This window comes from Miscanthus floridulus, chromosome 8 (genome assembly GCF_019320115.1).
Source record: "Miscanthus floridulus cultivar M001 chromosome 8, ASM1932011v1, whole genome shotgun sequence".
NCBI lineage: Eukaryota > Viridiplantae > Streptophyta > Magnoliopsida > Poales > Poaceae > Miscanthus > Miscanthus floridulus.
In genome coordinates this window covers 64037315-64108645 of record NC_089587.1, presented here as the reverse complement: position 1 = coordinate 64108645, position 71331 = coordinate 64037315, and the positions used below count along the sequence as shown (strand labels likewise).

At 48.8% G+C, this 71331-nt stretch overlaps 3 protein-coding genes across 3 annotated transcripts; 1 reads left to right on the top strand and 2 right to left on the bottom strand.

Annotated features, from left to right (window-relative positions):
• Nucleotides 1-39517: 39517 nt before the first annotated feature.
• On the top strand, nt 39518-48483 carry LOC136476549 (external alternative NAD(P)H-ubiquinone oxidoreductase B2, mitochondrial-like). The gene is made up of 10 exons (XM_066474428.1): nt 39518-40006; nt 41232-41496; nt 42105-42296; nt 45835-46085; nt 46262-46478; nt 46558-46662; nt 47105-47377; nt 47467-47588; nt 47743-47862; nt 47975-48483. The coding sequence occupies exons 1-10, from the start codon at nt 39912-39914 to the stop codon at nt 48060-48062; spliced, it is 1728 nt and encodes a 575-aa protein (XP_066330525.1). The 5' UTR covers nt 39518-39911; the 3' UTR covers nt 48063-48483.
• An 843-nt stretch (nt 48484-49326) lies between these two features.
• On the bottom strand, nt 49327-52005 carry LOC136476550 (vesicle-associated protein 4-1-like). Its single transcript, XM_066474429.1, has 7 exons — nt 51593-52005; nt 51055-51125; nt 50773-50854; nt 50580-50695; nt 50368-50445; nt 50138-50257; nt 49327-50014 (listed from the first exon to the last, which is right to left on the bottom strand). Exons 1-7 carry the CDS (start codon nt 51762-51764, stop codon nt 49955-49957), a joined length of 699 nt encoding a protein of 232 aa, XP_066330526.1. The 5' UTR covers nt 51765-52005; the 3' UTR covers nt 49327-49954.
• Nucleotides 52006-63851: 11846 nt separating this feature from the next.
• LOC136469228 (uncharacterized) lies at nt 63852-68346 on the bottom strand. The gene is made up of 5 exons (XM_066467512.1): nt 68089-68346; nt 67667-67805; nt 65990-66554; nt 65070-65907; nt 63852-64067 (listed from the first exon to the last, which is right to left on the bottom strand). Exons 1-5 carry the CDS (start codon nt 68344-68346, stop codon nt 63852-63854), a joined length of 2016 nt encoding a protein of 671 aa, XP_066323609.1.
• Nucleotides 68347-71331: the final 2985 nt, after the last annotated feature.

Sequence of the window (71331 nt, the reverse complement as noted above, 5' to 3'; positions counted from 1 at the left end):
GAGTTCTTTTGGTACGACGTCGTAACCTGATATTCCTCTGTTCTGCACTGATTCGGTACTTGTCTTGGATAGAATTGGCTCTGGACTTGTACGAACTTCTGTTGCTTGTTCGAGTAGGAGTAGGACTTGTTTCTGGGTTGGACTTGAAACGGTAGAGGGATGAGTTGCCTCGAAGCCGCTAGCAAGTCATGTGTGGCTACTGCATACGGGGAGATTTGTCCTCTGTTTGGAAATTGATTTGCTGTCTGCTGTTGACATGTCCTTGTTTGATTGTGCGCAGAGTCAGTCGGAGTTGGCACCTGGACTCTAGCAGTTGGCTGATTGTAAATTGAAGCTCAATATATCTTGGTCTTGCTTGCTTCTTCAGTTTGGGCACCACATGAGCTTGCTTTCTTGTTAGCTTGCTTGCTATAAGCTTGTTGGCTGTAGGCGCACGAGTACACATGCACACTAGCTCCAGTACACGCACCAAGTCCCACGAGTATATGTGCACAGTACAAATACGTAGCTTGAATGTCTTGAACTGTCCTCTGGTATATATCCTTGATTGACCCGATTGTTGTAGGGGCGTAATCTGATTCGACGTGAAGGAGTTGGAGCCGACACTTGGAACTCTGGATGTGGCACTCGAGTTGTTTGGAGAGCTTGAGTTGTTGCGGACATGAGCTTTATATGTGCACGTCGTGTGGATGTTAACAGGCACGTGTTGCTTTCTTGTGTGTCTTGATGGTACGTGCATGCCCTGCTGCAATGTTGGAATCGCGTAGAACGTGTAAAATTTCTAATCCTTGGAAGTGTTTTTCAAGTTTCCGTATTTCGGCACAATAAGCACCCATGTTTTCTTTGGTGCAGTCCCAATCTTTGTTGACTTGGTTGATGACCACTGCTGAGTCGCCGTATACGAGTAATCTTTTTATTCCGAGGGTAATCGCGACTCGTAGCCCGTGGATGAGGGCTTCATATTCTGCTTCGTTATTTGTAGCTTGCCATAATATCTGAAGGACGTACTTGAGTTGTTTTCCTTCTGGAGAAATGAGGAGAACGCCCGCTCTGGCCCCGCCTAGTTTGAGTGATCCATCAAAGTACATCTTCCAATGGTCGAGGATTGTATCTGATAAGGGCTGTTGAATCTCTGTCCATTCGGCTACAAAATCGGCGAGGGCTTGAGATTTGATTGCTTTCCGTGGGGTGAAATTGATGTCCAGAGCTCCAATTTCAACTGCCCACTTGGATATGCGCCCTGTGGCGTCTTTGTTGTGTAGGATGTCTCCGAGTGGAAAATCTGTCACTACAGTAATCTTGTGGCTTTCGAAATAATGGCGAAGCTTCCGAGAGGTAATGAGTAAAGCGTAGAGTAGTTTTTGTACATGTGGGTACCGGATTTTGGATTCTGACAGTACTTCGCTGATGTAGTATACTGGACGTTGTACTTTATACGCACGCCCTTGTTCTTCTCTTTCTATGACTATTGCTGTGCTGATTACTGTGGGAGTTGCCGCGATATATAGCATCATATCTTCATCTTTCTTTGGAGGTGTCAGGATAGGCGATGAAGTGAGGTATTCTTTAAGTTTTTTGAAAGCTTCGTCGGCTTCTATTGTCCACTCGAACTTGTCTGTCTTCTTTAGTAGTTTAAAGAAAGGCAACCCCTTTTCGCCGAGTCTTGATATGAAACGGTTGAGGGCCGCCATGCATCCTGTTAGTTTCTGCACATCTTTGACACTTCTAGGTGGGCCCATTTCTGTTATGGCTCGAATTTGCTTGGTGCTAGCTTCAATCCCGCGCTGACTGACCAAAAATCCGAGTAGTTGCCCTGAGGGAACTCCAAATACACATTTATTTGGATTCAATTTCCATCTCCATTTCTTCAAATTTTCGAACGTTTGCTGTAAATCTTCAATTAGGGTGTCTGGGTCTTTTGTTTTCACCACCACGTCGTCCACGTATGCTTCCACATTTTTACCGATTTGATTCCCAAGGCAAGTCTGGATAGCTCTTTGGTACGTGGCGCCAGCGTTTTTTAGTCCAAACGACATGGTCTTGTAGCAGTAGGCACCAAACGGGGTGATGAAAGATGTTTTGCTCTGGTCTTCTTCTTTTAGTGCGATCTGGTGATACCCTGAATAGCAATCGAGAAAAGATAATAACGCAGATCCTGCTGTCGAGTCAACTATCTGGTCAATGCGTGGTAGTCCGAACGGATCTTTTGGGCAATGTTTGTTGAGATCTGTGTAATCGACGCACATGCGCCACTCGTCCGTGTTTTTCTTCTGTACAAGGACCGGGTTTGCTAGCCAGTCTGGATGTAGGATCTCCTTGATGAATCCGGCTGCCATCAGTTTTGTTATTTCCTTTTTAATTGCTGCCTTCTTGTCGGGTGAGAATCGTCGTAGCCGTTGTTTTACAGGTTTGGAGCTTTTGTTAACATCAATTCTGTGCTCAGCCAACTCTCTTGGGACTCCTGGCATGTCGGCTGGCTTCCAAGCGAAGATATCTTTGTTGTCCCGAAGAAAGTTGGTGAGCGCGAGTTCCTATTTTCCCGAGAGGTGAGCACTGATAGTTGCTGTCTTGGAGGTGTCGCCCGTGCCTAAGTCGATTTGCTTTACATCGGCTTCCTTTGGTGGTGCGATGATACTGGGTTTTTTAGCTGGTATTTCTAATTCTTCTTGGCTTGTTTCTGCCGCGATTGTGGCTATTTCTTTTCTCCCATTGTCAGCTTGTGCTTTGGCTGCAATTTGGATCGCCTGAACGTCGCAGTCAAAAGCGCGTTTTAAATCACTTCGAAGAGAAAGGATACCGTGGGGTCCTGGCATCTTAAGCAGTAAGTACGGATAATGTGGTATTGCCATGAATTTGGCCAGTGCTGGACGTCCCAGGATTGCATGATATGATGAATCGAAGTCGGCGACTTCGAATTTGATAAACTCTGTTCGGTAGTTTGAAGGAGTTCCAAAGGTAACAGGTAAAGTAATTTGTCCGAGTGGCATGGCTGCTTTGCCGGGTACTATTCCGTAAAAAGGTGTGCTTGTTGGTGTAATCATCCTGGCGAGTTGTAGTCCCATTTTTCTTAGAGTTTCTGAAAAGATGATGTTAAGCCCAGCTCCTCCATCGATTAGTACCTTGGTGACGGTCATGCCAGCTATAGTCGGATCCAGAACCAATGGATAATGACCTGCGTTTCCCATGCTAGTCCATTGGTCTTCCCTGGTGAATTGGATAGGATACTGTGACCAATTGAGGTATCTTGGTGTAGCCGGTTCTGCCGTCATAATGGTCCGCAGTGCTAGTTTTTCTTGATGTTTGCTTCTGCAATCCGGAGCCCCTGAGAAAATCACTGCTACCGTTCCTCTAGGTTTTTGGAATCCTTTGTCCTCGTGGTCGTCTTCTTCTCTTTTCTGATTGTCATCTTTGGTGTCTTCCTTTCTATCTTTTCTTGTGTATCGATCTTTGAAAGCATAGCAATTTCCGATGGTGTGCCTCCCGCTAGGGTGCAATGGGCAACGTATGTTTTCAATGTCATCATATCTTCTGGGTTTGGTAAACTTCTTTGATTTGTCGGCCATTGCCACAGTATTGTCTGGTCTACGTTTTCTTTCTTGATGTCTGCTATTTCGATGATTTTGCTTGTCCGAGTTGTCCTGGTTGTTTCTGTCCGGGAACCTTTCTCGTGTTTTTTCTTCTGCGGTAATCATTTTTTCCACTGTTCGTCTGAATTCTTCATTGTTTCTCGGATTTTCTTTGCAGAAGTCTTGGAATTGCCACCTAGCCATGATTCCGTGAGAGAAAGCTTCAATTACTTCTCGTTCGGTTATGTCATGCACTTGAGCTCGTAGTTCGCCGAATCGTCGGTAGTAATTTCTGAGACTTTCACCTCCCTTCTGCCTGAGTCCTTTTAATTCTGCATGGGTGATTGGATGTGTAATGATTCCTGCAAAATTCTCACAAAAAGCTTTTTGCAAATCCTCCCAATTTCTGATAGATCCTGGGTTCAGTTTGTCGAACCATTGGAGAGGCATGGCTTCCAGTGCCATGGGAAAGAATAGGGTTTTGATATCGTCATCTCCTCCGGCTAGTTCAATTGATTGTGAATATATTCTGAGCCATTGCCTTGGTTCAGTTTTGCCATCATACTTGGAGTGGTTAGATGGTTTGAATTTGTGAGGTAATCGTACCAATGCAAGCCTGTTCGCGAAACAGGGGAATCTGTCGTGTGTCTTAGTTTCTTTGAATTCGGATTCGGCACCTTCTTCTGGCCAGCTGTCGATCTGACGGGAATGATCTTGCGAGATTGTCTGGGTAGGTACCTTACTCCTAGTCTTCCTTGGTTGCTCAAATCGGTGGCCCTGATTATGTTCCTTCCTACTTCCTTCGTCATGGCTTCCACTCGGCCCAAGTCTTTCGAAAGCGGATTTCCTTTGATTTTGATCTTCTTGCCTGTGGGTCATTGATCTTGCGGGTAGTCTTGATCGAGCTCTCTCTTCATGTGTTTTCGGGATCGTCGATCGGAGCAAGTCCTGGAGCTGTTCATACTTCTCGCTGGGGTGTGAAGTTTTTTCGAGTTCTTCTAATGCTTCTCGAATCTTATCGTAAGGTGTATTCGCTGTGCGTCTCCCCTCGACTTCTCGTTGCGATTTTCTTTTGTCGTACTCAGCCAATTCTGACTCGTATCTTATCCAAGCTTCCCTGCGCTGTCTAGCACGGTGTTGGCGCCCCTGCTTTAACCTGTTTTTTCTTTCTCTAGCTTGTTTCTGACTATCTGTTTCTCCGTCGTAGCCTTGGGCAAAAGGTGATATGTTGGATTCTGATTCATCTGATGATCTGACATCGGGTGCTTCTGGGGGATTTAATGGTGAACGCGGTCGTCGAACCATGAGTACTTCTCGCGCATGAGTCGTTCTGTTATTGGCGTTAGTTTTTATGCTGTCGGAGTTGCTAATAACTTTAGCGGGTGCCTCGGTGTCGTAAATCGAGTCTCCTTCTTGGTAGGGTAGAATTGCTGTCGTCGTCGTGCCGACTAGTTGGGTACTGCTGTCTTCAGGAATAGAACCCGACCAGTGGATGATGCAGTCTTGGGATGTTATTGTTAGTACGAGGCCTTCCTGAGCTCCTGTCAGTGGTATCCCGCATCTTGGATTGAAAGATCTTTCGAACTGTCCTTGATAGGATTTTGCCATGTTGTCGAGCCCAAATGGAAAAGAACTCGACTTCTTGGAAGAACTCTGAGGGTAATCCGAGTTGTTTTGGGATGTGCTCTGGAATCTTGCCGAAAAAGAACTCGGTTTCTTGAAAGCACTCGGATAAAACTTCGCCTTGATGTTTGAATTCGAGTCGGATACGAGTGGCCGTGAAATCTGATTTGAATCGGATACTGTGATCTGTGCGAATCTTCTGGTGAGCTGATCCGTTGTTTTTGATGAAACATGAAATTCTTTATGATGATCTGGATCTCTGAGGAGATGGCCCTGAAGGTTGCCGTTGTTGTCTGCCTCGCAGATCCATGAGCCGAAGATGAAAGTTGATCCCGTCGGGAAGATTATGTTATCGAGGTCCATCAAGTTCTCGGATGCAAAGTCGCCGAAGGCCCCTACCTGGCGCGCCAGCTGTCGATGTTTTACCACCGGCAACCCGTCACGGGAGTACCCGGGACGGTGATTTGTTCGGAGGGGTATCGGCGTTTGCAGGAACTCGATGGTAAACGCAGGGAGACAACGATTTATACTGGTTCGGCACGCCGGAAAATCACGGCGCCCTACGTCCAGTCTGGGGTGGATAGTATATTGCGCCCTGCGCTATATATTGTGTTGCGAGGTATGTTGCGGTTATGTGTGTAGCTGCCGATCTAGGGACCTCTGCCCTCCTTTATATAGTCTAGGAGAGGCAGGAGTCCTAGTCGGTTACAAAGTAGAGATCCTAGTAGGATTATGTGTAACTAGTTCTAGTAGGATTACATGTAGGGAATCCTAGTTGAACTAGGTCTTCTTCTCTCTTCTCCGTGGGAAACCCCATGGGTCTCGTATCGACAGGACCTTTCAATCAAAGTGACTCTAGATCAATCTAATATTTGTCACTTTTCTGGTAGATTTTGTACTCTTCAAAGAAAAATGCATATCTCCCAACGTACAAATCCAAATACCACGAAATTTTGTGGAGGTGTGTACTACTAAGTTATCTAGCAGCTGTAAAAATTTGAGATTCATTTGACTTCTAGATTGCTACCAGATTGCAATTCTTCCACCACTGCTACATGCTGAAAACTGCTGCACTATAGCTGACAAGAACCACTCTAAGACCAAAGCTTTTATTATCCAATTTTCATGAAATTTCTACAGCATCTCAAACCATAAGTCTAGAGCATGTACACCAATTTTTATGCCAATCCAATAAGTTTTGATTACTCAAACATGGCTAAGATCATAGCTAACTCAGATTTTCAATATAGGACAGATTTCAATCACTTGAGCTATACTTCATCAAATATGAATCAAACTTGAAACTAACTTGTTTGAATACTTACATAAGACATATATCTATTCAATCCACTTACTAAATGTTATCTTATGAACTTATTCAACATAAATCAATCCAAACTTGATTACTAAGCAATTATCCATTCAATCATCTTATAGCAAGCAACATTGCATATTTATCCAATTCAATCAACTCATATGCACCCAAATGAAAAGATCAACAAGAGATATACCTTGGTTAGCTCATGATCATTCAACAAGCAAGCTTCAACTCAATTATTTGCAAACAATCAAATATATCCAATGAATCACCAACAACTTAAATTATAGCACTTGTATGATGTAGCACATTTGGACTTCACTCAAATATCATGGCATTGGGTTTGGATATGCACTAAGGCTTCATATCTTAACTCAACATATGATGATCAATATGAAATCAATTGAATCAAGTCTCCAATGCCGATGGTACCTACAATCAATCATCCACTTTTTGATGGTACCCAAATAATTTTGGGTCCTCTCAAGTTAGGTGCAACATACTTAGGCATAGCCTTAGTATGAATAGTGAGATGTTTTGCAATAGCAACCATATAGGTACCATTACCATCCTTCCTAAGCATAGAATCATCATCAATTGAAATAGGCTTAGGGGTGTTACCTAGGGGACATGAATGTGACATGTGTCCCCTTTCCCGGCATGAGTAGCACTTTCTCTTTGATTGAGCCTTCTCTTCCTTGCTCATGTTGTGCTTCTCATTGCCTTGCTTCTCCTTGTTTGCTTGAGCCTTCTTCTCAAGCTTTCTTGGACAACCCGAAGCTAGGTGGCCCAATGTGTCACAACTATAGCACCTCATGTGAGCAATCTTCTTCATTTTCTCTTCTTTGTTCTTGCTAACTTGCTTTGCATCTTGATTCATCCTTGGACACATTGCTCTTTCTCTTGCTTTTCCACCCCTTCTAGTTTTCTTCTTCTTTATCATCAAATCACCACCATCTTCATGGTTGATCTTGACTTGCTCTTGGGGTGTCTTTTTTTGCTCAACTTGTGGCTTTGGTTGAGGCTCTTCTAGTTGCTTCACCAATTGCTTGGTTGGGCACATTGAGGTAAGATGACCCCAAGTGCGGCACTTGAAGCACTTCACATGCTTGAGCCTCTCTTCTTCTTTTATCTTCTTGAGCTTCTCAATGTTAGGGCAACCATTTGCAAGGTGTCCCGCTTCATGACACCGGTAGCACATGGTATGAGAGAGTTTTCTTTGTTGTAGCTTCTTCATCTTTCTTTCTCTCTTTCTTTCGTCCTTTGTCATCTTCTTTTTGAAGCCAAGGCCACACTTGTCACCATAGTTTCTTTGAGTCTTCAACATGTGCTCAAAGGTGACTTTTGAGTTGTAGCACCTCTCTAACTTGTTGCTCAAATTTTTCACTTCATTTTTTATCTCATTGTTCTCCTTCACAAGGTTAGACTCACAAGACATAGAAGTAGAACAAACATCTATATGTGAAGAGCATGGCATATCTAATAAATCATCACAAGAGGTGGATACATGCTTCTTGCCTACATCACAAGGGTTAGCAACAATATGTGACTGATCAATTGACCCATGTGATGAGCTCTCACTAGTTTTAGTTTTTCCATTAGAAATCTCCATAGTGAGAAAAGCATGGTCTTGTACCAAGTTATCATGAGCAACACTAAGTTCCTCATGAGCCAATTTGAGCTCCTCATGTGAACAAGTAGTAACATAAAGTAGATGCTTTTGTTGTTCACATGTGTTCTTTAGAAAAGAGTTTTTATTTTTCAATTTCTTGGTTTTAGCCATCTCTTTTTCTAAAGCTCTGATCATGCAACCATATCTATCTAGAAGCTCTTCATATGAATCAATATCAATCACATTTACATTAGATACCTTAGTGTCACCTTGTGACATGAAGTAATGTGATGTAGGTAGAGAGCTTGAAGAAACATCACTCTCATACCCCGAGCATGATCCATCATTATCACATCAAGTGTGCATGGAGTAGCATCATCATTGGCATCACTTGTGGCATCATCATCAATCTTGTCAAGTGATCTTGTGATATGATCATTATCATCATCACTTGACCATAAGGAGGAGCAATCTTCCACAATCACCGAATTGTGGTCATGCTCAACACACTCATGCGCCTCCATCTTGGGCTCATCATCATCAGAGACCATGCCATATTTCTCATTGAGATAACTCCAAATCTCATGGACGGTCTTCATGTCAATGATCTCTCCAAATATGCAATCATGCAAAGATCTATACATGAAGTTAGTAGCTTGGATGTCGAGATCTAGGCATTTCTCTTGTGCTTGAGTTAGATTATCTTCATCCAACACATGAGAAAAGCCTACATCTACCATCCACCACATTTGAGGGCAAATAAACTTAAAATTGCATATCATCCAATTTTTCCATCGTGTAAAGTGTGTGCCATCAAAAATGTGTGGACAATCAACATCTAGCCCATAAGCCGCCATCCTCTCGGGTCAGTGAAGACCACAAATGAGAGACCTAGCTCTGATACCACTTGAAAGGTCGAGATGGCGACTAGAGGGGGGGTGAATAGTCATTTCAAAAACTTAATCACGTTGACTAACTGAAACAAATACGGAATTAAAACTATCGGTCTAGCCAAGACTATACCCCTCTATCTATGTTCTCTAGCACCTTGCAAAGATCCTAATTAAGCAACAAAGGTGTCGGGCTAGCTAGAGCTCACCTAACTAATTCTAGGAGCAAGGTCATACAAACCTATGCCACTAGTACTTCAAGTAATGAGGAAGCTCCTACACATGCTAGTAAGCAAAAGCACAAAGCCAACTAAGCTCACTAGCAATGCTCAATAACAAGGGAACCAATGCCAAATTAGAGAGCGCAAATACTTAGCTACATAAACTAAGCAATGTGACTAACAAGGTTACACAAACCAAATTAGCCACGCAAGGGAGCTACTTCTATGCTACACAAGCAAGAAGGTAACTAGTGAGCTACACAAGCTAACTAATTACAAGAGCAACTACACAAGCACAATGTATATAAAAGTAATCACAAGCTGGTGTAAAGGGATTGCAAACCAACGAGAAGAACAAGGTTGATATAGTGATTTTCTCTACGTCCCTGTTGTGAAGACCGCTCACTTGGTGGTTCCGTGGCTAATTGGCATCACCCACCAAGCCCGCACGTCGGGCACCGCAAGAACCTACCCCGAAAGTGAGGGTAGCTCAATGATACGCTCAACTAGAGTTGCTCTTCGCGGCTCCCACGGGGCGAGCACAATGCCCCTCACAAAGCTCTTTTCTAGAGCACCGCACAAGCTTCTTGCGGGCTTCGATGGAGACCACCACCAAGCCGTCTAGGAGGTGGCAACCTCCAAGAGTAACAAGCACCACCGGCTTGCAACTCGATCACCTAGTGCCTCTCGATACAATCTCACAATGCAACGCACTAGAATCACACTCACTCGCAATCGATTCGCACTCTTGCAAGCACAAGTGAGTTAGAGGGCATCCAAGCACTCCTACACAAGCCACATAGGCGTGAGGGTGCTCAGCAACCAGCCCAAGGCCAGCCACACACTCCTTTTATAGCCCCAAGGGCTAAAATAACCATTACCCCTTCACTAGGCAAAGCGCGTACTGATAGGACGCACAGGTCATAACGATAGGACGCTGGACCCCAGCGTCCGGTCACTTACAGAGAGGTTCTAGAGACGTTTTTAGCGACCGGACTCTCCCAGCGTCCGGTCGCTTCTGGACATGCTAAAAACACTAACCGGACACTATGACCGGACTCGCAGGTGCTGACCGGACATAGACCTTGAGTGTCCGGTCGTTTTTTGCACCAGCATCCGGTCACAGACCTTTCAGCGCTAAAACGGCTATAACTCTTAGCTCCGAACTCCGATTTCGATGATCTTGGACATTTTGGAAAGCTTACTCAGAAGGATACACATCCCACATGCATACTTGATCCAAATCACAATGGATCAAAACAGTATTCCAATCCAAGGACCATCCTATAGTTCGGAGTACACCGAAAAAACATTTTTCTCTTCTCTAAGTTGATTCACGACAACTCTAACTTCTTCTCCGTTGCAAATGTGCCAACACCACCAAGTGTGCTCCACCATGTGTATGTGTGTTAGCTTTTCACAAACATTTTCCAAAGGATTAGTCACTCAACTTGCCACGCCACTCGATCCTAGCAATGATGCAAAGTTGGATCACTCGAGTGGCATTAGATGACCGATATGCAAACAAGTTTGCCCCTCTTGATAGTACGGCCATCTATCCTAAACCCGGTCATCAACTTCTCTACACGCTTATGACTGGTGCCCTAGGTTATACCTTTGCCTTGCGTATTCCATTCCATCTCCTCCAATGTCGATGCAACATATGGACCAACATGATCAACAATGATATGATCCACTTCATATCATCATGTGATCATATTGGTTCATCGATCTTGACTTCACTTGCTTTTCACCGTTGCCTTCATCCATCGGTGCCAAGTCTTGCTCAAGCTTCTCCGCCACGTGGTCCATCGCTCTAAAGCCTCCGACTTGCCCATCACGCTTGCAACCGGTCCATCAAGCCAAGCCTTGTCTTGATCTTATCCACCTTGATCACATGACTCAATGTCATGTCTTATGTGCAATAAGCTCCTTCATAATCACATGTGTGAGCTTTGCAACATCTCCGAGCCATTTCCACCTCCATGGCATATGTTGCTCACACATATGTACCTGTGGACTAATCACCTATGTATCTCTCATAAACACAATTAGTCCACCTAGGTTGTCACTCAATTACCAAAACCATACAAAGACCTTTCACATCCCCTGCGACTCCAACCGGGGGTGGCACAGGGAGTGGTTTTATATCAGGAACCCGGTGGACGCGCCGTTCCCGGTGTTCACCGGTGGTAGGCCGAAGAGGCGGATAGTTGGTCATGGGGAACTTCCTGTCGGTATAAGAAGAAGGTGGAGATCATCGAGGAGGAGCTCTAGAAGCTCATGCGGCGTGGCCTTGATGGGGTGCGGGTGTTCCACACCCTCTACCACCGCCGAGTCGCTCCATTAGCGGAGAGGGCGCGGCCGATGTGGAGGTACGGCGGCCTATCGAACCCCGATCGTGTGTCGCCGGAGGAGCTACCAGATGACGAGATCTGGAGTTGCCTTGACCGGGTGCTGCAGCTAAAGCCCAAAGAGAAGGTTGATGAAAAGCCCGGACCTCTCAACTCCTCGGTGGTGTCCAAACTGGTATGCTCCTCTCTCTTTACTTCGTGTTCTTTTCCCCTTTGCTTTCCTGCTTTTTTATTTTGAGTCGCCTGTTTCATAGGGACTTGACGCTTACAAGTCCCGGTCGCACCTTCTGAAGGGGCTGGAGGGTGCGGCTCGGCAGGCTAATCAGAAGGAGGTGGCGGATGCCAAGAAGAAGAAGAAAACCAAGGTGGCTCGGCGGAAGTATAAGAAGGAGAAGGAGATCACCCAGCGCATGAAGGCCAGGGAAAATTAGAGCGACGTCGAGTCAGATCTCGAGTCGAAGGATCCCATAGAGGTGGATGACATGGTTTTCTCCGAGGAGGAGGAAAGCCGGGAGGTCGTTTTGACCTCGGTGGAGCGTCGTGACCCTATGGCGATGTTTGCTGGCAATGAGCAGGAGGCGGAGAGGCGCGCCATGGTTCTCATGTCGAGGAAGCATGCGGCGAGAGCAGCCGCCGCCGACGAACGGGAGGCAAAGCGGACCCGGTCACCGCGCCCCTCGGTGGCGTCGCCGGTCTCGTCGGCACGGCCGAGTAAGCCAGGCAGTTAGAGGAGTGGGCTTGCACCCGTGTGTCGTCGGGACCGGTGCCAGCGCGCGGCTCATAGCGGGAAGATGCCTCACCTGCTGCTTCGGTCGGCGCATCCTGAGCTAAAGGTTGTGGTGACCCGCAGGCCGGGTAGGAGTTGGTCGGGATGACTCCACCCCCGGCTGAAGTGAGGGGGCACGGGTCACAGCCTGGGAGCGGTCCTTGCCCTACGGGCCCATCGACGTCGGGTCTTGGTTTCAGAGTCATGTCGCTTACCTCCTGGTATGTTTTTCTTTGTTTCTTTTCGATCCGCTGTTGAGTCTTTTGGGAGTATGACTGACCTGTACTTTTTTTCAGCGGCTGGACAATGACGGGGTTGAGCATCTCCCCAACTCCCTTGCAGGAGGTTTGGGGGCCCACCCTACAGCGTGCTGTAGCGAGCGGCGAGGGGAATAGGGTTGTGGCGGTGAGTCCTTCCCTTTCGGGGGTGGTGCTCCCTGGGCCGGTTGCTAGTACGGCAGTAGCGGCGGTGATGGTGCTGGCGGCGATCCCGGTGGTGACGGTGGGGGCTTCACCGGAGGTGTCCCTTGCGGCCCCTCCTCTATCGGCTGCGGTGGAAAAGGAGAGGGAGACCAAGCTCCCTGCCTTGCTGAGCGAAGGGCTGCATAGCTCACCCTCGCGGTCGGAGCTGAAGGCATCGGAGGGAGATGCGGCCAGGACAGAGTCAGAACGCCCATCGGTGGCCTGTGAAACCAAGCTGGTGGAGATCCCTTCCGATGATGAAGCGGATGATGTGGTGGAGCTACCGGCACCGTCGTGAGAACTAGCGGTGGTACGATTAGAGGCTGGGTCCTCCAGTAGGCTAGATGAGGGTGACCTAGAGTGGCTCTACCCTGAGGACCCATCAAAGGTTCAGTTCATCCTTCGGGATTCCTAGGAGTGTCAGCTCTAGGACATCCTTGGGGGAAAGGACTTGCCATGGAGTTTGATCTCGCCAAGCTATTGGTGAAGCTTGAGGACGCCCAGGAGCGAGTTAAGTCCACCCAGTAGTTGTTCAAGGTTGACCTATAGCTCGCCGTGAAGGTGAGTTTGCCGTGTTTGTCCTTGACCTCTGAGTCTCTTGTTGGTTTCCTTAGCATGCTTGCTTCTTGTTTTCGTAGGGTCTATAGGAGATGTCATCCCACAAGTCTTGTTTCCTCCAGATGGAGCATGCCTGGATGGCCAAGCTTGAGCGTCAGCTGAAGTCCACCCACCGTGAGTCCTAGGACCAAGCAGCCGAGGTGACTGCAGTGTGGGTAGAGGAGCAGCGTGCGGTGGAGCAGGCGACCACCGCCGAGCGGGGGCTTAAGGTGGCAATGGCCCACCAGGTGGAGACTAAGGCGGGGCTATGAAAATCCCTAGCAAACACCGAGGCAACGCTCCAAAAATCCCTGAAAACCCTTGAGTCAGAGCGGAACGCCCTAGAGTCAGAGCGGAATGCCCTGGAGTCAGCGTGAAAGGCCCTAGAGTCAGAGCGAAAGGCCCGGTTGGAGACAGACCAGGAAGTGCTCGTGCTTCAAGGCCGGGTGATGGGGACAGATTAGGCGGAGGGACTCTTCGCCCTCGAGAACTTCTGCCTCGGTACGTACCTTTTCTGTTTTTCATCATGTTGGTTTCTTCCTTTAGCTTGTTTCTGAGCTTGTCGCCCTTCTTAATGGGAACGGGGATCTCGATCTTCTGTCAAGTAGTGATAACTATCGCTGTGGCGGAGAATGACACATCGATCCGGCTTTAGATCGAAAGATAGAACCCTACAATCTTAGCACCACAACTCCTCTGGTTATCAACCGAGACACGAATCCGGTTGACCTCGCCAAGAAGGCTAATCCCTGCCTACGCAATGAAGAACACAAGCAAGAACAAGAAAGAAAGCAACCAAATTGCAGATGGATGATTAATCTCACGAAGTTGGGGTCTCACAAACCGATGAACGGTGAAACTATTCTTAACAGATTAATCTAAGCAAAACCCAAACCCAAATGGAGGGGTGGTGGCTGTTTATGAAGACTCTAGGGTCATGCAAGACCCCTAGACATGCCCCCTAATAGGCTAAAAATGATACACGGTCCAATGAACCAAAAGACGGTGTCACATCACCCTGATAGATTCTGGATGCTGACTTGTTTCGACGATTCATATTGATTCTGAAGGGCTTTTGATGTGACACTACTTGGATTGGCTTCCTTATCAAATTAGATTTCCAACCATATGTGGATCGTCGAAAACGGAGTCCGAATGCGTCCTGGGTGACCAGTTTAAGGCAGACTGGTCCTGAAGGCCGAGGCAGACTCGAAATCATGTTGGGTAGGGCCTCCAGTTTCTGTTGAATGTCCTTGCTGGTCATCAACACCTCCACCTCTTCCTCTAAGTCCCTCATGACCCTCTCCAATGTTCCTAAGCAAGATAACATCATTAGGTAGTAGTCTATTCTCAAAAGTATGAAAAGGATCGCTTAAGAACGAGCTCACCTCTAAATTGAGTTGACGCATTCGAGCCCGGGTCATTGGACCTTGCATGACGGTTCGAGGATTAGCGGGTACATCAGAAGGAGTGATGTCCTCATCATCCTCCCCCTCTTGAAACTGAGTCATCCTTGACTCAAGCTCATCTTCTTCTCCCAAATAAGGCTTCAAATTTGCAATGTTAAAGGTGGGACTAACCCCGAACTCGGGTGGCAACTCAAGTTTGTAGGCATTATCATTTATTTTTCTCAATTATCTTATAAGGACCAGCCGCTCTTGGCATTAATTTAGACTTACGCAGCTCAGGAAATCTATCTTTTCTCAAATGTAACCAAACCAAATCACCTAGTTCAAGTTTAATTTCTTTTCTACCTTTACTACCAGCAATTCTATACTTTTCATTCATTCTTTCAATATTTGCTTTAGTTGTTTTGTGCAACTTACGAATGAAATCAGCACGCTCTCTAGCATCACTATGTGTTCTTTCTGTGGTTGGTAAAGGCAAAAGATCAATAGGAGCGCGAGGGTTAAAACCATACACTACCTGAAATGGACTTACCTTGGTGGTGGAATGTTCCGCCCTATTATATGCAAACTCCACATGCGGCAAACATTCTTCCCACATCTTCAAATTGCGCTTTAAAATTGCTCTCAACATGGTGGATAATGTTTGATTCACTACCTCAGTTTGGCCATCAGTTTGGGGATGACATGTTGTAGAAAACAGCAGCTTGGTCCCCAATTTATTCCACAAAGTGCGCCAAAAATGACTCAAGAATTTTGCATCGCGATCTAAAACAATAGTAGAAGGCATACCATGCAAGCGAACGATTTCTTGAAAGAAAAGGTCAGCAATATGAACAGCATCGTCGCTCTTATGACAAGGAATAAAATGTGCCATCTTAGAAAAATGATCAACCACCATAAAAATACTATCCCTCTTAGTCCTTGGCAAACCCAACATAAAATCCATAGATATATCAGCCCAAAGAGTAGAAGAAACAGGAAGAGGCATATACAAACCATGTGGGTTCAACCGTGACTTAGCTTTTTGATATGTGGTGCACCCAGCCACATACCGTTCTACATCTCGTCTCATCCTAGGCCAAAAGAAATATATGGACAGCACCTCCTCTGTCTTCTTGGCTCCAAAATGTCCTATCAATCCATCTCCATGTGCCTCCTACAACAACAAAAGACGAACGGAGCCAACTGGAATGCATAGGTGGTTAGCTCTAAACAAAAACCCATCATTGATCATAAACTTATTCAATGTATGTCCCTCTCTATAATTTAGCAATACGTCCGTAAAATCATGATCAAGCGCATATTGTTCTTTTACTGATTCAAGCCCAAAAATCCGACAATCAAGTTGGGACAGCAATGTATATCATCTAGACAAAGCATCAGCAATTACATTATCCTTCCCTTTCTTGTGTTTGATAATATAAGGAAAAGATTCAATAAATTCAACCCATTTAGCATGTCTACGATTCAGATTATGTTGAGAGCGAAGATACTTAAGTGATTCATGATCAGAATGAATAACAAATTCTTTAGGCCACAAATAATGACACCGCGTCTCTAAAGAACGGACAAGTGCATACAATTCCTTATCATACGTGGAATAATTCAGAACAGGACCATACAATTTTTCACTAAAGTAAGCAATGGGTTTACCATCTTGCATCAAAACACCCCCAATGCCAACTCCACTAGCATCACATTCTAGCTCAAAAGTCTTACCAAAGTTTAGAAGTTACAGCAATGGTGCTTGTGTGAGCTTGTCCTTCAAAGTGTCAAAGGACTCCTCATGTGCCTTTCCCCAATGGAACACCACCCCTTTCTTCATCAACTCATGCAACGGGGCAGCAATGGTGCTGAAATCTTTGACGAAGCAGTGGTAGAATCCTACAAGACCAAGAAAACTCCTCACCTGTGTGATGGTTTGGGGAACCGACCAGCTCTTTATGGCTTCAATTTTCATCTCGTCCACCTCAATTCCCTGTGGAGTTATAACATAGCCAAGAAAAGAAACTCGATCCGTGCAAAAGATGCACTTGTCAAGGTTACCAAATAAACGTGCATCACGTAATGCATTAAAAACAGCACGTAAGTGATCCATATGTTCAACAAAAGACTTGCTGTAAATCAATATATCATCAAAGTAAACTACCACAAAATCACCAATAAAAGCTCTTAAAACCTCATTCATTAAGCGCATGAAAGTGCTAGGTGCATTTGTCAAACCAAAAGGCATTACTAACCACTCATACAACCTAAATTTGGTTTTAAACGTGGTTTTCCATTCATCTCCAAGTTTCATTCTAATTTGGTGGTAGCCACTTTGCAAGTCAATCTTGGTGAAAATTATAGAACCACACAACTCATCAAGCATGTCGTCTAGCCTAGGAATAGGATGACGATACCAAATAGTAATATTATTGATGGCTCTACAATCAACACACATACGCCAAGTTCCATCTTTCTTAGGAACCAAAAGTATAGGAACGGCACAAGGACTAAGGCTTTCACGTACATACCCGCGGTCTAAAAGGTCTTGGACTTGCCGCTGAATTTCCTTAGTCTCCTCAGGATTGGTTCGATAGGCAGCATGGTTGGGCAGGGTTGCTTCCAGAATCAAGTCAATTTGATGCCCTATCCCTCTCATAGGTGGTAGCCCTGGGGGTATCTTAGCTGGAAAAATGTCCTCATACTCCTGCAAAAGGTTAGTGATAGTAGGAGGCAATGAGCTAACAATATCATCAAGCGAAAATATAGCTCGTTTGCATACCAAAGCATAGCAATTATCATCATCAGAAATTTCAGCAAAGTCACATTTTGTTGCAAGCATAACACCACCCTACAATTTAATCCCCTCAGCCTTAGAAATAGATGTAGACTTATCCTTTTTAGGTGGGAGAATAGAATTAGCAACTTGCTGATTTTCAGATTGAACATCATTCAAACTAGCAGCGCGTTCTCTATTAGCTTGTACAATTTGAGCAGGGGTCAAAGGTACCAAAGTAATTTTCTTTCCTTTATGCACAAAGGTGTATTTATTACTTCTACCATGGTGTGTAGCATCATTATCATGTTCCCAAGGATGACCCAATAAGAGTGAACATGCTTGTGTAGGTACCACATCACAATCAACAGAATCAACATAAGAACCAATGGAAAATGAAACTCTACAAGTTTGTGTTACCTTTGCTTTTCCAGAATCATTTAGCCACTGAATATGGTATGGACGTGGATGCGAGCGTGTGGTCAAGCCAAGCTTCTTGACCAAATCAGAACTCACCAAATTATTGCAGCTACCTCCATCAATAATGACACGTGCTCGATGGTTGCTAATGATGAAGAAAATCTGAAACAAGTTATGGCATTGTAGCTTCTTAGGTTGCTGGACTTGTGAGCTGAGCACCCGCTGTACAATGATGCTCCTATAGGCCGCCGTGTCCTCACCACCAAGGACTTCACCGCCCTCCTCATCTGTGTCTTCGTCTTCATCTTCAATGTCAGAGGTGCTGATGTAGCCATCTTCTGCAGCAATGTATGCCCATTGACTTAAGCAGTCCTTCTACATATGGCCAATTCTATGGCAGCAGTGGCACTAAATGCCTGAAGTGTGTCCCGTCGATGCAACAGACGAGGCACTCTTGGCAGGCACCTGCAAAGAATTTTTTCCTGAATCTGAAGATTATGCAGGAGGTGCCTTAGGTGTAGCAGTAACTCCAGAGGCTGCTGGTTGCTTGCTCACTGGTGGAGGCACTCGAAAAGTGGTTGGCTTGGTCAGCCCCAAAGATGGTGCCAAGCTTGGCATGTATGTGGTGCTGACCTTGCTCTTGCTCTGTTGTTCATGCCCCAGCAATTCCTTTTCTACAAGCATAGCAAACTAAAACAACTGGTTGCCAGTGTTAAATTCTTTATAATCAACAATGTCTTGAATCTCGCGCCTCAAACCCGAATAAAAATGACAAATGAAATCTTTGTTCCCCTCCACAACACTATATCACATCAATCCCTTTTGGAGCTCACCATAGTAATCATGTACATATTTCTCTCCTTGTTCTAAACACATCAATTGTTACGCAAGTCTCTATGATAAGAAGGAGGAACAAAACGATCACGCATAGCTATTTTTAGTTCTTCCCACGTACCAGGTAAAGCATCCTATGCAGCTAGCCCATTTCACCAAATAATGGCAAAGTCCTTAAACTCACTAGTAGCTTGTCGAACTCTATGATGCTCAGGCACAAGGTGGGCACTAAACTTTTGTTCTACCGTCATCTCCCAATCAAGATATCCCTCAGCATCATAATGACCCAAAAAAGATGGTAATGTGAACTTAATCTTAGCATAAGGATCATCAGGCACACGATGATTATTACCTTGATGGTGGTGGACACCATCCATACCTATCGTGTTGCGGCGAAGACATCGTCGTAATCTTGCTTGTCGGAAGGCTGCTCGATCTATGTTTCTAGTGGCATCATGCACCGTGTCTTCTAGAAAGAGACCATCGGTGTTGCTGCTGGAGACATCATTGTTGACCGCCACCAAGGTTTCCAACTTAGTAACCTTGTCAGTTAGCGTGGAAATTCATTTGTCCAATCTCTCCATGCTGTTGCAAATGTTGAGTTCAATGAGTGCGTTAGTGACGGCCTTCTTGATGGCCTCATTCATCCTTTTTTGGCATTATCTACAGCAACTTGCAGTTGCTCTTGGCTGACACACTCGTTGAAATCCTTGGGACTATTATCTTCAGTCTGATCACCTCCTACCATTGTAAACATAAAAATAGGAACAAATGGTAAAAGTTATCCATACCAAATGACTACGTGGTTGCAGTGGTGTCACTTTTCATAGCAAGTGGAAGCGTCTTACCAAGCTCTTACAAAGTTCTTACAAATGCAAGCAGTGGACGGTACAACCAGCGGCTGGTTCATGATACCTGTGAGGCAGTGGTACCGAGATTGCAAGGCCCTTTTTCTGTACTGATCTGAAGAGTTTGTGGAGCTTGGAAGATACATAAAGAATAATATGTATATTTGGCACACAAGTCAGTAACAGAAAGTAATGTTGAATTATAGTCCAAACTACTTGTTCTCGTTGCTGGTCTAAAAAGTTTCAAGTGCTAGGTGTGTGACAAACAAGTATGGATGGATAGCAAGAGCAACACAAACAAGGAACCAGATAGCACACGCTAACACCGCTCACTTTGGCCTTCTCTATGTGCTCCTCTAGATATTGTTCCACTTTTGCCCCTCTTTTTTCTATTTTTGGGCTGTCGTTGTTTTTTTGAGAAATTTCAACTTTTTCTTTTTATTTTTTTGATATTTTTTGTCACTTAGGAGAACAAAAGAAGTAACCATATAAAATATGAGCTTAAACAAGTGAAAGGTGTGGCCTGTGGAAATTTTAGAAGACGTGCTCAAAATTGATAAAAAGCTTGTGACCACGAAAAGATGATCTTGTGACCAGTATTTGACCAAAATAAAAATTTTTGACCCTGACAACGTGGGGGATGGACGTATCCGAAATTTTTTTCTGATCGATTTTGATATATGGAACGTCGAAATCGGAGTTAGTATGCGAAAACTAGACCAGTTTTAAGAACGGACTCCGAATTAGAGGATAAAACAGGAACAATGCGCGCAAAATTAGTCATGTCGGCAAGGATTTGATGGAAACGATGGGGAAAACACATGAACTGGACTCTAACATGACCCAACCAGCAACAAGACCTTGATCAGGACACAAACTCAACACGACGGACTCTGAAACTGAAATATGCAAAGACTATGGCGCGGAAGGTTCTAGGACAGGAAAAAAATATGGTGGCTATTTATGAAGACTCTAGGGTCGTGCAAGACCCCTGGACGTGCCCCCTAATGGGTCCAAACACGATACACGGTCCAATGGACCAAAAGACGGTGTCGCATCACCGTGGTAGATTCTGGACGCTGACTTATTTTGACGATTCCCATTGATTCTGAAGGGCTATTGATGTGAGACTACTTGGATTGGCTTTCTTATCAAATTAGCTTTCCAACCATATGTGGATCGTCGAAAACGGAGTCCGGATGCTTCCTAGGGACCAGTTTAAGGCAGACTGGTCCTGGAGGCCGAGGCAGACTCGAAATCATGTTGGACTGGGCCTCTGGTTTCTGTTGAACGTCCTTGCTGGTCATCAACGCCTCCACCTCTTCCTCTAAGTCCCTCATGACCCTCTCTAATGTTCCTAAGCAAGATAACATCATTAGGTAGTAGTCTATTCTCAAAAGTATAAAAAGGATCACTTAAGAACGAGCTCACCTCTAAATTGAGTTGACGCATTCGAGCCCGGGTCATTGGACCTTGCATGACGGTTGGACGATTAGTGGGTACATCCGAAGGAGTGATGTCCTCATCACTTCTTCCAAAGCTGGGTGGAATGGTGAAGTCGTTGGAGCAGGACCTGGAGACGGCCAAGGTGACTTTTGGCCAAAATGCTGAGGCGCTGGCCAAGTCCCTTGAAGAGCGACATGCTCTCGAGGGGGAACTTGACCAGATCCGCAATGTTGCTCAGCTTGTCGTCTTGGAGGTCTTTGGGTCAGTGCCAAGTACTAGCATGCCCGCCATCCAACTGGCGAAGGTTTTGGATCAGGTCTGGGCCCTCATCACACACGGGCTGTTCTACAGATCGTCGAGGGTGTTGACTTCGGTGGCGACGTACCACCCGATCCTAGACTTTGCCACTATCTGCAGCGGGTATGCCGATGGCTTGAACATGGAGGACATCCAATCGCTCGGGGAGAGCTTGCTACCGCATGCAAGGTTGGTGGCAGAGCAAGTCTCTGCGAAGTGGGTGATGGATGCCTGTCGTGAGGACATGGCCAGAAGCGTGCATCAGGGGGACATCGCCCAACCTGTGGATGGCACGGAGCCTAGGTCAGAAGTGGTCATCGCTCTGCCTTCAACCGAGCTGAATGTCATCCAGCCGGGGAGTGAGCAGCCCATGCCTTCGCCGGTCGCACCGACAGCAAATGCCGCCGGGCCGCCCCAATAGATTGTAAAGTATAAGTAGTTTAGTAGATGCAAAAAGTTTAAGTTCATGGGGGAGCCCTCATGTAAACGTTCTTGTGTACTCAATGACTATAATCAGTTTCGTTTTTGGTGATGGAGTAACTCCGTTCGGGGAAGCTTGTCCTTTTCATTCCTTAGTTTTACCTTAGCATAATTTTGTTTTTTATTCTTTCTTTTCGTACTTGCCCGTTTGTCCCATAGGCTGCAACCTTAGGAGCCCAGGCGTGGCCTATGAGGCTCAGCTGCTCATAACCGTAGGTAGAGGCGGGGTGCGATCGGTCAGAATATTTTAAAGCAAAGCTACGTAAGGCAATTTAAAGGAACGAACTACCCTTTTGTTTGGGTAGGAAGGAGTTTCACCATATGATAGTAAATGAAAAGAGAGGTAGTAGTGTACCCTCATGGAGCCCCCGAGTGACCTGGGTTGAAAGTGTTCGGGTCGGGGGTGCTTTTATAGGAGCAAATGTTAAGTAAACAATGGTAAGACTAAATTTTAAGGGAAGAAATGACATAGCTGTTCCAAGCACTGGTGAGAACGTTGTCATTGTCGTCCTTTAGTCAGTAGGTGTCTGGTCAGATCACCTCGACCTTCAGCCGTCCAGATCCTTGCCCGCTACGCCCCCTTTCTTGGTCGCTGCTTCTTCGCCTTTTTCTTCCTTCGGCCCGCCGGCCTGTCGCAGAAGGCGCTTGAGGAGCTCACAGTCCTTGTAGAGGTGTTTGACGGGGTAGGCATGATTGGTGCATGGGCTCTCCATGAGCTCGTGGAAGTGGCCCTGAAGGTCCTGCTAGGGCTGCTTGCCCGTGTGATCAGATGTGGTGACCAATGCGGAGTTGGTCGGTCGGTGGCAATCTTTTATGTTCTTTTTCCCCCTCTACGTGGAGGGGCCCTCGTCCTGATCCTAGCGCTTGGTCTTGCATTTGCCTTGGCCTCCATTGGAGCGCTACAAGAGTAGCGCTCTCTGGATGCGTCGGACATAGGCCCGTGGTCCCGGGCCATCCGGGCTGGGACTCCAGGTGCTGATGACACTGTGAGCATCTTGGTTCGGCCTGAGCTGCTCATGTATAGGCGGTTGGTGTGGAGAGGTCGCTAAGTCAAGATGAGGCACAGATGCGGCCTCCTATGCCACACTCTATAGCTGCAGTAGTGAGCGGGTGGAGCGATTCATTTGGTGCGTCCCCACTCCCCTGGTGCGGAGAGAGGCCACGAGTCAGTGTCGCGATGCGGAGCTCTCTGCCTGTTGAACGGCGGTGGTCTCCACTAGTGCCCAGAGGTTTCAGTGGAACGCCTGTTCCTAGGGGTCATTCGGCTTGGGAAGGCCACGTAGAAGCATTGCCACAGTGACGATGTTCTGATTGGCTTAAGCCAACTGTGGGGGATCATTCCCCCTGTCCATGGTGTTGCGCTGGACCCGACAGGCACGACCCCGGGTGTCGCTCATCAGTTTATGCGTAGGAGCATAGTGTGGGGCGCCGAGCACGCTGGCGTAGTTAGCGGCTGGTTTAGCTGCTATTATCATAGCTCCTCATCGTGCTCCCGTGTGAGCGTAGGGGTCTTCGCACGAGGGTCTATAGGAGTGTGAGTCTGCAAGGACTCCGTTACCACCGGTGGCTGTCCTAGAGCATCCGCCATAGCGCACTCCCAGGACAGATGGTGGCTAGGCGCCACGTTGCCAATGCTGGAGCCATCACTCTCAACATCATCATCTATGAGGTCGAGGAAATAGGTGGGAGCATAGCTCACCATCCCCATGAATTCAGACATGAGAGGGGGTGGCACCGGCATCCTTTGGAGCCCTCGGGCGTACGTGTCTATGGGAGACACAAGGCCGTAGGGGAACCGGTCGCATGGCGGTCGCGACGGGGACAACGGGGTCCCTCGGGATAATTGGTGGAAGATAGAGAATAGCAAGTAAATAACAGCATGTATATTACTAACAGCGGGGTTTGAGCAAAGAGTTTGCTTGGAATGAAGCACAGATGCCTTGTCGTTGAAGTCATCGTGCATCCCGAAGCTGATGGAGGGTGCCCCTCCGACAGGCGCTGGAACGAGTGCCTCCTCGCGGAGGTGTAGTACGCAGAGCCGGTCGGTGACGAAGTCTAGTCTTCCAAAGAGGAAGGCCTGGGATGGCTTGGAGATGGGTGGAACCCATATCCCAATAGGTGGGAGTGCGGGAAACTCTAGTGAGCCAAAACGAGTCATATCACCTGAGCCCGCCATGGCGAAGGTGGTAGAAAAGTGGGTCATCCGATGACCAAAAAGTGTTGAACGTATAGCGTCTTCCCCACGGATGGCACCAACTGTCGGTGCAGAAAGTGACCAACAAGTAAATATTTGTAGTTTTGCCGTACATTGTGATCGGAGGTGGCCTAGCACTCAATGACACAGGGTTTATACTAGTTTAGGCAACATGCCCTACGTCCAGTTTGAGTCGATCGGTGACTTTATTCCTGAGCCTAGGTGCTCAAAGTTTGTAGTGGGGTTACAAACGAGAAGGAGAGAGATGGGGGTACAAGAGGTCTGGCCGGACTCAGGTCAGAGGGACCGAAAGTGACAGGAGCTCTGCTATGTGCTAAGTGTTCAAGCGTGTGCTCGTGGTTTGAACCTGGTGGTTCTATAGTTGTGTACTAGTGAACTTGATCGACCTAAATCAACTTGAATCTATTGAGAGAGAGCATATCCCCATTTATAGATGAAGGGGATGGCCTTACAAGTGAGAGGGAGAGAGTACGTATGCTACTAAGCCTTGTTGCCCATGCTGGTGGGTATAGGACGATGGTAGGCACGCATAATACTGTTGAATGTTAGATGCATGTGGGAGGTTGTGTTGTCCCCTTTGGGTATGGCAGACGTCGGCGCCTACCACACTGTTGATACTGGATACATGCAAGGGGTTTTACCATGTTCGCCTGGCAAGGTTAATGTTGGCGCCCACAACACTGTTGATGCCCAGAGGCATGTGGGGGAGCCTTACCGTATGGGAGTTAATGGTGCCCACAATACTATAGGGGAAAATGTCGGCGCCTACAACACTACTTGGGTTCTATTGTGCTAGGAGGGTCGCAGGGTACTGCCTGGCAGGTGCGTAGGGTACGGTCCCTGGTATTGCGGTTTGACTTGTGCACCCTACCATACTTTCTCTATCCATTCCCTAGTCCTTACCGAGCGGGTGTCCCCGGTCGGTTAGTCCTAATCAGCTCTGAATGCGCCAGTTGGAGAAGAGTAGTGAGTGGGGGTTTGGTGCATCCCTAGTCGAAGACATGGGTTAGAGTTGGAAGTAGTGCTTTGGCCAGGCCTTCCGGTCGGAGAGGCCATCCGGAGACAGGCCGTAGACCGAAGCGAGCACTTCGGTTAGAGAGGTGGGCCAGAGTCAGAAATGGGCGCCATTTCTCCTCGGCCAGACCTTCCAGTTGGTGATTAGATCACCCTTCTGGCCTATCGTTTAGGTAATTTGGGCAGGCCCATGAGTTGTGTGTTTGTTTGCAACGTTGCCTGCTGGGCCGAGCCTTTGTTGGGAAGCCGGTCCATGAGGGACCCTAGGTTTATGAACCCGACACACACCATACAAATATAATCATTACACATCATTCACCATGTCCACAACGAGGAGTACTTGTTATAATAACAATGCTCGGCACTAACATAACAACTATGTCAACTGATGAATTAACAAAGTGGTACATAGATAGTATAATAAAGGTCCCGCTCCCTACAGACTTACGTAAGGTAGATGTGCTCCACTCCTTCATATTGGCACTCCTTGATCAGCTTGGCAGCGAATGCACGATAGAACCCCTCTTCTTCCTCCCATAGCCATTGTAGGAAAAACATTCAAAGCACTGAGACTCTAAAACCTGCACAATGCAGAGCAGCAGAATTAATAATTAATAATATTCCACATACCATTGGTTTAGTTACCAAGCCAAAATTGGACTATATATAGACTCAAAACAACTCCCTACCTGAACAAAGACATGTCCTAACAATAAAATACAGCATATGCACCTTTATTGCTCTACTAATGACTCCATGAACAAGGGAACATAAGGAAGATAGTGAGGTCTGTTGATACATAGACTCTAGGTAGGTCTAGGACAGCAGATGACTCGTGTAGGGAGGACATGAACTTTTCTATGGTTCATGTCATATACAAGCAGTGTTCTGTCCTCCCCAACAAGGAAAATAAAATTCCATTCAAGATGAACTGCAATCACTCTGTACTCCGCATCACAAACCTCATAACCAAATTCAATATTGTTTTGTCCAAATATCTCCAGTGTAGTCACCGTATGCTTCAATGTCCATCTATTACTACTATAGTCTTCAAGGATCCAGATTCAAAGCAGAGTCATAGTGTAAATATCAGTAGTACATAAAACACAACTGACCCTGGGCTTCATGGATAGAGATTGCATCACCATGTGTGTTGGGTTCATAAACCCGGGGTCCCTCACAGACCAGCTTCCCAACAAAGGCTTGGCCCCAGCAGACAATGCGCAACTCATGGGCCGGCCCAAGTACCTGAACAATAGGCCATAAGGGTGATCCAATCATCGACCAAAAGGTCTGGCCGAGGAGGAGCAACGCCCGTTTTTCGACTCCGGCCCACCTCTCCGACCGGAGGGCTCAATTTGGTCTCTAGCCCACCTCCAGATGGCCTCTCTGACTAAAAGGCCTGGCCAAAGCACTACTTCCGACTCCGACCCCATGTCTCCGATCGGGGTACGCAAAAACCCTGCTTGCTGCTCTTCTCCGACTGGCACAATCAGAGCCGACTGGGACCAACCGACCAGGGACGCCCGCTCAAAAAGGACCAAGGAATGAACAGAGAAACCAAAGCAAGGCGCACAAAGTCAAACCACGATACCAGGGACCGTACCCTGTACACCTATAGAAACAGTACTCTACAACCTCTCTGACACAAACAGTGTTGTAGGCGCCGACATTTTCCCTATAGTGTTGTGGGCGCCATTAACTCCTATACAGTAAGGCTCCCCCACATGCCTCTGGGCATCGACAGTGTTGTGGGCGCTGGCATTTACCGTACTGAGTGAACATGGTGAAACTCCTCATATGCCTCTAGGCATCAATAGTATAGAAGGTACCGACATCTTCCATACCCAAACAAAACGACGCAACCTCCCACGTGCATCTGACATCCAATAGTGTTGTGGGTGCCTACCATCATCCTATACCCGCCGGTGTGGGCAACAAGGCTTAGAAGCTTACGTACTCTCTCCCTCTCACTTGTAAGGCCATCCTCTTAATCTATGAAAGGGGATGCGCTCTCTCCCAACATTCAAGTGATTCCAGATTCATTAGATCGATCAAGTTCACTAGTTCACAACCACAGAACTACTAGGTTCGAACCTCAAGCATACGCTTGAACACTTAGCTCATAGCCGAGCTCCTACCGCTCTCGGTCCTTCTGACCGAAGTCCGATCGGACCTCTTGTACCCCCCATCTTTCTCCTTCTCGTTTGTAACCCCACTGCAAACTTTGAGCACCTAGGCTCAGGAATAAAGTCACCGACCGACTCAAACTGGACGTAGGGTACATTGCCTGAACTAGTATAAACACTATGTCATTGAGTGCTAGGCCACCTCTGATCACAACGTACGACAAAACTACAAATATTTACTTGTTGGTCACTTTCTACACCGACAGTTGGTGCTGTCCATGGAGAAGACGTTGTACGTTCAACACTTTTTAGTCATCGGATGGCCCACTTTTCTACCTCCTTCACCATGGCAGACTTAGGCGATACAACTCGCTTCGGCTCACTGGAGTTTCCCGCACTCCCACCGGTTGGGATGTGGGTTCCACTAGTCTCCAAGCCATCCCAGGCCTTCCTCTTTGGAAGCCTAGACTTCATCGCCGACCGGCTTGGCATACTACACCTCCGCGAGGAGGCACTCGTTCTGCCGCCCGTCGGAGGGGCGCCCTCCATCGGCTCTGGGACACACGATGACTTTCATAATGAGGCATCTACGCTTCATTCCGAGCAAACTCTCTGCTCAAACCCTGATGTGAATAATGTACATGATGTTATTTACTTGCTATTCTCTATCTTCCGCCAATTACCCTGAGGGACCCCGTTGTCCCTATTGTGATCGCCATACGACCGGTTCCCCTATGGCCTCGTATCTCTCATGGACGCATACACCTAGGGGCTCCAAAGGATGCCGGTGCTGCCCCCTCTCACGTTCAAATTCGTGGGGAGGGCGAGCTATGCTCCCACCTATTTCCTCGACCTCATGGATGATGATGTTGAGAGTGACGGCTCCAGCAACGGCAATGTGGCACCCAACCATCGTCTATCTCGAGAGTGCACTATGGCGGACGCTCCCAGATGGCCACCGGTGGTTACGGAGTCCTTGTAGACTCACACCCCTCCAGACCCTCATGCGGAGACCCCCGTGCTCTCATGGGAGAACGGTGAGGAACTACGACAATGGTGGCTGCACCAGCCACCGACTGCGCCTGCATGCTCGGCGCACCACACTGCGCCCCGTGCGCATAGACCAGCGAGCAGCACCCGGGGTCGCGCCCGTCAGGTCTAGCGCAACACCATGGATAGGGGGAACGATCTCCCATAGTTCACCTGGGCCAATCAGAACATCGCTGCTGCGGCAATGCTTTTGTGCGGCCTTCCTGAACCAAACGACCCTCAGGAATAGGCGATCCATCGGAACCTCCGGCCACTAGTGGAGGCCACCGCCGTTCAACAGGCGGAGATCTCCATATCGTGACATCGACTTGCGGCCTCTCTCCCCACCAGGGGAATGGGGACGCACCAGACGAGTCGCTCTACCCGCTCACTGCTACAATAGCCAAGCGTGGCACCAGAGGCCACACCTGTGCCTCGTCTTGACTTGACGACCGCTCCACATCGATCGCCTATACACGATAGGCTAGGGCCAAACCGAGACACACACGGCAGTGACCGGAGTCCCAACCCGGATGGACCAGGACCATGGACCTTTGTCCAACGCCTCTAGCGAGTGCTGCTCCCACCGTGCTCTAATAGAGGCCGAGGCAAAGGCAAGGCCAAACACTAGGATCAAGACGAGGGCCCCTCCACACAGAAGGGGAAAAAGAATAGAAAAGATCACCGCCGACTGGCCAACTCTGGGTCGGTCGCCACGGCTGATCACACAGATAAGCACCCAGCAGGACCTTCCGGGCCACTTCCATGAACTCATGGAGAGCCGATGCACCAACCACACCTACCCCGTCAAACACTTCTACAAGGACCAGTGTTTTCCTAAACGCTAAACTGTAAGCAGTCGATCACCTACCGTTTAGCCATTATTCGGGCAAAACGTCCCATTAAACGGGCTAAACGGCTAATTAAACGGGGTAAACAGGTGATTAAACAGAAACGGTGCACCACCGTGTAGCATTTACACGGTGTTTAAACGGGCTAAACAACCGTTTAAGTGAACAGTGACAAGGACTGTGAGCTCCTCAAGCGCCTTCTACGACAGGCTGGCGGGCCAAAGGCAGAAAAAGGCGAAGAAGTAATGCCCAAGAAAGGGGGCATAGTGGGCAAGGATCCGAACGACTGAAGGTTGAAGTGATCCGACCGGACTTCTACCGACTAAAGGATGATAATGACGACATTCTCACCAAATGCTTGGAATAGCTATGCCATTTTTTCTTCCCCTAAATTTCAGTCTTACCATTGTTTACTTAGTGTTTGCTCCTATAAGAGCACCCCGACCTGAACACTTTTCGGCCTGGGTCGCTCAAGGGCTCCACGAGGGTACACTACTACCTCTCTTTCTCGTTTACTATCATATGGTGAAACTCCTTCTTACCCAAACAAAAGGGTAGTTCGTTCCTTTAATTTGCCTTACGTAGCTTTACTTTAAAATATTCCGACCGATCGCACCTCGTCTTTTCCTACGGTTACAAGCAGTTGAGCCTCACGGGCCATGGCTCGGGCTCCCAAGGTTACAGCCTACGGGACAAACAGTCAAGTACGAGAAAGAAAGAATAAAAAACAAAAGTATGCTAACGGAAAACTAAGGAACGAAAGGGACAAGCTTCCCCAAACGGAGTGACTCCATCATAAAAAACAAAACCGACTGTAGTCATTAAGCACATAAGAACGTTTACACGGGGGCTCCCCCATGAACTTAATCTTTTTACATCTACTAAACTTCTTATACTTTACAAACTACTAGGGCGGCTCGATGGCATCTGCTGTTAGTACGACCGGGTAGGCGTAGGCTGCTCACTCCCCAGCGAACAACATCCAGCTCGGTTGGAGCCGGGGTGATATCCACCTGTGACCTAGGCTTCGTGCCATCCGCAAGCTAGGTGACGTCCCCCCGACGCATGCTTCTGGCCATGTCTTCACGGTGGACGTCCATCACCCACTACGCAGAGACTTGCTCTACCACCAACCTTGCGTGCGGCAGCAAGCTCTCCCCGAGCGTTTCAATGTCCTCCATGCTCAAGCCGTGAGCATACCTGCTGCAGATAGTGGCAAAGTCTAGGTTCGGGTGGTACGTCGGCACCGAGGTCAACACCCCCGATGCTCCATAGAATAGCCCACTTGTGATAAGGTCCCGGACCACATCCGGGACCTCCGCTAGCTGGACGGCGGGTACGCTAGTACTTGGCGCCGACCAGAAAACCTCTGAGACAACAAGCTGGGTGACATTGTAGATCTGGCCAAGTTTGCCCTCGAGAGCACATCGCTCTTCACGGCACTTGGCCAGCTCCTCTGCATTTCGGCCAAAAGTCGCCTTGACCGTCTCCAGGTCTCACTCCAACGACTTCACCTTTCCACCTAGCTCTAGAAGAAGGGCAACAAGCTCAGAAATAGGCTGAGGGAAGAAACCAACACAACGAAAAACAAAAAAGGTACGTACCGAGGCGGAAGTTCTCTAGGGTGGAGAATTCCTCCGCCTGTCGGGCCACCTGCTCGCGCAGCCGGGCGCTCGCCTCCTTCGTCCCCATCACCCAACCCCAAAGCGTGAGCACTTCCTAGTCTACCTCTGATCGGGCCTTCCGCTCTAAGTCAAGGGTCTCCAGGGATTTTTGGAGCGCCACCTCGGTGCCCGCCAGGGATTTCCGCAACCCTGCCTCGGTCTCTGCCTGGCGGGCCTTCACCACCGCAAGCCCCTGCTCGGCGGCGATCACCCGCTTTGCTACATGCTGCTCCTCCGCCCGCACCATGGTCACCTCAGTCGCTCGGTCCTGGGACTCACAGCGGGCAGACTCTAGCTGACGCTCGAGCTCAGCCACCCGGGCATGCTCCATCCAGAGGAAGCGAGACTTGCGGGATGACATCTCCTTTAGACCCTACGAAAAGCAAGCATGTTGAGGTAACCAAGAGATTCAGAGGTCAAGGACAAATACGGGAGACTCACCTCCGTGGCGAGCTATAGGTCGACCTAGACTAACTGCTGGGCAGACTTAACCCACTCCTAGGCATCCTCGAGCTTCAAGGACAGGACGAACCGCACCTTCGTCGGGTCCTCGGGGTAGGGCCACTCTAGGTCACCATCCGGTAGCCCACCGAAGGGCCCAGCCTTCGACTGAACCACCACCAGCTCCCGCGATGACACCGGCAGCTCCACCATGTCATCCGCCTCGTCGTCGGACGGGATCTCCACCACCTCGATTGCGCGGGCCGCCGCCGGGCGTTTCGGCTCCATCCCGGACGCGTCTCCCCCCGGTGCCTTCATACGAGACATGGCCTAGGCATGGCCCACCACTACCGCACTACGGGCACAAGAACCAAAGCACCACCACACACAGGTGGCCCTCTGCTTCACCAGGCGGGACTTGGAAAAAACTCAAAAATGGGATCTCCGCCAGGAGAGACCATCGGGCTTTCTAAAAGTCGATCGAACGGCTCAGGAAAAAATGCCGAGGGACAGGTAAGGAGCAAAGGGACGCCCCATGTAGGCCATGCTGACTCCATCACAAACGACAAGCACGGGTCCCGGTTGAACATTTTGGACTGGAGCTCTTCAAACCCCGTCACTCGACTCATCAAGGTAACACTACCGACCCCCGCTATTTCTTTATAAATCATTTCATACATCCATACATGCATTCATTCCATACGCTCGTACCCCTCGGATGATTCGGGCCCTAAACCGCTCGGGGCCTCAGGAACTAAGCATCGCACATGCAGCGAAATGCATCACAACGCTTCGTGTTGCATCACGAAGCGGTAGTTGGCTCATTCGACATGAGCAACGATCGATTGGGGTTTGAAGGCCGGCCCACGAAGGGCTCGAGGCCACCCCACATCAAATAGAGCCAGGGGAGAAAAACACAAATGAGCCCCATGCGAACGTTGCCCGGTCTACCCCAAAGCAGACAGGGTCATCTCAACCTTCTCGTTCGATCCTGAACCTCTTGCCAAGCCCACAGAATCCACATCGAGGGGAGACCGTCAGGCCACCCGGGTCAGTCTCTAGAATGACCCAGGCATCTGCCGGGTTGTAGGTAAAGGAGCAGTGGAATGTCACAAGAGGGCTATGCTGACCCCATCACGAACGATAGACCTAGATTCCACTCGATCATACCCGTTAGCAAACTCACCGAGCACGTCACTCTAGCCCAAGAGATCGGGACAAGGGACAAAACTCAGCCCCTCTGGTTGTGAGAAACCGAGGATGGGGTAACGCACACAACTCAAACCAACCCCGACCAAAGACCAACTGGGCTCGAGGGCTCAAGACATCCGCCGGTGAAGTTTCGAACCCTTTTCTTTACCAAGTTGATCCACATCAACTCCAACTTCTTCTCCTTTTTAAATGTGCCAACACCACCAAGTGTACACCACCATGTGCATGTGTGTTAGCTTTTCACAAACATTTTCTAAAGGATTAGCCACTCAATTGCCACACCACTCGATCCTAGCGACGATGCAAAGTTAGATCACTCGAGTGGCACTAGATGACCGATATGCAAACAAGTTTGCCCCTCTTGATAGTACGGCCATCTATCCTAAACCTGATCATAAACTTCTCTACACACCTATGACCGGTGAAATGAAGTGCCCTAGGTTATACCTTTGCCTTGCGCATTCCATTTCATCTCCTCCAATGTTGATGCAACACATGCACCAACACGATCAACAATGATATGATCCACTTTATATCATCACATGATCATATTGGTTCATCGATCTTGACTTCACTTGCTTTTCACCATTGCCTTCGCCCATCGGCGCCAAGTCTTGCTCAAGCTTTACCACCATGCGGTCCATCGCTCCAGAGCCTCCGACTTACCCTTCACTCTTACAACCGGTCCATCAAGCCAAGTCTTGTCTTGATCTTCTCCACCTTGTTCACATGACTCAATGTCATGTCTCATGTGCAATGAGCTCCTTCATCATCACATGTGTGAGCTTTGCAACATCTCCAAGCCATTTCCACCTTCATGGCATATGTCGCTCACACACATGTACCTGTAGACTAATCACCTATGTATCTCATATAAACACAATTAGTCCACCTAGGTTGTCACTCAATTACCAAAACCACAAAGGGACCTTTCACCAACTGCGATGTGGGCTATGCTGTCGAGATCGCGTCCAACATCCAAGATCAAGTGGCATAGTGCACTACGTGGCTAGACGATACTCTTTAAATAACCAGGAAACAAGTTCGCCACAATAACTCCTCCTCAATCAATCAAATTAAATTTCACAAAAAAAACTCCTCCTCAATCTACGTATGTCATGCCATTGCGCCTCTCCATCCCTCTAACTCGTCGTACCTCCATCCACGCCAGCAATCATGGTGCGCGAGGCGGCACCCACATCACTGATGACGCTCCCTATCGATGTGCAAATTGAGATCACCGGCCACCTCGCTGCAACCTCGGAGTGGCCCATGGATGACCTCAGTAGCCTATGGGCGATGTGCTCATCTATGCATGGTATCTATGGTGACCCCGCCATCGGTCAGCGCGTGACAGTGGGTCGGTGCAGACGCGGGGCGAGGTCGTCAAATGACATCGTCAACTACTTCACCCTCCTTGCTAGACTGACCCAAGTCGACAACCCGGAGGCTTGCTTGCTCAATGGGATACAAATCGTATTCGTGGAAAACCATAGCCCCCGGCCATGTCTCGACTATATCACCCGCGCCGCCGATGGTGGGCACAATGTGGTGGCCTATCTGGTCACCATATTCCTCTATAGGCACAATGACGATGTTGGCGATGACAACACTGCGAGGCGGTACATAAGACGGGTTGAGGGCGAGGATGAATCGTGGGCGGCGATGGCGGGTGGCAGCGGCGGAACGAGTAGGTGGCTAAGCAACAAGGGGCATCGATTGTGCCGCGAGGAGGCCACGAAAGTGATCCACAAAACAACATGGTGACGCAACAAGTGGTCGCCTCCACCGCCAGCACAGGTACGCGGTGATCTTCCGTGCGCAGGCGATGATTGCGGTGTTCCAAAAGGATAGGAAGAAAGGACTCTGTTTTGTAGTCAGGACTGTAGGCTTCGCCACAAAATTATTTTGTTCAAAAAGGCAATTGGAATAAGAAACTAATTCACTCTTTACATGCAAGAGTGAATTATTAGTTAGGTTTTGATTTTCTGTATAAGTGTTGTACTACAGTACTCTTCAATATAAGTGTTCCACTACAGTACTCTGTAATTCAATATATAAGTGTTCTACTACGAATTAGTTAGGAAACTACTTCATAAATCAATATAAGTGTTCTACTACAGTATTCTTCGCGCTACTAACGCTGAATCAGCGTTTGAAATGGCGACAGGAGCTGTGAGCTGTCACGCCACCGAGAATTGATGTCTAATTCCATATTCATCGCATAATAGAGTTCATCCAATCAAGTCTTGCGTCATATTTTTTGTGAGGAATTAAATTGAAAACCAAGCAGAAGACAGTACACGTGACCACGTCCCTCTATTAAAAGCCAAGCAGATGAGCCATTGGTGTTGAAATGTTATTGTAACACCACCGTAACGCATGTGTGCACCAAATAAATAATTCAATTTGCAAACAAAACAAAGATGGCACACTAGTTTACCTGAAATAATGACAACATCCATCATTGAGGAAATTAACATATCCATAGACAAGCAAGGTCCATTTAAAATGTATGACAGAGAGATACATCAAATGCAGCTTTATTTACTGCTCTGCTAATGATTCCAAGAACAAGGGAACATAAGGAAGATAGAATGGTCTACAGTCAAACTCTTTTTTAATGCTACATCTAACATATCGAAAGACACGGGCAGGGATGACATGAACTCTTCTACGGTCCATGTCATATGCGATGATTGTTCCATCCTCCCCAACAAAGAAAATCATATTCCATTCTGGGTGAACTGTAATCACTGTGTACTCAGCAACCCAATCCACAAAACAAAATCTAATATTAATCCTTCCAAATAGGATATGCGTGTTGACCGTATGCTTCAATGTCCAATTATTAGTACCATAGTCTTCAAGGATCTAGATTAAAAGCTTAGAATCATTGGGACTAGCAACAGTACATACACACAAGTGACCCTGAGCTTGATGCATGGAGTGTTGAAGACCACTAGTCCTATCAATTTTCCTCCATGTGTTTTCCTTCATATCCACAGCAAGTATTATAGAGTACTCCCCAGAGTGCCCCATAATATGCAGACAACCGTTAAGAAACACACTTGGTTGTTTGTAAAATATCACATCAGTATTCTCGCCCCATTCATATTCCTTATAGATCCATGCTGCAGTTCAGATGAGTAGATCTCCACACTTGTGTACAAACCATCGACATCCACATACTCAATCACATGGAAGTGCGAGCAGGCTGTCGGATTGAACCCTAAGTGAGCCTCACCAACAGAATAGACAACATCATGAGTGCTAGGTGATAGTATATTAAACTTCTAGGTCATTGGATTGCAGACAACATAGCGGTATCCATCAGCCCTAAGGCACCAACATAGGATGAGGCCGTTGCAGCAATCTCAGACAGCTATATTGTTAGGGTTGAAGGGCAAGAATTCAAAGGAGGGAGGCGTACACCAGAGATGCTGGTGAAGTTTCGATTGTCGTTCTCACTGTCATAGAAGAAGTCGGCCACAGTCTAGGGCAGCACCTTACGGTTGTCAGAGATGAGACGGTTACAGGAGCGACAGACACATTTGCAGGAGAACAAGGAGCGAGCGAGGAGACGACGAAGGATCTCTAGAACAAGATCCTCTGTGAGGCTGGCCTGTGCGTTCCTGTTGTTGGGGCCCACCTCCATTTCAAAGAGCCTGCAATCATCATTGTGCAGTAGGATGAGAGCTTCCTTAGTAATGAGATCAATAAAGAGGAGAATAATCCGACAAAGATCCATCAGTGAAGTGCGAAACATACCCTTGCCTTTGGATCTGGCGGTGGCGCGACGCGAGGCGTGCAATGGTTCACACAAATTATGAGAGGAACAATGCGTCGGCCGTGCGGGAGGTGGCGATGACGCGGCGCGAGGCGTGCAATGGAGAGAGGAACAATGCACCAACCTTGAAGATGGAGAAGTGGAGTAGTGATGCAACTGTGTTGTGGGTAGTTGGGAAATAGAGAAATAACTCACGCTGAATTTACTACCGTCGGTACACCAAACGGTAGTGTAGGGCTGGCGGCCATAACGCCTATCTTAGTCGGTTCGGCATTCCAAATGATGGTGGAATTCAACCCCACTACCACCGCTGCATTGATGGTTTTCAACTGCCGGTTTCATTCCTTAGGAGGCCTCCCTATCGGTCCAACCGACGATGGAAGTATCACACCGACGCTGAAGGTGAAGGTGAGGCAGAGGCGGATGTGAGCGAAGGCAAAGAAGCCAGGGGGTGAGCTGAGCACTTCGCGCATGCTAGCCAAACCTGGCTTGTAGGAAAGTAGAACCCGCCTCATTTCTAGCTGGCCTGGCTAAGAGGTGGTCAGTGTAGCCTCAGCAAGCCTGGCTAACTGGCCCAACCAAGTAGCCAAACAGGCCAAAATTGACTCCATGAAGCCTAGATAGCAGTTGGGCGTCCAACCAAACACTGCCATAGTAACTAGAAATGCTTTTTTTAGACCAGCCAGGGAGGATGTGCATTGACAAAGTAAGAGATCTTCCCCGGTCTTGCTCTTCCTCTTTTGCATGATTATCGAGGAAAGTGATGCTTCCTTTTTGATGAGGTGCGATCGGCTATTCTAATAAAGCTTTGATACTAAGACTGTAGTTGCAGGCGTGGTGAACAGCAATGAGAAGCCTGGTTGGATTCTTGAAGATTATTATAGAAGCTAACTTCTATAATCTAGATAGGGCTCGAAACGGTCATACCTCCTAGTTAGCTTATGGAATCCAAAGACCCCGTAAATTCCATAATCTTGCAGGCCGAGGGAACATGAGCCTGTTCACTGTGGCTCCGATCGCTTCGTTGAAAAAACAAGTCGAAATATTATTCCGACTGTTTTGCTGTGAGAGAAAAATACTGTTCTGACTAAAAAAATAAGTTAAAAATATGAATTATAAAAGAAACGAACATGTGTATAAGTGCTTCACCCACGCGGAGAAAGAAAAGTGTTGCCTTCTGAAAAAAAGTATCACCCTCTAGGTAGGTACAGGCAAGTTGAGGGCACCCTTCCCATCATAGACACGTATTCCAACCTTGCTACAGTCTGTAAAAACTGACATTTCTGATAAGTAAGGCTGTTGACTGATTTAATTAAAAAATATTATTTATAGATTTAAAAAAATACGACTTATAAGTTAACGAAAGTAAACTCTTCCTTGAGGAGACATTCTCTCTCTTGTGGCTATAGCAGCCTCTGCCTGTCACCCTGACACTGACACCTGGAGGGCACGCTGGCATCCGAGCCTAGCTCGCCTGACAGAGCTAAAGGAAGTCACCGCGTTGAGCACGGCCTAAGGGCGTCCCCAGTGGCTAGCTACGTCGACGGGTGAATCTGACGTAGAAGGAAAAAAAAGTGGAGAGAAGACTCGCGCCCACTAAGGGAAACATAATGAAGGCTAACATTCTTAGGCCCGTTCGATTTACCTCGTATTTAATTTATTTGGCTTATTTTTTTAAATTAGAATAATATTTTTCTCTCACAATAATTTAGTTATAACAGTATTTTTCAATCAGTTTTAGTCAAGATTCAGCAAGTCGAACATGATCTTAGTGGTTCTAGTACAAATAAAGTGATCCACATAGAATAGAAAATATTGAGACTACTATTCACACAATGTAAACTATTATTATTTGTGATTTGTAAAGAAACTTTTTTCTTCGTCATGTCTCATCTTTATTTTCTCCTCCTCTTTTTTTTTTTTTAGTATGGACCATATTCTCTCTTCTTAAACCTACGTAGCTTCCGTAAGTCCTTATGATAAATATTTTTTTTTATTCGGTCTATATGACACTTCAGGCTACCGGTAAAAAAAACAGTGCTGGAGAAGCCCTAAATCACCTAGCGATTTCACGTCATCCCAGAAACAAAGATAGAGACGGGTTGAACCAGCTTGGAGAGAGAACGCAAATCAATGTTATTTTATTTTTCACTCAGCCATGTCAGCCAGCGACGTCGCCGGCTCTGTTGCGGACGCCCTAAGGGCCTGTTAGGTTTCTTTAGTCCGTGGACTAAAGTTTAGTTCATGGACTAAAATTTAGTTCCTGAACTAAAGTTTAATTTGGATTCTGTTTGGTTTCAGGGACTAAAGTCTATTAATGTAGTTGTATAAAGACAATATTACCCCTGTTGAGACGAAGATATTACAGCTGCTGTCTACGGGTGGGATGGTGAGTAAAGAGGGGCAGGATTGTCTTCAGAACACTTTAGTCCAGTTTAGTCATCCCCTCATGGACTAGAGGACTAAATCCTTTAGTCCAAATTTTAGTCCATGTATTTGACATTTTAAAGACTAAAAATGAACATTTTAGTCCACATTTTAGTTTAGTCGATGGAACCAGGCCCGCCGCTTTTGAGACTGCTCCTGCTAGTCGTTTGTTGAAGTGTCAGCTGTTGATCGGATGCTGCATGTGCTACAGTGTTGGATGGTTGTACAGCTGCAGCTACAACCAATTGCCGAACACACCCATAGCTTTTTCTAGTTTCTTGACTTCAAAAAATATTCTGCCCCTCTTTTTCTTCGATAGCAATGACATAAAAAAAGAGAGAACATTATGATAATTTTAAGATCAAAGTATGATTTTAAAGACCATAACAAGTCAAAAATGCTTTATATTTTATATAGTAAGGAGCAATGTTTTCCTAAACGCTAAACGGTAAATAGTTGGTCACATACTGTTTAGCCATTATTCGGGCAAAACGTCCCATTAAATGAGCTAAATGGCCAATTAAACGGGATAAACGGGTGATTAAACGGAAACGACGCACCACTGTGTAGCGTTTACATAGTGTGTAAACGGGTTAAACGACTGTTTAGGCGAATAGTGGTAAGGAGTAAAGAGGGAGTATATATATATTTTTATCATCATTAAACAGAAAGGAAATGTGGCCAGAAATCTCCGCGATTCTGGAACACTGCTTGCCGCCGATTAGAAAAGGCGAAAAGGCCGAAGCTGCCAACTCTCCCACATGTCATGACACAACGGCACAGCAACAGCACAGGGTTCGCTTGAGCATGCCGACCACGTGTCCGTCCCATGGCGCTTTGCGGAGAAAATGGAGGACAAGCAACTAGAGGCCCAGCTTCGCGGACCCCGGGTGGGCCCCACACGGAAGTCACCAACCTCCGCTTCGCCGCCAGCCACGAGCACACACACAGAAAGAAAAAGGTTGGCGAGGTTGGACTAGGAAATGGAAATCGCAGTCGGCGGAGCTCTCTCGCTCGCTTCGTTGTAGGCTCCGAGCCTCCGAGTAGTCCTTCGTTGAAGAAGCTGTTCCTTCCTCCCAGTATAAAGGAGCCTCCTTTTCCTTTGCCGCGCCGTCCATTCTGCTTCCGAGCCTTCCTTCTCCCATCTTTCGCCGCCGCGTGGGTGGGTCGTGTGCTGCTTGTTCCAAGATCACCGGAGCAAGCGAGCGAGCGAGCAACCGAGGGGCGGAGCCAGAGATGAGGTGGGCGGCGTTCCTGTGGGAGGGCGCGTCCCGGGGGTCCGGCCGCCGCCCGGGGGTCTCCAACCTCCTCCTCGTCGTCGCAGCCGCCAGGTACCTCATCGATTCGATTCATCCGCCCCTTCTTCCTCTCCTCCTCCGCCAATCTCTCTGTACTCTGTAGCCGCCTCTGTTTTGTACTAGTATACATGTCCGTCCCTCTGCCTTGGAGTCCTTGAAAGGTCATGCATACATTGGGATCTTGCGACTTTCTGCGATCAATTTCGCCGGCGGCGGCTGGCCTCTTCCGCTCCCTTTCTATCAGGATCTTGGAGGGAGGGACTTGTGCAGTAGTTCTTTCCTTCCTGCTACCTTGGCGTTTCCATCCCCGCGGATCTTGGCGTTTCCTGCTACATGTTCAGCCTGTGTCCGGACTTCTCTCACCTTCCCAACCTCTGAAATCTCGCTTGCCCAGTTGCCCTGTTCGATTCTGCTTTCGCATACGCAGCTCCAGTCCCTCTCAAATGATGTTAGATGAGCGAGAAGAACGTTTCTCAAAAAAAAAAAAAAAAACAAGGAAAGATGAGCGAGATGAACAAAACAAAAACTGTTTTGCCCCACCTAGAAATAAAAAAATTGCAAATTGGAGGCGTCCCCACGTCTTCGTGGACACTGCTCTCTGCATATGAATATTCCGTAGTGGTCCATGTGCCCAAGAACAAAAACCACTTTGATTTCTCCAGTGCTACATGTGAATTGCGATGTGAGTCCCCACGTCGTGGTGAGGTGAGACTCCAGCTCTGAATTTTCAACGCTGGATGGCCCATCAGACCAACAAAGAAAAAAAAACTTGCCTTCCATTTCTCAGTTCCGTAGCACCACGATGTTTCAGCACTTCCTTAATGCAAGTATTACTGTTTAATTAAAAAAAGGCGAGGTCATTATGGTACTGGTACGGCCACAAACCAGTAGAAACAACAACCATTGTTTGATGTGTACCGTGTCATGGGAACCATGTGCCGAACTAACGTGGAACATGCTGCTGTCTTTTATAAGTACTAGGCTTTCCTTTTTTCTTCGGATTCCCTAATGTAACAACGAAAAGTAATCTGCATAATTTGCTTGTTCGGTATAAATCCAGAATGAAACATCACAATGTATAGAAAATAATTCTCAAAAAAGAACTTTTTTATGTTCTGCCAATAAGGTCTGCAGTCTGCAGTCTGTTACATGCCATCCCGTTTCTTAGAATACTACTGGGCAATAATGAGGCGGCCTTAATGTAGAATATACACAGATTACATTCAGCTCAATTGCTCACAAGTTACTGTATCTGCAGTAGCGGAGGCCTCGTCGCATATGCTGACTCCGGATCGGATGCTGCTGTTGAGAAGCCGCAACTTCCTCCAAGGAAAAAAGTCGTGGTGCTTGGGACTGGTTGGGGTGGCACCACATTCCTGAGGAACCTCGATAGCAGATTGTATGATGTGCAGGTTATATCTCCTCGGAACTACTTTGCGTTTACGCCACTGCTGCCGAGTGTCACTTCTGGAACAGTTGAGCCTAGGAGCATTGTTGAGCCAATCCGTAGGATCTTGGAGAAGGTATGCTGTTTTCCAGAACTTATGCAGGTTCTTTGTGACTGCTAATTCATTCTAGCACTTACATTATTATCTGTGCTTTGGTCATCCTTGTTTTGAAAGAGCCATTTGTCAGTTTTGGATGCAGTTCTTCTGCCTTAATCTAAGATTTATTTGTGAACCAGAGCAATAGAACAATGCGCAGCTGACAATGTTCAGTATGCAGTAAAAGAACCACTGTATTATTGTTGTATATATACCTACATTACATAACTTGAATGTTTGTCTAGCAGCAGCTTGAATTCTTTGTCTAAATTCATTCAACACTGTTTACTGAAAACATTAGGACGTTTTCTTTTTTATGATGCACCAATGAAGTTGGCATCTTTCTGACCTTGCATCTTGCACCTCAGCAAGTCAGCAAGTTTAGTCCCACACATACAATTAGTGGATGACTCATTTCATTTGGGAAACAGCCATATTTTGTTTCTTTTCCTTTTGTAAACAAGGAACAAACACTATTCATGTTTGAATCACTCCAAAATATTGAACACTAGTACACTACCTCAATTAGATGGTTACATTTATTGCCAGCGGACTGATATTCGTTTTGTTGTCTCTGATGCCTACAGAAAGGTGGAGAAATCAAATTTTGGGAAGCAGAGTGCTTCAAGGTTGATCCACAAAGCAAGAAAATCCATTGTCGCTCGAATGTTGGGAATGGCGAGTTCTCGGTTGACTATGACTATCTCGTGATAGCAGTTGGAGCTAGGACAAATACATTCAATACTCCTGGCGTGGTAGAGAATTGCCACTTCTTGAAGGTAACCCTCCACTATGAATCAGCAACAACAACAACAACAACAACAAAGCCTTTAAGTCCCAAACAAGTTGGGGTAGGCTAAAGTTGAAACCCAGCAGAAGCAATCAAGGTTCAGGCACGTGAATAGCTGTCTTCCAAGCATTCCTATCTAAGGCTAAGTCTTTGGGTATATTCCATCCTTTCAAGTCTCCTTTTATTACCTCTACCCAAGTCAACTTCGGTCTTCCTCTGCCTCTCTTCACGTTACTATCCTGGCCTAGGATTCCACTATGCACCGGTGCCTCTGGAGGTCTCCGTTGGACATGTCCAAACCATCTCAATCGGTGTTGGACAAGCTTCTCTTTAATTGGTGCTACCCCTAATCTATCACGTATATCATCGTTCCGAACTTGATCCCTTCTTGTATGACCGCAAATCCAACGCAAGCATACGCATTTCCGCGACACTTATCTGTTGAACATGTCGTCTTTTCGTAGGCCAACATTCTGCACCATACAACATAGCAGGTCTAATCGCCGTCCTATAAAACTTACCTTTTCGCTTCTGTGGTACCCTTTTGTCACATAGAACACCCGATGCTTGCCGCTACTTCATCCACCCTGCTTTGATTCTATGGCTAACATCTTCATTAATATCCCCGTCTCTCTATAGCATTGATCCTAAATATCGAAAGGTATCCTTCCTAGGCACTACTTGACCTTCCAAACTAATATCTTCCTCTTCCCGAATAGTAGTGCCAAAGTCACATCTCATATACTCAGTTTTAGTTCTACTGAGTCTAAAACCTTTGGACTCCAAAGTCTCCCGACATAACTCCAGTTTCTGATTCACTCCTGTTCGGCTTTCATCAACTAGCACTACATCGTCCGCGAAAAGCATACACCAAGGGATGTCCCCTTGTATGTCCTTTGTGACCTCATCCATTACTAAGGCAAACAAATAAGGGCTTAAAGCTAACCCTTGATGTAGTTCTATCCTAATCGGGAAGTCATCCGTGTCTCCATCACTTGTTTGAACTCTAGTCACAACATTGTTGTACATATCCTTAATGAGCCCGACGTACTTTGTTGGGACTTTATGTTTGTCCAAAGCCCACCACATAACATTACTTGGTATTTTATCATAAGCCTTCTCCAAGTCAATAAAAACCATGTGTAGGTCCTTCTTCTCCCTATACCGCTCCATAACTTGTCTTATTAAGAAAATAGCTTCTATGGTTGACCTTCCGGGCATGAAACCAAATTGGTTCATAGAGACCCGCATTATTGCTCTCAAGCGATGCTCGATAACTCTCTCCCATAGCTTCATAGTATGACTCATCAACTTAATTCCCCGGTAATTAGTACAACTTTGAATATCCCCTTTATTCTTGTAGATCGGTACCAATATACTTCTCCTCCACTCATCAGGCATCTTGTTCGATCGAAAAATATGGTTGAACAGCTTGGTTAGCCATACTATAGCTATGTCCCCGAGACATCTCCACACCTCGATTGGGATACCATCCGGTCCCATCGCCTTACCTCCTTTCATCTTTTTCAACGCCTCTCTGACCTCAGATTCTTGGATTCTCCGCACAAAACGCCTATTGGTGTCATCAAAAGAGTCATCCAACTGAAAGGTTGTGTCCGTATTCTCACCATTGAACAATTTGTCAAAATACTCTTGCCATCGATGTCGGATCTCATCCTCCTTCACCAAGAGATGCTCTCTTTCATCCTTAATGCACTTAACTTGGTTGAAGTCTCTTGTCTTTCTCTCACGAACTCTAGCCATTCTATAAATATCCTTCTCTCCTTCCTTCGTACTCAAACGTTGGTAAAGATCCCCGTACACTCTACCCTTTGCCACACTTATAGCTCGTTTTGTAGTCTTCTTTGTCACCTTGTACTTCTCTATGTTGTCCACATTCCTGTCATGGTACAAGCGTCTATAACACTCTTTCTTCTCCTTAATAGCCTTTTGGACTTTCTCGTTCCACCACCAAGTATCTTTAGCCTCGCCTCTGCTTCCTTTGGTTAATCCACACACCTCTGAGGCCACCTTCCGAATGTTGGTTGCCATCTTCTCTCACATGTTGTTTATGTCTTCTTCTTCCTTCCAAGAGCCCTCTTTGATAACCCTTTCTCTGAATACCTCTGACGTCTCCCCTTTCAGTTTTCACCATTTTGTTCTTTCAATCTTAGCTTGTTTATCCCTACGGGCACGCACCTGAAAACGAAAGTTTGCCACCAAAAGCTTATGTTGAGAAACAACACACTCCCCTGGTATCACCTTGCAACCCAAGCATGCTCGTTTGTCCTTTCTTCTTGTGAGGACAAAGTCAATCTGGCTAGAGCGTTGTCCGCTACTGAAGGTCACTAGATGAGATTCTCTCTTTCTAAAGAAAGTGTTGGTTATCATCAGGTCAAAAGCTACCGCGAAGTCTAGAACTTCCTCCCCCTCCTGATTCCTACTACCATACCCAAAACCTTCATGAACTGCCTCGAAACCTGCGCTTGTAGTACCTACATGCCCATTAAGATCTCCTCCTATAAAAAGCTTCTCACTACTGGGTACAGCTCTAATCAGGCCATCTAAGTCTTCCCAGAACTGTCTCTTAACACTCTCGTCGAGGCCTACTTGGGGGGCATACGCACTAATTACGTTCAAGACCATATCACCAATGACAAGCTTGACTAAGATAATCATATCTCCTTGCCTTCTCACTCCCACCACACTATTCTTGAGACTCTTATCAATCAAAACTCCTATTCCATTTCTATTCGCAACTGTCCCTGTGTACAAAAGCTTGAAACCTGTATTGTCCACCTCCTTCGCCTTCTGACCCTTCCATTTAGTCTCTTGAACGCATAATATATTTACACGCCTCCTAGTCGCGGTATCAACTAATTCTCTCAACTTACATGTAAGCGACCCTACATTCCAACTGCCTAAACGGATCCCAGTTGGTTCGACTAGCTTCCTTACCCGTCGCACCCGTCGAATCAGATGTGAAGACCCTTGCTCATTTTTCACTACACCCGGGCGCCGATGTAGCGCGCCACTAAGGATGCGAGACCCGATCCTTGATCACTTGACACCGTGCCCAGATCGCGACACGGCGCGTCACGGGGGGTGACGACCCGGCCCTTGCTCATTTAACACCATACCCGGGTTCCGATATGGCGCGTCGCTAAGAGGGTTACGCCCCAACGATTTTCTTTCGGGTTTTATCTCCATTAGAATGGCTAGATTTAACGTTGGCTCGCCACGCCTAACACAACCCTCCTCCTTTACCAGGGCTTGGACCTGCTATGTTGAGACAACATAGGCGGAGTTAACCCTCCACTATGAATGCAGGACATAATTTCCTTGTATATGTATATTGTTAGGTCCATAGCTGTAACTTGTCTACATGGAAAATGAACCATATCTGAACTCTTGACTTATCTAAGATAAACATTTTACTTTAAAAAAATGTTTTACTTAATTTGCATGGTTATTTAGCTTTAAGCCACATCATTTTACTCATTTTGTACTCCTTTATTTAATTGCAGGAAGTAGAGGATGCTCAAAAGATCAGACGGAGTGTGATGGACTGCTTTGAGAGAGCAAGCCTCCCCTTCCTGAATGAAGAAGAGAGGAAGAAGAATCTTCATTTCGTTGTTGTGGGTGGTGGACCTACTGGAGTGGAATTTGCAGCGTCTTTGCATGATTTTGTTACCAAAGATTTATCCAAGCTTTATCCCTCGATTCAGCACCTTGTGAAGATATCATTGATTGAAGCTGCAGATCACATACTGACCATGTAAGGCATATGAATATCTGATTTTTTTCATACTTTTGATGCTCTACATGGGGTTTCATCTTTTATGTTTTTGTTCCATGCCATGGTTAACTATTGCCCCAAGAATTTTGTCAGCAAATTTACCTGGCATAAGTTACATTGCTTCCTAGACTAATGGTTGCTTGCATTTCCTAAAGGTTTGACAAGAGGATAACTAACTTTGCTGAGGATAAGTTTGGAAGGGATGGCATTGATGTGAAAACTGGATATAAAGTTGTGAAGGTTTCTAAGGATGCTATTACCATGCAAAATCCTGCCACTGGGGATATTTCAGTTCCTTATGGGATGGCTGTCTGGTCCACTGGTATTGGGACTCGTCCATTCGTTGTAGAATTTATGAAACAAATTGGCCAGGTAGATATAAAATTCAAGTGTTCATTTAGTATTCTTCTGCAGTTAAGTTAGCCATCTGAACATTTGTCTGCATATACAGGCCAATCGGCGTGTCTTAGCTACTGATGAATGGCTAAGGGTCCGTGAATGTGATGGTGTCTATGCTATAGGTGACTGTGCTACAATAAACCAGAGGAAAGTAATGGTATGTAAAGGAAGCTTATTACTTATTTGTTTGGGTTTTGCCTGAATTTTTATTATTCCCCTTCAGGAAAAGTTTCTGCCATGTCTGTATTGCAACCGTTTGCTCACAAACCTATCTATGGAAATTTCACTATTACATTCCTAACTTTCTGTCTATTGATTCATAAGAAGTGAGATGTCATGAAAAGATATTCCTTCAAAAGAAATTCATAAGCCAATGAATCTCAATAGGAGTTCTCATGAAGGCCACTGGTTCACTTGATGTGTATTATCAAATACGGTTGGTACTTTGTAGGAAATTTGAATGTAGTGGCAATTCTGTATTCCAGTGGTCTAGTGTTGATTATCTGTAATACACGATTTTAAGCTAACTAGTAGTAAATCTTTTGCTAAACTGTTATCTGCCTTCAAGTATTTATGATCTTGATGTGTAATGGTTGCAGGAGGACATTTCAGAAATATTCAGAGTTGCAGATAAAGACAAGTCTGGAACCTTGACTGTGAAAGAAATTCAAGATATCCTGCATGATATCTACGTGAGATACCCACAAGTACAGCTCTACCTTAAGAGCAGGCAGATGAACGGCATCGCTGATCTAGTAAGGAGTGCCAAAGGAGATGCTGAAAAGGAATCCATGGAACTGAACATCGAGGAATTCAAGAAGGCTCTTGCACTCGTGGATTCACAAGTCAAGTTCTTACCTGCAACTGCTCAGGTGAGAACTGGCTTGATGGCTTCAAAGCAACTGAATCGAATTGAAGGATCACGCTCTTGCCCAATTTCTGACTTGCTTGTTCCTGACAGGTCGCGTCGCAGCAGGGCCAATATCTTGCTAGGTGCTTTAATAAGATGAAGGATGCTGAAGAAAACCCTGAAGGTCCAATCCGCATCAGGGGAGAAGGCCGCCATCGCTTCCGCCCTTTCAGGTTCCTATTCCACCACTCAATTGATCAATGTTTCCATAGTTGGCTGATCATGACCTTCACTCTGATCCAAATGCTGTTTACCATGCTTTGCCCTCCAAAAGCATCCACTTTTTTCTGTACAGCATCTAATGCTATTACTTTCCTGACCCTCCAGGTACCGGCATCTGGGCCAATTCGCCCCACTAGGAGGGGAGCAAACTGCTGCACAACTTCCTGGGGACTGGATCTCCATTGGCCACAGCACCCAGTGGCTCTGGTACTCCGTGTACGCAACGTAAGTGTTTCCCTTTCCGTGATAACAAAGTAGATTGTGCTACCACTCTTCTGCCCATATTTGTGATTCATCAGCAGTATGTCTGATGATGTTCTCTGTTCTATGGATTCAGCAAACAAATCAGCTGGCGCACGAGGATGCTGGTGGTATCTGACTGGACGCGCCGATTCATTTTCGGAAGAGACTCGAGTTGCATATAATCAAGAGGGAAAAGATTTTGCTGTGACATATAATATATATTCAGATGAACGGGGCCAATAGAGCCTCTTCCCACTTTTTTTAGTCTGATTTCACATAAATGTTCTTTTTTTGTTAAGGGAAGAATGTGAGTTCCCTTGCACTTTGTATAGTGCACCACGAAGAAATTCCGTTGTACCTACCTTGTTTTGGAGAGTTGTACTGCACTTTTGCGGCCTGAGTATGATTCTTTTAATAGCTATTTTTTTACCACTAAGATGTGATATGCAAAAGGGTCAATTTGGATCTGATTTTGTTGTGTGAAATCCTGTCTTCGCTGCCCCGCCCATGGTAGTGAACTAGTGGTTCAGTTGGTTGCATGATTTTTCTGGCGTTTGGTAAAATGTTGGTGCCAAAAGTTGGTAGTCAGTACTGACATTCTGGCAAGTTTGTGGAGCAGCTATGAGCTGAGCCGATAATGTTGTAGTTGAGTTGCCTCATAATGTTGTACAAAATAAGTAAATAACTATCTGTGTGTTTGACACCATTGAACACTACGAGCGTCAGTGGGGCAGACAGTTCCCTCAAACACAGGGCAAGATGCGCAATTTAAGAAAAAGATGTACTAGAAAACATATATTCCCCATGAACAGGGAGGTTGCAGCAAAACAGAGATTGGTCCAAATCTTTTAAGAAATGTTCTCTGGTAAACTTCAACATCTCAGATGAAAATTCAAAGTCAAGCTGATCTTTCCATTTCTATCTTTGAAAGAGAAAGCCAAGTTTGAATCTGAATTTTTCAAACCATTCTAGAACGCGTACTACATGGAGCAATCCTGTTGCAACTGCATCACCGCTGGGCGGCAAAATACCCGTTTTAAGGTGTTCAACGAATATAACCCTTCACTAAACAAGTGTCCATATTGCACAAAAGATTATTCTCACGCATGCATGTTTGTCTCTTTGAAAGTGAAATAATTAAATACTATACAAGCGGCAACTTGCACATATTCAATCTCAAAAGTCAAGGATGTATGATCACATCTATCTGGCTATGAAACTGAAATAAGCATTTAAGAAATCACCCAATACTCGAATTCCATGAAAGCAACAGCTTGTCCAGGCCACAAAAAGGACTAAAAATAAAGTTCCATTATCATCCCACCTCTTTGGTTGGTGGGTTAGGTATACTTGTACCTAATTCCTCCAGCTCAACAGCTGCATCAGTACAGATCAGATGGACACAAAGGAACAAGAACAATTATATCAGCACAGCACAGATCACACACACACACACACACACATCAAAATTAAAGGAACATGAGGAGATTACAAGATGCTAATCCTAGCCCAGAATGTTTCATGGGACCAATCAACTGACAACTGAATGACATAAATCTCAGGGTGGCATGACATGTTTTAATAACAGCTCTTCAGAGAATATTCCATGGATGATTGCTACTAAGCTGACTTCTTAACATTATTTTCCAGCTTCAGTATGAGTTGTATAAGCAAGTGGATGGAAGAATTACTGTAACGTGATGGCAGAACTATCACTAAAATCACCTTGGAGTGTGCCTTTTGATATTACAAATACATTTTTAATATTGACAGGACAGCAGCTCGGGAATGTATCACATTCACATATTGAGTCCCACATTCCACAACACTGAGTACATGGCTTAGAACAGGAGGTATATTATTGTCAAGCAGTGGCTGATTATCTACACACATCCAGACCCAAGACAGAAGTTCGTGAAGCTCAAATTCTAATTACACAAAGCCTGCCTCATTGTTGCTTGATTGCTCCAATCGGAACCTTCACAAAATTAAGCTCCAAAACCATTTGACAACTGGAGTTCGTGCCCATAAAATGGTATGTTCAATCTGCATAGTTTACAGGGCTGTCTCGTGTCTACACTGAATCAACACCTTCGATCTGCTGGCGAGCAAGGTATCTCTCTCTTCGTTCCTTCTGGAATAATATAATCAAGAAATTAACGTTGGAGCACATGAGGCAGAGCTGCATCTCGAATACTTGGACACTATATTAAAAGACTAGGCACTGTCATTAATAACTACTGAGCCATAATCTTACCCATTCGTCAATCACAAGGCCTTCACCAACAATACGGGGACCATTGTCCTCTGGAGGTTTCTTGCGTGCCTCAAGCGCTGCTTCTGCTTCAGCAAGCTGGCGCTTAAGTTTATCCATTTGCTACAAAACAAATGTTGCCAAAATGCATAAGCCAACCTTTCTATTCTTCACTAATTGCATTGCATTAAAAGAAAATTCAAAAGAAAAGAAAAGGTTTTGCTCAGACTTACTGGGCTTGGGCGCTCAGCATCCAAGAATACTACCCGCAAAATTTGCTCGACTGCAACCTGGTCCTTCTGCTCATCAAACTGCAACGGAAGGAATAACAACTTCAGTTTAGGCACGCATTGAAATGGTAATGACTGATCAGTAAGTGAAGGTTTCCAACATTTAAATTGAACACTACACTGAGTCTACCAGGGCTGGTGGAGAGAGGATTTACCAATTCAGGGACATACTCCACGGGCTCTTTGACTTTGAGGCTGACAATCTTGAACTTAACCTTGCACTTGTCCAATGGCTTCTCGTTATTCTCCGGATGCTCAACAAACTTGAAAACTGCAATTGATGTAATGGAATGCACGGGTTAGGCCTATAACTTGCGAGCACCACAGCTAGCGCTCAAATTCAATTACCTGTTGCTATGATGCTTTCCCCTGGAGCAAGTACACCGCCAGGAGGCCTCATGAAGCAACTCTTTGGTGCAGTCGTTTGGAACTGGAACAGCAAAGATCCTTAAAATTAGTGCTCTGCTGATGTGTACTGTGCAGCTGAGGGCTTAACAATTGTACTAGTTGCAGCAATTAGTGGTAAGCTAGTTAGGAACAGACTGGTTGGAAATTTTGCAATAAAAAACATTTCAGAGAAAAGCATCTGGTTATAATAGCATAACTGAATAAGAGACAGTTCTTAGTTACCTTGAAGGCCACATGGGACTTGCTGATGTTCTTGATCCTGACAGCGCTCCGGACCTGCTTGCCGGGTTCATCTGTACAAGTCAAAATTAGAGACCAAAATTAGGCTAAAAAAACAGATGAACGGAAAATTTATTTTCCATATCTCCCATGGCCTTTTACTATCCATCGATTTAATCTCTATACACAAACAGTCGTACAAAGTTAGTCTTTTTTATTCGTCTATGAAAAAGTCCATTTTCTGACGAATAAGAGTTGAGAAGGAACATAAGCTTTCACCGAACAAGCAGAGAGAGGAGAGTTGCAGAAGCAAAAAAAAAAAAAAAAAACGCGAAAGGCGATGCCTTGACGAGACAGCGCAATCGAATCAAGAACTCGAATAGCAGCGGGAGACAGACGCCGCAGAGGCGGAAACGATTGAAAGGCATCGCCAGCAGTTGCTAGTCGAAATTAACAGAGTTGCTAGTCGAAAGAAAGCAGTAAACCACCACCAGCAGGGGCAAGAAAGAAATCAACAGAGCCCCGCGCGCAAATTGCTTACATGGGAAGTAGAGCTTGGCGGTCGGGTCGAGGCGCAGGCGGCGGCGGGTGGGGAGCAGCGACCGGATCGCCTTGACGCCGCCCCCGCCCCCGCCGGCAGAGCCTGACGGCGCGCGGGCGGCGTCGCCCTCGGCTGCCGGCGGCGCGGACGCGGCGGACCCCCAGAGCGGCATGTGGCACAGCCCCCAGCGGCCGGCGCCCTGCTGATGCTCGTCCTGCACCCGCTGGCCCCGCTGCCCCTGCTCCTCCTCCGGCGGCAGCGGCGGAAGCAGCAGCAGCGGCTCGCCGTCCGCGTCGGGCGCCGGAAGACGTATGGTGCGGGGCGGAAGAGCCGGGGAGGGAAGGAGGAAGGGGAGGGGAACCGAAGAGCGTGTGTGCGAGCGTGTGTGTGGAAATGTCAATTGCGACGACGGACGGGGCGAGTGAATGGGGGTCGTCGGCCTGTCTTATATGCTGGCCTGGGCTTTGAGTGGATGAATGATGGGCCCCACCGCGCCAATAATCGTTTTTGTGTTGTGTCACTGTGTGTTTGTGTGCTCGTGCCTGCTTAGTGATGACGATGGTTAGTAGTAAGGTGCTGTTTTGTTTAGTAAAAAGAAAGGAAACGTAAATGAAAACCATTCCAACAAGAGCCGAGCAGCACACGATGACACGAGAGGCGGCGCACACGGCAGTAAGGCTATCTCCAATGACCTCCGAGATACAAAACTCATTCGTCATTTAAGTAGCGTTATAGACAAAAGGTTCAATACATATTCAGCATCTTCTTCAACAACAAGACCAAAAAGATAATTCTTTCTGTAAATAGATTTCTAGAAGAAAGAATACTCATATTTAGGTTATGCCTCTCAGACAACCCAAAATAGATCTCTCGTATAGCCGTATAGATACTCTGTTGAAGGCTGATTTTGAGTTTCTTACTACCATTTTGAGTTTGGGTGTCCATATAGTTATGTGGAGACAGTCTAAGGGCGGCGACGCGCATGGGGGTCGAGGGTGGTGGCGCTTTCTTTCTTTCGCATGCTCGGCGGCGAGGGGCGGCGGTGCTTTCTTTCTACCGCACGCTCGGCTGCAAGGGCGGTGACGCGTATGGGGCCAGGGCAGTGGTGACGCGTATGGGGCCAGGGCGGGCGGCGGCGCTTTCTTTCTGTTTTGCAAGACTTCTGCGTCCGTGACCCGATCAGGATTCAGGAAGGGAGCGCGTAGCGTCAAGGGGGGGTTGTTGAGGGGGATTTTTTTTTAATTTTAACACTTTTTGATAACTAATTTTAAATCTAACGCTGCAAGTTTTTTTTAAACTAACACTTTTGGCCGCGCCTATTATCCTGGCGCGGCCAAATGCCTGTGCCGCGCCATGCATGGTGGCGCGGCAAAGGTCTGAAGTGGCGACGACCGGTTTCGGTGACCGTTGACGTGGCAGCTCTTGCCGCGCCACTGATCTTGGCGCGGCAGTGTCGCGCCCTAATCCATGGCGTGGCAGAGCCGAATAAATACCGCGTGGCCGCCCGCCCCGCCCGCACGCACCCTGTCCGCCCGCCTGTCGCCAGCGCCCGGCCCGCCCATCCGCCGCCAGCCACCGCGCAGCGCCCGCGCCGGCCGCGCCACGAACGCCGGCGCGTCAAGGCCGCCCGCTCCTAAGGTACCTCCTTTCAATTTCATATTTTTTTTCTTATTATTGATTTAGGATAATTAGTGATTTAGGATAGTTAGGGTTGATTTCATATTTTTTGATTATTATTGATTTAGGATAATTAGTGATTTAGGATAGTTAGTAATTTAGGATAGTTAGGGTTTTATGATTGGTATTGATTTATGATAGTTAGTGATTTAGAATAATTAGGTTAGTGAATTTGTTTGTGATTTACGTAGGTTTGAGGTTGTGTGTTCTAGTATAGTTAGGATTTTGGGTTTAGGGATTGTTTATGTATTTATTATTTAATTTATAGTTAGTTATTTAGTTAGGGATTTTGGGTATAGATACTAGGTTACTCTAAACCCAAAAGGGTTTAGGTATTTTAGGGATTGATTATGTATTTATTATCTAGTATAGTTAGGATTTTGGGTTTAGGGATTTAGGATAGTTAGGTTAGTGATTTGTTTGTGAATTTACTAATGTTAATTTAAATTTTGTTAATTTGAATACTCTAACGCTTTGTTTATCAATTCGTAACAGGATGGCTCCTCCCACGCAGCACCCGTTGTACCCCATTCTTGAGGTGGAGTACGACGACCAGCACCGAGCACACATCTTGATTGACAATGACGCAGAGGTGTCCTTGTCTCCTTTGAGGCCTCGCACGCACACCAGGGCGCACCAGTGGGACGAGCGTTATGCGCCGTACATACGGCGTGCCGGCTTCCTGGAGCTTGTCCGTGTTGTCAACCACGGTCTTCCGCCCCTTGATCCAGCACTACTTACAGCAACTGTAGACAGGTGCGAGTGCATTCTTTGTATGTAAACTTTCTTCTAACAAATTTGAGGCAACTAACAGTCGTTCTATTCTTATAACAAGTGGAGGCCTAAGACCCACACGTTCCACCTACCCTGTGGCGAGATGACCTTGATGTTGCAGGACGTGAAGGCTATTTTAGGCCTTTGGTTGGGGGGACTTCCAGTGACAGGGATAGTTGACAACGATCACTGGAGGGAGCTGGTGACTTAGTTTACTGGCTTTCTTCCACCGGACGACGATGCTTCCAAGAAAAATAAGTGAGTAATTCAAGCCTATTTAACACTTGCATTGCTTTCCTGCAGCCATGGGGTCTCATTTTCTTTGGTCAATTTTAGGAAAAGTTTTGGGGTTTCGTCGTCCTGGATTACGGAGCGCTTTGATTACTTGGACCCATAGGCTGAGGAGGCTCTGATCGACATGTTCGCTCGTGTGTGGGTCTAGCACTTTCCCTACAGCACCAGGTTAGAGGAAATGCGAGGCGCAAGTACAGGGAGTACACGGACGGTCTCGATGTCCTGACACAGCACCAAGTTACGCTCTCTTTACTATCATACATGTGTCTTGTTCGATGTACACTATATCACAACCTAACTCAATTATGAAATTTTAGGTGCATTGGTGTCCTTGAGATTCTCCAGAGCTCCAGGACTATCTTAGTCCTATCACTAGGGACGAGTCAGATGAGTATCGCTGCGATGTCCCTCTTATTTTCTTTCATGTGGTCGAGATTCACTTGCCCATCCGGGTCTACAGACAGTTTGGAAGAATGACAGGCTGTCCACCACCGCTTTACTCCACCAACCAAGAATTGCATGGGTGCGTTATCGATTAATAACAATGCTACAATCCAGAGGTGTGTGGTACAACTAACATCGTTTTGTTGCAGGTATGACCGTAGGAAGAGGTACAAGACCAAGGATTGGCGTGTGACACACAGCTCGCTCATCCATTTGTGGCAGAATAGGGTACGACATCTGGTCCATGCGGGTCCTCCACATGACCAGCACACCTTCGACGAGTACCTGCGGTGGCTTCATAGGTCTACGAGGACACATATCAAGCCCCCATACACTGACGTGGTGATTGACGAGGACTCAGAGAAAGATGGCATCGAAGATGTGTACGACGTTACCACTAGGGAGGACACACAACTGGAGAGAGCCCCGCTTCAAAGATACGTGGTAATATACTTGAATGGTACAATTTGTTATCCTTTTGGTATTAAGTATGTGTACTAAAACTGTCCAACCGTATTTGTCGAGTACCATAAAAGGGGTCCCCTAAGCAAGGATCGAAAAAATCACTTAGACCCTGTAAAAATCGAAGCCAAGAGACAACTATTGGCTAACCCCCACCTTGTCCGAGGCTACCGATTCTCCGCCTCGCTCGAGGCCTCGCACGAAAGGCCTCGGATGGGGAACCAATTCTCCACCTCGCTCGAGGCCTCTCACGTAAGGCCTTGGACGGGGTATCGATTCTCCGTCTCGCTCGGGGCCGGCTAGTAAGGCCTCGGACGGGGCACCGATTCTCCATCTCGCTCGAGGCCGGCTCGTAAGGCCTCGGACGGGGTACCAATTCTCCGCCTCGCTCGAGGCTGGCTCGGCAACAACCCCGTCGCCTCTGCCTTGACCAACTTCTCTGACAGAACATCACGTTCAACTAAACGCGCTCAACCGCTCCCGCGACGTCAGCCGAACGACGGCTCGACATATCGGAGTGACCGACGAGATGGGAGTCGCATCAACAACATGCCGTCCGGGACGGGACAGGGCAGGGGTTATCGGCAGCTGTACTCGGCACTGTGCCCACGACGGACGCCTGTGCTGCACTGTGCTGCCTAACCCCGACTGCTCCAAGGATAGTGCGACGTGGGGAGTCAAGTCCGAGTCCCTGTAGCCTCAGAATCAGTGTACAGATCCAACTGCTCCCTCTGAGCCTCGGCAATCCGCTTCAGGGCCTCAGCAGCCTTGGGATTCGCGCCCGCCGAGCCCCCCATAGTGGTTCGGCCTCGGCACCAACCGAGCCTCGACCCTTTACGCTGTCGACACACATCGACTGTCACGTCGTCCGCCATGCCCTGCATCAAGCTATCACTAGAGCTCCCACGTCGCTCAGGATCGGTCATGACCGGCATGTCGCTCTAGTACATCAAGGATAGGACCGCTCCATTGACCATACCACCACAATGGCTAGCTATAGGGCTCGGAAACACCACCTCCACTTACAGGACGCCGCGTAGCGAACACATGTATCACCCCCTGTCCCCCCTTCAGCTATAAAAGGGAGCGACCAGGGCCATTTCTGGACATGAGACGATGAACTCACAAACACGGATGGACTCACGAACGCAGATAGACACTTAGATGCAGAGACTCACGTAGGCTCACCCACACCCGCGCAAGCAGCGCGCAACACTCTATAATACGTGCACTCCCCCGCTGCCTGAGATCAACATCTCTAGCAATCCACACCATTCCACGCAGAGACCTAGGACCAGCTCCCTCTCTCGCCCTGCTTGTAACCCCCTACTACGAGCACCTCAGTGCAAGGAATACAAGATCAATCTCTCAGACTGGACGTAGGGCACCTATTGCCTGAACCAGTATAAACCTTGTGTCTCTTTGCATCACCATCCAGGATTAGGGGTACACAGTACATTTCACTAGTTGGTAGAGGACCCGCCGGTCCAAAACACCGACAGTTGGCGCGCCAGGTAGGGGCACTACTGCGTGTTAGCTTCGTCATCCCAACAAGTTTCGGATGGCAGACCCCATACGACCAATGCGTCTCGGCACGGTGATCTGGTTTGGGAGCCTAGAGTTTATGTCTCTAGGATCTGAGTACGACATGGTACTCCTCACACCCCGAGCCCCACCGACTGACGACGACATCACACACCTACCGCCCAGGCATAGACGGTGCCCAGGTGGCCGCTCTCATCGCGCTCGCTAGACACGGCGCTAGTGGGACCACCCTAACACCGCGCAAGCTCAGGGCGACGCTCCGCGCTCCGCCGGTATCCCATGCCTGACTGTTGGTATGGAGTCCCTGGTTGGGGACCTGTCCAGCTTAAGCCTGGGCAAGGGAAAGACGCCGATGGCACGCGGTGACGCCCCGTCATCAAGCTCTGCCCCACCACCTCCTGAGGAGTCGCCTCCGATAGAGCGGAGCTCAGCGACGACACCATTCCCGTACCCCTTCAGGTTTGGCAATACCGCCGCCGCCTGCGCTTCCGCCTACGCTTCTGCTCATGACGTGGAGTCCTCAGGATGCCACTAGCGCTTCGCCCTCGACCTCGACACCATAACCTCGACCCACTCCCATGCTGACTCCTTGGAGGAGGACGAGGCGTGGGCCAGAGCGGACTTCTCTAGGCTCCATGACCCTAAAGCCATGCGCCGCTTCCTGGCCACAAGCGACTACTGCTTCGGTTACTTCGACTTCGATGACGAAGGCACATACGACCCCACTCGCGAGTGCTTCCACATCGGGCTTGGGATGCCAAGAGCGAGCGATGAGGATGAAGGGGCAGACAACCGCTCCCCGCTCCACGAGGGGGCAGGTGATGCCACACCTCCACGCAACGAGCTCCCGGTGGCATGGAACGAGAACCCCGCCCCCGAGGAACTTCGACGCCTTGACTTGGAGCAGCTCTGTGAGCTCCAAGCCAAGGTCGAGCAAGACCGACTCCTTCTGCAGCAGCTCCAAAACACCCTCGAGCAGGAGCAGCGGGGTTGCGGTGATGGTGGAGCAGCCCAGCGGAGGGCTCACGACGTCCACCACCGCATCAACAACGACGTAGGGGGTGAGCAACCCCCTATCTTCAATCGCGCTAGCCAGAACATCATGGCAGCGGCAATGCTACTCTGAACTATGCCTGAGCCCTCTACCACGGAGGGGCGACTGGCCCACGGCGAGCTCCGAGACCTCCTCGAGACAGCTGCGGTACAGCAGGCCGAAAGTTCTGCCTCTAGATGGCACAGAGGCACCTCAAAACTACCCACGGCGTCGCCTCGGTAGGGTAGAGGGGCCTCGGTTCATCCCGAGCCTACTCGGGCACCAATGGCCAATAGGGTCCCCTCGGTGCATGATCGCCTTGGCGACCGACGCGAGGCACAAGGCGACCACGATGTGGTCAGCAGGCGACGGTGCCACGACAATGAGGGGCCCGCCCGAGGCTACCACCCCCACCGAGGTAGTCGCTATGATAGTGGGGAGGACCGTAGCCCTTCTCCCGGGCCACCTGGTCCTCGAGTCTTTAGTAGGGCCATCCACAGTGCTCACTTCCTGGCCCGGTTTCGCCAACCGGCCAACCTCACGAAGTAAAGCGGTGAGACCAACCATGAGCTGTGGCTAGCCGATTACCACCTGGCTTGTCAGCTAGGCGGCACGTACGATGACCTACTCATCATCCGCAACCTCCCCTTGTTCCTGTCAGACTCGGCATGAGCATGGCTCGAACACCTCCCTCCCTCATAGATCCACAACTGGCGCGACTTGGTAAAGGTCTTCGTCAGGAATTTCTAGGGCACATACGTACGCCCCGGGAACTCCTGGGACCTCAAGAGTTGTCGCCAGGGGTCAGACGAGTCTCTTCGAGACTTCATCCGACGCTTCTCCAAGTAGTGCACCGAGTTGCCCAGGGTCGGCGACTCGAAAATTGTCCAGGCTTTCCTCTCCGGCACCACCTGCCGTGACCTGGTCCGAGAGTTAGGCCGGAACGTGCCAACCTCGGCAGCCGCACTCCTCGACATCGCCACCAACTTTGCCTTGGGTGAAGAGGTCGTTGGGACCATCTTCCCTGATAGCGACGCCCAGGGGAAGCGGAGGGACGAGGCCCCTGGGGCCTCGGCTCCCCACCTCCCCAAGAAAAATAAAAAGGGTCGCCAGGGGAAGCAGGAGGTCCTCGAGGCCGGTCTAGTCGTGGTCGCAGAGCGCAAGAATCCCCGAGGCCCCAGAGGCCCCAGGCTCTTCGATGATATGCTTAAGAAACCCTACCCTTACCATTAGGGCCCGGTGAAGCACACCCTCGAGGAGTGCACCATGCTCCGATGTTACTATGCCAAGCTCGGGCTCCCTAGTGACGATGCCAAGAGGAGGGACGCGACGATAGGGATGACGACAAGGACGATGGGTTCCCCGAGGTGCACAACGCCTTCATGAACTTTGGCGGGCCTTTAGCATGCCTCACGGCACGCCAGCGAAAGAGGGAGCGCCGGGAGGTCTTCTCGGTGAAGGTGGCCACTCCCTGGTACCTCAACTGGTCTCAGGAGGCTATCACCTTTGATCAAGATGACCACCCCGATCATGTCCCAAACCCGGGGCAGTACCCACTCGTTGTTGACCCGATCATTAGCAACACCGACTCACCAAGGTGTTGATGGACGGAGGCAGCGGCCTCAACATCCTCTACGCCAACACCCTAGAGCTCCTGGAGCTCGACCAATCGCAGCTTCGGGGTGGCGTCGTGCCTTTCCACGGCATCGTGCTGGGGAAACGAATGCGACCCCTCAGGCGCATCGACTTGCCCATTTGCTTCAGCACTCCCTCCAACTACCGCAAGGAGGTCCTCACCTTCGAGGTGGTTGGGTTTAAGGGAACCTACCACGCCATCCTAGGGTGCCCGTGCTATGCCAAGTTCATGGTGGTCCCCAACTATTCCTACCTCAAGCTCAAGATGCCGGGTCCCAATGGCGTCATCACTGTCGAGTCCATGTACGAGCATGCATACGACTGCGATGTTGAATGCATCGAGTACACCGAGGCTCTCATAGAGGCCGAGACCCTCATCGTCAACCTCGACCGACTTGGTAGCGAGCTGCCCGAGCCCAAGTGTTGTGCCGGGACTTTCGAGCCCACGGAGGCCATCAAGCTTGTCCCGGTCGACCCCACCTATCCCGATGACCGGGCGCTGAGGATCAGTGCCACCCTCGACATCAAATAGGAAGCCGTGCTCATCGATTTTCTTTGCGTGAATGCCGATGTATTCGCATGGAGTCCCTCGGACATGCCGGGCATACCGAGGGAAGTCACCGAGCACGCCTTGGACATCCAGGCCGGTTCCACACCGGTGAAGCAGCGCCTGCGCCGATTCGATGAGGAAAAGCGCAGGACCATCAGCGAGGAGGTGCAGAAGCTTTTGGCAGCCGGATTCATCAAGGTAGTGTCCCATCCAGAGTGGTTAGCTAATCCTATATTAGTCAAGAAGAAAAATGGGAAGTGGAGGATGTGTGTAGACTACACCGGTTTGAATAAAGCCTGTCTAAAGGTCCCTTTCCCATTACCTTGAATCGACCAAATCATTGACTCCACTGCGGGATGTGAAATCCTATCTTTCCTTGATGCTTATTCCGGTTACCATCAAATCAAGATGAAAGAGTCCGACCAGCTCGCGACTTCTTTTATCACACCATTTGGCATGTACTGCTATGTGACTATGCCATTCGGCCTCAGAAACGCAGGGGCCACATACCAGCAGTGCATGACCTAGGTCTTTGGCGAGCACATCGGGCGAACCATCGAGGCCTATGTGGACGACATCGTGGTCAAGTCTAGAAAGGCCGGTGATCTCATCGATGACCTGGAGATAGCCTTCAAATGCCTCAGAGAGAAGGACATCAAGCTCAACCCTGAGAAGTGTGTCTTCGGGGTCCCCCAAGGCATGCTCTTGGGATTCATAGTCTCAGAACACGGCATCGAGGCCAACCCAGAGAAGGTCTCGGCCGTAACCAACATGGGACCAATCTGAGATCTCAAAGGAGTGTAGAGGGTTATGGGATGCCTTGCAGCCCTGAGCCGCTTCATCTCGTGCCTTGGCGAAAAAGGTTTGCCTCTATACCGCCTATTGAGGAAATCCAAACGCTTTTCTTGGACCCCCCGAGGCCAAAGAAGCCCTCGCCAAGCTCAAGGCACTACTCACCAATCCTCCCATCCTGGTATCGCCAGCCAAGGACGAGACCCTCTTACTCTACATCGCCACAACGACCCAAGTGGTCAGCGTGGCCGTAGTAGTCGAGAGGTAGGAAGAAGGGCATGCTTTGCCCATTCAACGACATGTTTACTTCATCAGCGAAGTGCTCTCCGAGACTAAGACACACTACCCCCACATCTAGAAGCTGATCTACGTTGTAGTCTTGGCTCGACACAAGCTGCGTCACTACTTCGAGTCCCACCTGGTGACCATGGTGTCGTCTTTCCCCTTGGGAGAGATAATCCATAACCGAGAGGCCTCGGGTAGGATAGCCAAGTGGGCTATCGAACTCATGGGGGAAGCCCTGTCTTTTGCGCCTCGGAAAGCAATCAAATCTCAGGTCTTGGCTAATTTTGTGGCTGAGTGGACCGACACCCAACTGCCACCTGCTCAAGTCCAAGCGAAGTGCTGGATCATGTACTTCGATGGGTCCTTGATGAAGACCGGGGCAGGCGTGGGTCTGCTCTTCATCTCACCCCTCGGAGTGCACATACGCTGCATGGTTCGTCTCCACTTCGCCGCCTCCAACAACGCAGTCAAGTACGAAGCCCTCGTCAATGGCTTGCAGATCGCCATCGAACTTGGAGCATGGCGTCTCGACGTACGGGGCGATTTGCAGCTCGTCATCGATCAAGTGATGAAGGAGTTGAACTGCCATGACTCCAAAATGGAGGCATACTACAAGTTGGTACGTCGCCTAGAAGACAAGTTCGACGGTCTCGAACTCAACCACATCGCGTGAAAATTCAACGAGGCCGTGGATGAATTGGCAAAGATGGCATCAGCACGGGCCCCAGTCTCCCCGAATGTCTTCGTCAGAGACCTCCACAAGCCATCCATCGACTATGCCTCGGCAACGGAAGAGGGCCCACCGGTCGAGCCCACCGCAGGGCCTGAGGCCCCCTCTGTCACCGAGACCCCTTTGGCCGAGCTCGAGGTCATGGAAGTCGACGTAGAGCCTCCCGAGGCCAACCAGGGCACGGACTAGCTAGTCCCATTCCTTGATTGCCTCGTTTGAGGAGAGCTTCCTGCAGACAGGACCAAAGCCTGACGGCTTGTGCGATGAGCCAAAACTTATGTCCTTAGCAATGGTGAGTTGTATAGGCGAAGCCCATCTGGCATCCTCCAACGATGCATCACCACCGAGGCAGGCCAAGCTCTACTCTGGGACTTACACACAGGAGCCTGCAGGCACCATGTGGTGCCTCGAACGCTCATCGGAAACGCCTTCTGCTAAGGGTTCTACTGGCCAACGGCGGTTGCTGATGCCACCAAGCTCGTACACTCCTGCAAGGGATGCCAGTACTATGCGCGGTAGACGCATCTCCCGGCCCAAGCCCTCCAAACCATCCCCATTACATGGCCATTCGTCGTGTGGGGACTCGACATGGTTGGGCCTCTGTAGAAGGCCCCTGGGGGCTATACCCACTTGCTGGTAGCAATCGACAAGTTCTCCAAGTGGATCAAGGCTCGTCCGATCAACCAAATCAAATCCGAGCAAGCAGTGTTGTTCTTCACTGATATCATCCACATGTTTGGGGTTCCAAACACCATCATCACTGACAACGAGACATAATTCACCAGCCACAAGTTCCTAACATTCTGCGACGATCACCACATCTATGTGGCCTGGTCGGCCGTAGGACACCCTAGGACAAACGGCCAAGTAGAACGTGCCAACGGCATGATCCTACAGGGCCTCAAGCCAAGAATATACAACCGGTTGAAGAAATTTGGCAAGAAATGGCTTGTCGAACTCCCGTCAGTCATCTGGAGCCTGAGGAACACTCCGAGCCGAGCCACGGGGTTCACACCAATCTTCTTGGTCTATGGGGCCGAGGCCATCCTCCCCACTAACTTGGAGTACGGTTCCCCGAGGCTTTAGGCCTACAACGAGCAAAGCAACCGCACTACCCGCGAGGACGCCCTCGACCAACTGGAGGAAGCACGAGACGTTGCGCTACTACATTCGGCCAAGTACCAGCAAGCTCTACGACGCTATCAAGCTCGGCACATTCGAAGCCGAGACCTAAAGGTGGGCAACCTAGTGCTGAGACTAAGGCAGAGCAACAAGGGCCACCACAAGCTGACCCCACCATGGGAAGGGCCGTACATCGTCGCCCAAGTGCTGAAGCCCGAGACCTACAAGCTAGCCAACAAGAAGGGCGAAATCCTCACCAACGCTTGGAACATAGAACAGCTATATCACTTCTACCCTTAAATTTCCAAGCATTGTATACATTGTTTCTCGAAATATGATAAAGAAGCGTTCTTTAGTTGTTCTAATTTTTTGAGAAACCCCCCAAACCTATCGATGGGGGAACAGCATTACGATAACGTGACAAGGGAGACTTGGCTCTGCCTCTGCAGAGGTGCCCACCATGGGGCTCGAACAAGACTCAGCTCTGCCTCTGTAGAACCGAGCCTCCCTCGGGGGCTAGAAGGGGGACCCCCCCTAAGTCCCAGGCACCATTTTTTAATCATTTTTCGAATAAATTTCTACACCAAACTCTCTAGCGTGCTCTAACAAATCGATTGTAAAAAACCTAAGGACTGAAAGCCTGTCTCAGGGCCAAAAGGCCTGCCGAGCCGTGAGATGGCCTATGCCTTCGGGCTATGACACTCCCTCACCACCTTTTGCCCAAGGGGCAGCTTAGGCTCCGAGGAAGTTTTTTGCAAGCGATATGTTCTGACACGAGGCAGAGGCAAAGGCTCAGAAATACAATAAAAACGATTAAAAAGGCGTAGATGCATAAGTACTTTAAAAAAGGCCTCGACGGCCACAAGCGTCATGGCGTGATAATCCTAATCCGTTTACATGGCCTCTTTGGCCCAGGTCAAGGCTCAGGGTCACCAGCGTCGGCAGACAGCATGGGAGGAACCACCTCCTCTTCGAACAGCTTGGCCAGCGCTGTGCCGGGGCCCTCAACCGCCTCCATCAGCTTTGTGACCTCCTCAGTGGCCTCCTCGTCATCCTCGGCCAAGATGTAGCCGTCACTAATAGCCTCAAGGTCGACGCCGGCGTAGTGCGAGGAGACGACGGCCAGGGCGCGCTTGACGCCCGTGTGCAACCCCCCTCAGAGTCGCTCACGTGCTTGGCCGCTCAATGCAGTCAAGCGGCTCCTAAGGGAGCTGCCTGACTCGACCCCTTCAACCTCTAGGGCCTCGCAGACGGTATGGGCGGCGCTCTACAGCGTGTTGTGCTCCTCGATCTCGGCCTCGAGCACCGCCTGCACTGCGATAGAGGCCTCAGCTGCCCGAGAGATCTCCTTCTCCAACCCTGTGCCAAAACAAGTAGGATGGGGTTAAGCGCAAAAGAAAATAAGCCAAACAGGGGCGAAGCCCTATGGGACTCACCCTCGGCTTTCTCTTTCTAGCGCCAGACCTCGACCCGATAGGCCTCGGCTTTCTCTTTCCAGCGCTGGACCTCGACCCGAGAGGCCTCGGCCGCCCTAGAAGCCTCCTTCTCTAGCTCTACATCACATAGGGGGGTTAGGGGTCGAGCGTAAGAAAAACAAACAAAACAAGGGGAACAGGACTCACCCTCGACCTTTTCCCTCAAAGCTAGGTCCTCGACCCGGGAGGCCTCGACCACCTTGAAGGCCTCGGCCAAGGCACCTTTCGTTAGCAGGTGCGCGCCCTGCTCCACACCCAGCTGCCCGGCGATGGCCTTAGCAGAGGCCTCCACTTGTTTGGCCCGAGACCTGAAGGTGTCCCGCTCGCCGACCACTCGGGTCTGCTCCTCCTCTAGCTCCTTGATTCACGCCGCCAAAGGGGCGGCCTGCTCCCGAACTGTTGCCACCTTGGCCTTCGCATCGGCACAGCGAAGGCGGAGGTCCTCCACCTCCGCGCTCCACGCCGACAGAAGCTCATTGGCACCGGCAAGCAGGTCCTTCTGCTGCTGGAGCTGGTCCTAGATGCCCCTCTCTCACCGGAGGAACAGCGACTTCCTGAGGGTTCGGGCCTCGAGCTCCTGGATAGGCAGAACGGACGTCAAGTACTGCATGAAAAACTTGGGAAAAAGACGACGCCGCACAAGAAAACAAGACACGTACCTGGGCGACGCCGGGCAGATCGTCAGCCATGACGGACAGCGCTGTCCACAGCGACCGCTCCGCCAGATGGCGGTATTGCTCGAAAGTGCTCCAGCATCCCTCCTCGGCCGCGTCCTCGAGAGCGAACAGGGGCTGCCCTTCAGGGTCGTCTCGGCTTCGCCACAAGACACGCGGGTGATCCCACCCGCGGGGCTCGGGTTGTACCCGCACGAGGGCCGAGCTTCCCTCGCTAGGGGTCAGGGCTGGCTGCTCCATGGTGCTGGCCGCCTCGGCATCTGCCACCTCCTTCCCCCGGGAAGTATCGTCGGAGGAGATCGAATGGACCTCCACTTCCTGGGTGCTCTCCCGCGACGGTGGCGGGCCTTGGACCGGGGGCGGTACCGAGGCTTGCGCCGCCTTCATTTCTGCTTCCTGGGCCATCGGCTCTGCCACGCCCACACTAGCCTCCACCACTTCGGCCTCGGTGGTCCCAGGGGCTCCAGCCCCCGCCACCTCGACCTCAGTGGTCCTAGATGCCCCGGCCTCCGTTGCCTTGGCCTCGGAAGTCCTAAGGGCCTCGGCTTCGGCCTTGGTGACCTCAGCGACTGAGGGCGCCTCGGCTTCATCCGATCCACGGGCCTCGGCCTGGCGGGGCATAGGCTCCTCCTCCTCTTCTTGCTCCGTGGCCGCCCCGGTAGCCTCTGCCTGGGCGACCGGCTCCTTCGGGTCGGCCCTCGCCGACACCGTGCCACGTTGTATAGCGGCTTGCGCCTCCACCACCCATTGGGCGGTGGAGCTGGTGCTCACCTTGAGCGCCTTACGTGGCGCCAAGGCGGGCGCCTCCGCATGATGCTTCTGGCTGAAGACGAGATGCTTACGTGGTCAGCATACGACTGAAGAATGAACAGAAGATGCTACAACTCCACTGATAAGACACTTACCTCGACTGGGGACACAACCGCTTCTGCACCACGCCCCTCATCCTCTGCAACGACTGTGGTGGCGGTGGTGGCACGCCCCCCATGTCTATCGGTGCCGGTTGGCCCTCGATGGACCCCAGCGCCGCCTCGACCCTCCGCGGAGGCTGTTGGGTCGCCTCCCCCGCCACCTGCTCCACCTCCACCGTTGAGCCCACCGGGCTGATGGCTCGCTTCCCTAACACCCATGCCTCGGGCGTGTCGGCCTTGGCCCTGGGGCGGGCGATCGCTGGCCCTGAGGCATCCTCTCCTCCTCCTCCTGGAAACGCCGGGCTGCTCGCCGATGCCCCGAGTGCTGTCCCCCAAACATCAGGGAGATGGTCCAGGGTACCCTGCCCCATCTCACTCTCATCGTCATCGCTCGAGGAAGCCGACAACGAGGGTGATGGAGACAACTCCACCGGGAGACCATTGTGCCTCTGCTGCAAGCGATGCTTCTCCAGCTCTTCACGCTCAAGGTTCTTCCTCCTACGCTTTGCCTCCTCGGCATCCTTCTTCTTCTTCTGCGCTCTGCGTCCTCGAGGAGGCTCTGCGAGAACGGTGAACACAAATAAGGGAACAAGAAATGGTGAGGAACGAGGAGGCCTCGAGGGCCACAGCAGCGCATGACTTACCAGAGAGCACTACTACAAAAACGAATTTGCGCAGCGTCACCAAAATAGCCTCCGTGGCGGGCACAATTTTTGCCCGCTGCGATTAATGCCCATGATTTACTGAGGCGGGCCTTTTTTATTTACCGAGGCGGACGTTTTTGTCCGCCACGGTAAATAGATTTACCGTGGCGGGCGTCTTAAGATGTCCGCCACGGAAAATACCCTATTTTCCGCGGCGGACGTCTTAAGGTGCCCGCCACGGTAAATCGATTTACCGTGGCAGGCATTTTATAAGGCCCGCCGCAGTAAATACTGCCCGATCCAGAGCCCAGATACGATCCAATTTTGAGGTCGCGTATATATACAAGAGCCTAGGGTTTCACTGTGAGTCCTCAGTGCCGCACCACACTTCTCTCCCTCGCCCCTGCCCTACCCCTCCTCTCTCGCGCCGCACAAATCTCTCTCCCCTGCCCTACACTCCTCCCGGTGGATCTCCTCCCTCCGCTCCTCTCTCCCCGGCGATGCGCCCCCTCCCCTCCTCTCCCTAGCGGCACTCGGCGAGGCGAGGCTGGGCGGCGGCGAGGTGCGCTCGTGGCGCTCGGCTCGGCAAGGCGCGCGCGGCGGCGCTCGGTGAGGTGAGGCGAGGCAGGGCGACGGCGAGGCGCGCTCGACTCGACGAGGCGCGCACGGCGGTGCTCGGCGAGGTGAGGCGAGGCAGGGCGGTGGTGAGGCGCGCTTGGCGAGGCCCATGCGGCGGCATCTACGGTGGATCCAGGGCGCCTGGTATGTCTCTCCCTCTCTCTCCCACCCTCTCTCTCCTCTCAGTCCTCCCTCATCTCTCTCTCTCTCATAGGCGAGGTGCTGCGCGGCGCAGGGACGGGCACACGGTAGCGGATCTAGGCGGCCGCGTCGACTCCCTACGACGTGGATCCACACGACAGCGGATCTAGGGTGGATGCATGGATCCAGGCCGGCCGCGTCGACTCCCTACTCCCACGACGTGGATCCACACGGCGGCAGCATGGATCCATGGCCAGACGGCCCCAACCTGCGGCGTCGGCGCAGATCCGGCGGTGGATCCGGCGAGGAGGAGACCCCGGCGGTGGATCCAGCGAGGTGCGGTGGCTCCAGTATTGGGCTGGGACGAGCTCATCGATGGGCTCGAGAATGGGCTCGCCGGCATGATCCTGTTTTTTTTTTGTTTTTTTAAACGATTAACCGCGGCGGTCATCCTAACGTGCCCGCCGCGGTAAACCGATTAACCGCAGCGGGCAAAGCGGCCCGCCGCGGGAAGGCCACGATTTACCGTGACCTTTCAGCGCTGGCGGACTCGTTTGCCCGCTGCGGGAAAGCTAATCCGCCCGCTGCCAAAAACGTTTCTGTAGTAGTGGAGAGGTACCCCCGCGATGGGCACATCACGATAGGGGTCAGACCACCGCTCTTCAGCTGCCCCTCCATCGTCTCCCTCACCCAACATAGAATCTCCTCATCAGAGAGGGCGACGGCAGACATCCAGATGCCCTTGATCGGCTCATCCAGTGTCATGTCGAACAGGCGCCGCCGTCGAGCCATCAGTGGCAGCACCCTCCAGCGGTGGAAGGCTGCCACGACCACAACTACCGTAAGGCCACGGCTGCGCAGCCTCTCTAGTCCCTCTATGAGTGGCTGCAGCTTGGGCTGATCGACCACTGGGACGCCATACCTCCACTTCTCTGGCAGGCTCTCCATGACCTGCCCGGTATAGAGGGGAAGCCCGCCGTCATCGTTGCGGAGGTAGAACCAGCTATTGTACCAGTGACGGTTGGACGACGCGAGCTAGGCCGGGATGTAGAGGTGCTGCCGGTCTTGGTGCACTTGGAGAGTGCAGCCGCTGGACCTCACCGCCTTCCGCGTACCCACTGTGCCCGTTGGCTTGGTGGTGAGCCCCGCTCGAAAAAGGTGGAGCCACAGCTCCCAGTGGGGGACAATGTGTGGCAGAACATCCTAAATTATAGGGCCCATATGCACTTGTCACTGTCCGACGACCTTTGACTACTATGCATATGTTCCTGGTAACTTAAGAAGTCTGTCGGGTGTCCTCGGGGAACCCCGAATCATCCACGATTTCCGAGCAGGATCACATTACAGAGTCATTGCAGTATTAGAACATTTATTCAAATATATACATCAGAGTAAAAATAGCAGAAGTCTAATGATAACTTAGTTTACAAACCAGTGATTTCAAATCTTACAAACTAAGTTCGATAATTAATACAAAACGTAGTAGTGGAGTGGCATTATAACATAATACAAAACACACAATAAAACTACCCTACCCAAGGGCCACACATTTACTTCTCATCGTCAGATCGAACAACAGTCATGCAGCACGATCCAAAACAGATCTGCTCATAAGGCTCACCTGCAACAAGGGTCAACGAACCCTGAGTACAAAAGTACTCAACAAGACTTAACCGAAATAAGAACTGATAAACTCATGAATGCAGGCTCATGGATTCAAGGTATAGCTTTAGCAATAATCAAAGTTATTTTGCGTAAAAGTTTTTTAACAAAATTCTTTAATTCGACATTTAAAACTTCATAAAATCATATACAAAGATGACACGATCCGTATTGAGATCATGAAACTTCATATCCAACACCTTCTCAAATTCCAGTTATTAACTACGATGATGAACAGAGAAGTGAGTCTCCATAACCGAGGAGCAACAACGATTCGAACCGATTAAAAACCCAGCTAGGAATTCTAGACCACACGACATATGCAGGTCCCCGACCTACATATACCAACCTACCCTCGGATCCTCTAAACAAGAATGGGTCCGCGCCACCCGAGAATATGGTACTCCATCAATCCAGCCCATTGCCACGTGGGTACACGCTATTCCCGCCATCTCTCCACTCCTAGTGTGCGAGTAGCCATTCTCGTAATAGAATAACCAAGTTAAGGCTTACCGGAGTATGTGGTTAGTACTACAAAGTCTCACCGCACATAGTTCAATAACGGACGGACCTTAATCGACACAGGCGGAAAGAAGCCGCTCACAAGACCTCCATGTCTTGTGGCTCTCACACACCGAATCCGCCCGGTCTAGATTTATTACTCCACATGCTCATATCACATGATAACATAAGTAACCAAAGATCCATTTAAAACCTACAGGTGATAGGTAATCACCCGACTTTGATCTGTCTAAGCATGACTAAGCATAACTAGACATTTACGACGTAAAACTGGTAACAAGGTAGATACGGAAAAACAATGTTGGTAATGCACCAATTAGGCTTTTACTTAACTCCTGATCACTTAATGCAGTATAGAAAAGCAAAAGCGAAATTAATTTGTAAAACACAAGGTAGGGTTGTATGCATCCAGGGCTTGCCTTTGTTGACGGAAAAGTCTGGTTCCTGCAACGTTCCACAAGTATTCGATCCGACCTCAACAGACAGATTAACCTCCTCCGCAACTTGATTAACTACCACGTGTTCACCTTCGTTCACTACACGTAGTAACAATGCCATGTTTAACATGATGCAGAATACGAAACATGATGCTTGATGATAGATGCAAAAGTTAACAACTGGAATACAACTTTCCTTCGTGGTACAGTTGCAAGCCAACAAAACCAACTGACACTAACATCTAGGGTTACGACAAGTTAACTTATTAATGACCTAGGGCTTATGACATAGGTGACTTGATCAAACTGATCTTGAAACCCTACTGGTCACAAAACATGACCAAGACAAGATCAAACCCTAACCTAACACTTAGGGTTTGCTTTTAATCAATTTTTGAATTAATTTGGAAAATAAGCTCAAAATGAACTTGTTCCAAATGACCTCAAAATTTTATGCAAGCTTCCACATGACAAATTAGTGTATCAAAATAAATTTCATAATTTTTAGAGTTATACAGTGCTCTACAAAAATTATGGAAATTACATTTATCAATTAATTAACTAAATTTTGGAACATTAAAAATTTATTCAAATTTCAAGTTTCATATTTGTAAACCATAATAGAACATGTACAGAAGCTACACACAAATTTTTAGAATTTTTGGAGCTGTATTATTTTCCTATGAATTTCCAAAGTTGCTGCACTATTAAAAAATCTAGAAAATAAGAAATCTCTCTGTTCTCTCTCCCTCTCTCTTTGACGACCCAGTCCCGCATGTCAGCGACCCAAACAGAGTGCACGGCAGTGCCGCTGACTCCGGTCGGCCAAAACGTGCCGACGGCGAGACTCTGGCGAGGTGGACAGCACCAACATGATCAACATCACCCCGCGAACCTATCCCGACCCTCAGAATAGTAGCAGGCACACCGGAGGAAGCTCCACGCCAGCCATGGCGGCCACGGTGGCGCAGACACGGCGGCGCACGACACAACTCCGGCTACAACGTGGTAGAGACAAAAGCAGAGAGAGCATCACGCTTAGGAGCTCACCGCGAACACGACGGTGTGCTTGGTGAAGGCGGAGACGGACTGGAGTGGCTTGACCACGGTGAGGCAAGGTCGATGGTGGTTCGGCCGGCCGTGAGGAAGAAGAGTGTGGACAGCGAGTTCCCAGCAATTTCAGGCGACCAAGGTTGGCTAGCTGGGTTCGCAAGGAAGAGACGAACCTGGGACAGCCTTTACTGAGAGGGCAACGGCGCTAGGTCGACGGCAAAAGCTCAACGGAGCTATGGCAACGGCGGCGGTGGTGAAA

Coding starts and splice junctions, on each gene's coding strand:
- LOC136476549 (XM_066474428.1), top strand. CDS start 39,912: ATGAGGTGGGCGGCGTTCCTGTGGGAGGGCGCGTCCCGGGGGTCCGGC. Junction 40,007..41,231: donor CTCGTCGTCGCAGCCGCCAG/GTACCTCATCGA, acceptor CTGTATCTGCAG/TAGCGGAGGCCTCGTCGCAT. Junction 42,297..45,834: donor AGAATTGCCACTTCTTGAAG/GTAACCCTCCAC, acceptor ATTTAATTGCAG/GAAGTAGAGGATGCTCAAAA.
- LOC136469228 (XM_066467512.1), bottom strand. CDS start 68,346: ATGGAGAGCCTGCCAGAGAAGTGGAGGTATGGCGTCCCAGTGGTCGAT. Junction 65,908..65,989: donor CGGTTGTGTCCCCAGTCGAG/GTAAGTGTCTTA, acceptor TCTCGTCTTCAG/CCAGAAGCATCATGCGGAGG. Junction 64,068..65,069: donor ATCTGCCCGGCGTCGCCCAG/GTACGTGTCTTG, acceptor ACGGGCGTCAAG/CGCGCCCTGGCCGTCGTCTC.
- LOC136476550 (XM_066474429.1), bottom strand. CDS start 51,764: ATGCCGCTCTGGGGGTCCGCCGCGTCCGCGCCGCCGGCAGCCGAGGGC. Junction 51,126..51,592: donor CGCCAAGCTCTACTTCCCAT/GTAAGCAATTTG, acceptor TGACTTGTACAG/ATGAACCCGGCAAGCAGGTC. Junction 50,855..51,054: donor AGTCCCATGTGGCCTTCAAG/GTAACTAAGAAC, acceptor TTGCTGTTCCAG/TTCCAAACGACTGCACCAAA.